The sequence below is a fragment of the Episyrphus balteatus genome, chromosome 4 (genome assembly GCF_945859705.1).
Source record: "Episyrphus balteatus chromosome 4, idEpiBalt1.1, whole genome shotgun sequence".
Lineage (NCBI taxonomy): Eukaryota > Metazoa > Arthropoda > Insecta > Diptera > Syrphidae > Episyrphus > Episyrphus balteatus.
Genome location: NC_079137.1, coordinates 20,228,736 through 20,289,683, shown reverse-complemented (window position 1 = coordinate 20,289,683; position 60,948 = coordinate 20,228,736). Strand labels below are relative to the sequence as shown.

General features: G+C 32.8%; 3 protein-coding genes and 1 long non-coding RNA gene across 6 annotated transcripts; 3 read left to right on the top strand and 1 right to left on the bottom strand.

The window, feature by feature from the left end:
- Nucleotides 1-2,498: 2,498 nt before the first annotated feature.
- Nucleotides 2,499-29,293, top strand: LOC129919319 (CDP-diacylglycerol--inositol 3-phosphatidyltransferase). Of its 3 annotated transcripts, none has more exons than XM_056000177.1 (6): nt 2,499-2,636; nt 2,706-2,778; nt 2,955-3,089; nt 28,461-28,614; nt 28,676-28,836; nt 28,897-29,293. In XM_056000177.1, exons 2-6 carry the CDS (start codon nt 2,730-2,732, stop codon nt 29,070-29,072), a joined length of 675 nt encoding a protein of 224 aa, XP_055856152.1. In that variant the 5' UTR covers nt 2,499-2,636; nt 2,706-2,729; the 3' UTR covers nt 29,073-29,293. The 3 variants fall into 3 exon arrangements, with proteins under 3 accessions (XP_055856152.1, XP_055856151.1, XP_055856153.1); XM_056000178.1 differs by having other exon boundaries at nt 2,526-2,636; nt 2,710-2,778; XM_056000176.1 differs by having other exon boundaries at nt 2,523-2,778.
- Nucleotides 3,099-17,670, top strand: LOC129919321 (uncharacterized). The gene is made up of 2 exons (XR_008773064.1): nt 3,099-13,444; nt 13,502-17,670. It is a non-coding gene; the product is annotated as an uncharacterized LOC129919321 (long non-coding RNA).
- Nucleotides 29,294-30,004: 711 nt separating the features above from the next.
- On the bottom strand, nt 30,005-44,349 carry LOC129919317 (zinc finger protein 23-like). The gene is made up of 5 exons (XM_056000173.1): nt 43,011-44,349; nt 41,046-41,234; nt 40,693-40,988; nt 30,867-31,203; nt 30,005-30,801 (listed from the first exon to the last, which is right to left on the bottom strand). Exons 1-5 carry the CDS (start codon nt 44,180-44,182, stop codon nt 30,546-30,548), a joined length of 2,250 nt encoding a protein of 749 aa, XP_055856148.1. The 5' UTR covers nt 44,183-44,349; the 3' UTR covers nt 30,005-30,545.
- An 11,517-nt stretch (nt 44,350-55,866) lies between these two features.
- On the top strand, nt 55,867-57,960 carry LOC129918274 (uncharacterized protein DDB_G0292186-like). Its single transcript, XM_055998726.1, has one exon. It carries the CDS (start codon nt 56,851-56,853, stop codon nt 57,958-57,960), a length of 1,110 nt encoding a protein of 369 aa, XP_055854701.1. The 5' UTR covers nt 55,867-56,850.
- Nucleotides 57,961-60,948: the final 2,988 nt, after the last annotated feature.

Here is a 60,948-nt window from a genome sequence, read left to right as displayed (position 1 = left end):
TTTTTTTCTTGCAGTGTTTGTGGCGTGTCGTGTCTCGGATTGTTTAATATTAAATTATATAAATTAAATATATAATATGGGATCATTTTAAGCCAAAAAAAGAATTCATCCATAAAATATGGGTGAGTGTGCTCGCGCATTGATTTTTTAAATAATAAACTAATCATTATGTGTTTTTCTTAGGAAATCTTCTTCGGCAGCCTGACGCCACCAGCACTAACATACATTCAACATCCACAATTTGTCGAATTACATCGAGTTCTCCTGCCGCTGACCTTCACCAGAAAATAGTTATAAGAATTGTGTTTGTGAAAATAAAATAAAGAAAAGAAAAAAAAAATAAAACAATTTCAGTGAAAAAAAAAAAATAAAGCTTGTTCTTTTTTTGGTCGCAAATGCGAAACGTCATCCCTTTTTTATTCCTCTTTCTGGTAGGTTTTCGCTGCTCCGACTCAGGTCCGCCTTCGGCTCCGTTTTCTCGAAATGGAGATTTTCACCACACTAATACATATGCAATCGACTTCGCGGTGATTATAATTTCCATACTAATTTGAGCCGCCTTCGGACCAGTTTCTGATCCGAAGTCGGACTCAGCTCCTCCTCAGGCGGAGCGGATTCGGACCGAGGTCGGACCTGTTTGCTTGAAGGGATACCTTGTCTTGTTGTCTTTGTCTTTCCTACGTTCGTTTTAATTTTCTCACTTTTTCACCACGATTCTCCTTCGACTTTGTGTTCATACACAAAAAGTTGCAAGTGTGTGAGTGCAACCCCGCTTTTCTCGGTCGGAGGTCGGACTGTCTTTTCTGAACTCCGTTTTCTTGCTTGAAGGGATATTACCTTCACAGTACACATAAAAAGGTAATATATTCCGAACTGACATCCCTTCAAGCAAACAGGTCCGACCTCGGTCCGAATCCGTTCCGCCTGAGGCGGAGCTGAGTCCGACTTCGGATCAGAAACTGGTCCGAAGGCGGCTCAAATTAGTATGGAAATTATAATCACCGCGAAGTCGATTGCATATGTATTGGTGTGGTGAAAATCTCCATTCCGAGAAAACGGAGCCGAAGGCGGACCTGAGCCGGAGCAGCGAAAACCTACCAGAAAGAGGAATAAGAAAGGGATGACATTTCGCATTTGCGACCAAAAAAACAACAAGATTTATTTTTTTTTTCACTGAAACTGTTTTATTTTTTATTTTATTTTGGCAAACGAAATTTTCACAATAAATACAATATAAAATACAATAAATTTTTTTTCATTTTATTTCATTTGATGCTGCTGCTGTTGTTGGTGTTTTTTTAGATACCCAATCGCATGTTTCACCTTCTAGATTTTTCTTCATCATTAGAGATTACATCTACAACACAAGAAGAAACAACATTTTAACCCAAACACTTTGAGCGATATATAAAACATACCTTTTTTGTTTTCCATATTGTTTATAATTTAATAAAATTGTTTATAATTAATAAACTAACATTATACAAACAACGACACGAGACACGACGCGACCAAACACTTCAACAAAAAATAACAGAATGACGCTTTGGCTCTTGTTGGCCTTGTCTTTCTTTTCCTTTTCTCATTTTTCACCACGATTCTCCTTCGACTTTGTGTTCATACACAAAAAGTTGCAAGTGTGTGAGTGCAAGCCCGATTTTCGCGGTCTGAGGTCGGAGTTTCTTTGTTGAACTCAGTTTTCTTGCTTGAAGGGATTGGTCGCCAGATTGTCAAAACATGACACTTTGGCGACCAATGTCAGCTACCGAATTCTTAATTGTTTAAAATACCGACGAAAAACGCACAAAAACCGATAAACCACGCACACCACTAATTTTTTGGCAATTATTAACCATTTTCCGCGATGAAACACGAAGAAAATTTGTTATTTTTTCAATTTATAAATTTTTCAAAAGACATTTTATAAATTGAAACAAAAACAAATTTCCTGTTTACTGCGATTGAAATATAAAAATTAAAGGCAGACTTGACAGATTGGTGCCCAATTTTGACAAACAAATTTTGACAACGTTCGGAAGATATTACCTTATTATGTGTACTGTGTTCTGTGTATTACCTTATTATGTGTACTGTGTATTGGGTCAGTTCAAATTTCATATTAAAAAATTTCACTCACATTTCAATTCAACTTAACTTTACAAGGGTTCAAGTTTCAAGATAATATCTTCAACGTTGAACCCATAAACAAAAAATACCAAGACTGGAAAATTTCGTACGTCTTTTCCCCCAAAACCCTTTTGTGTACAGTGCTGTCTGTGAATATATGTGAAAGCCACCACGTTGGTAAATGACGTTAACACGCACACATTTATAGATTCACGACATTCACCACACATCCAACACGAACACAACGATAGGTTCACGACATTCACCACACCTCCCAGCTTGTAGGCAAACGTCAGTTGACCGCCGAGTTTCCAGTCTTGGTATTTTTTGTTTATGGTTGAACCTATTCAACTTTAAGTCTATTGAACGCAACAAAATCCGGCGGCTATTGTTTTTGAAGTATATTTTACTTCAAAAACCGTAGAACAAGTTGCACTTTGCGCAGAATATAAAATTTCAATTATTTTTGGATAATTCAACCATTTGGAGTCCAATTATTTGTATTAAGTGTAGGTAGTTAAAAAAATTTCCGTTTGTAAAGTTCTAAAACCAGGTTGTTGCATTTCTTAACTTTAAAGATAGTTTGCATCGTCTGAAAAAAAATGGCACAAGAAACGGAAAATATTTTTTTATTCATTCCTAATTTAATTGGTAAGTCCCTCCATTTACAAATTTCCCAATTCAAAGATATCCATAAGTTCATTGATCGTTTTTCTCATAATTTAATTATCCAATTATCGATAGAATCGATAAAAATGATATAATTTTATTTTTGTATGGAGCAAAATCGGTATTATAAGTATCTTAAATGTATGATCCTTTTTCAGGATATGGAAGAATTGTTCTGGCTATCATCGCCTTTTGGTTTATGTCGACTAACTATGTTGTTGCTGGATGGTGTTATGTAATTAGTGCTCTGCTGGACAGCATTGATGGACATGCCGCAAGAACATTTGACCAAAGTAAGTGATCACAGTTAAATTTGTTTATTCGCAATTTAAAATACATTGCATTAAATGTTAAAAAAAAACTGTTTTAAAGAAACTGGAAAAACTATTATTTAGGAATATGTGTGTATCCTTAATTTTGTATTGTTCGTGCCTGGTTGGGTTTGATTAACTTATTTTAAGTAAGAGGAGATACAATACATTTATAATATATTTGAGTAGTTTGAATTATGGTTTTAATCCAAAGTGGTATTTGGTATGTTTATTTTTAGATTGTATCAGATTAATAAACAAATCAATGCATTAGTATAAACCTAGGTAAGTACTTGAATTAAAACTTTAGGAAAATCTTTTAGTTTTATCAGTGCCTATTATGCTCCGTTTAAGATTGTAATCTATGTATATGTAAGCAAAACATTATTTAATTAAATTCGCTTTTCACACAAAAAACGAAAATAAAAAACATTTAAGAAAAAATATAGGATTAGGAAAATGACATACAGTTTAGGACAAAACATTTGCTACTCAAAGTAAAACTAAACAAATTGTTAGTTTCGTTAAAATTTTAATCAATAATAATCAAATAATATTTTCCTCGTGATCCCGATCATATCATTGTTTTATTAGCTTTACAACAATAGTAGGATTTTGTTTTGTTATTGTTTCGCAAATAAAAGCAATGATCTCACTCAGTAAAAAAATTAAGTAGCATAACTTTCAAAATAAATACAACTACCTACCTCGAAAAAGATCAATTGGCTATGGGCAGAATTGGACTTAAGATGGTGAGATAATTGAGGTCACTCCTACACTCCTTTTCTTCAGAATAGGTACACAACTTTTCAAATGTTCGTTAAATTTGTCCCCAATAGTGGTGCTTGACATAACAAGGTTTTATTGTTTTTTGATAGTTTAAGATGTTAGGAAAAGCAACGGCTAAAATTATTTCAAAATGGACCATAACTTTGCCATTGTTTTTCTTGTAAAGTATTTTTTTAAGGAAAACTTAACTAATTTTTTTCTTTATCAGAATAAGTACACCCTTGTTATCTTTAATGTTTTTGTGGATTTCGAGCAAATTTATCATTAAAACAAATAACTGGACTTTTCTAAGTGTAATTTAATAATCATACTACCATTTTGAAAAACATGGGTGGATTAAAATCGTTAAGTTTTGGCGAAAACACCTTCAGAAATAAAACAAACAATGAAGGATGCACCAGTACTGGTGTGGTTAAAATAAATTACGAGTTGTGAATATGCTCTATCTAGACTTCAGATACAAATATTCTGGGGGTACAAAAAATGAATAGTGGTAAAAATAATGTAAAAAACATCACTTTAAGGGCCATTTTGTTCACTCGAAGTTTAACATAACTTGAGGATTTTTATCTTCAACTTCCCAATTTGCTTTTGTTCACTGAAAGTTGACGTTTTTAACTTTCGATTTTAAACTCGAGAGTTTATCAACTTCCAGTTTTCTCAACTTCCCGAAAAAAGTAGAAGTTAGGCAACCAAACTTGAGAGTTTGCTTCAAGATAATTTTTTTTTTTATTTTTCTGTCAAAATTTTGTTTGGCAGTTATTATGTTAACGAATAAAGAACAAATTGATTAAAAAAATAAAACATAAAATAGAGAAAGAATTGTATTGTATATTTTACTATGTATTTTTATTAAAATCTTTATATTAAATCATTCTGTTTTAGACAAAACTCATTTTTTCTGGTGTTATGGATCTTGAAGTATATGATTTTGTAGTTTTTTTCTTGAATTTTTTTTTAAGTTTCTGTTTAAGATCACTCCCGATGGGGCAAAGGCTTGAATAATTTCACTATTCACTTCTATCCAATTCCATACACTTCAATTATTCCGCATTTAGGTATATTATTAACACCCACAAAAAAGTTAAATTCTATCAAATGAATTCGTACGCTAAAATCGATTTGATTTGGATTTGTAATTCTTGAAAAACGGCGCACATACAATCGGACAGAAATCGATTCGTTGTTAATAATAAAAAGAATTCGACATTTTGAAGACCAAATACAACAAAAACCTTTATAAAATTCTAACTGACGTAAAACATTCAAAATATGATTATAAACTGACAGTTTTTGTGTTTACTGTCACAAATATCCCAAGGTTATTTTCAAAACTGAAAGTTGGCCAACTTTTGTTTTTTAAACTCGAGAGTTAAGAAAAAAATAGTGAACAAAATAGATTCTTAACTTTTGTTTTAACTCTCGAGTTAAAGTCAACTCTCAAGTTTGTCAACTTGAGAGTTTGCTTCAAGTTGATCAATAGTGAACAAAATCGCCCTAAGTAAATTCTTTTTGGTGGATTAACGAAAGAATAAAAGTGAAAAACAGTTGTTATTTGTAATTATTGGACAGTAAATAGAATGGTCATTAGTCCTAATCTTCTAAAATGGCTGAATTTTAAAAAGACACCATCACTAAACAAAAAACAGAATTGTATGCGTTTAAGATTTTTGAAAACCCTTACCATATGAAAGTTGAGTTTTCTTGTTATTTTTGGATTAACGAACATTTAATTTTGATGTCCTTGGTGAGTTAAACTATCAGTTTAACATTCTGCGAAAGGAGAAACCATTTTGAGACCAACTTCATTGTTAAAAAAGAAGTGTTAAGGCATGGAAGAAAGAAATCTACTACGATAATACAAATAATGAATTTCAAACGTGAAGAATGGTCACAATTATTGGTAAATGAATATTCAAGAAACTTTTCCTTAATTCTCTCATATTTGTGAACCAGTATACAGAATTTTTCAACAAAATCACGCCTCCTGCCACAAAAATTGCTCTGTAAAATATTGGGGAGTTCATCTGTTTCTACCATAGGAAACAACCCTCAATCTTGTTGAAAATGTTTGGAAATGGCTAGTCCGTACTGATAAAATTTGTGGTAGTCGATTATAAGACAAAAATATTTCCTAAACCACCATTTAACAATTTAGGGCCAGTTGTACAAATATTTAATCCGTGGATCAGCAACTTTTATCTTCTGAAATCGGTAGCATGGCTGAAGTTTAGCATTGATTCAAGGTCCATATATGTAGAAATAGCCACATTCATGCTTGAACCGAAGTTGACCCGCAGCTTATCCGCTGCGGTGGGTTAAGTTTCTGAACCAAGGCTGACCCACGTTTGTACAACTGGCACTTAGGGAAGAGATTCAGATAGATTGCATAACAAGATTTAACAATGCAATACCTGGACAGTTTTGTTATTTTTTTATAAATAAAAACGCCACTATACAAAAAATAAAAGAAGTAAAATACATTTTTAAGAAGAACTTGGTTTAAATTCATTTCATGGACCACTTTCTCTATTATTATTTCTCTATTATTTTTTCAAGCTAATTTTTAGGTTTCCTATCAACACTCCAAATTATGCTATTCACCGAGATTCAGGCCTACCTCAAATCTTCTTGAAAAACTCAAAGGCTACGCCGATTACATGATCAAAGTAATGAAGCGGTCCGACCAAAACTTGCAAAAAAGAATCCTTAAAATTTGGTTTAGTTGTGAATAGTCCGGTCAAAACTGGTATGATCTTGCTGTAACACATAACTTTTCAATGTCATTGCCAGTGGAAAATGTGGAAGCATTAAAAAATTCTTTATATGAATGTATCTCTGTCATAGATGACTCGATATATAGGCTGAATTATAGACCCTGTGTGTTTCCTTTGCAACCTTAGTCAAAACGTGAAATAGCTATAACTCCAGCCTATGAACTTGGTGGTAACACATACAAGTTGTTGTTGTTCATTCAAAACCTTCATTATAAATTGATTACACAAGCAGCTGCCTGCAAGTATGAAAATACACAAACCTCTTCAAAACGAAGATGTTTTGCATTTTTTAGCACTTTCTCCAAAATTACCGGATATCCGAATGCTTTAATTTTGTTCTAGTTTTCTTTCCCAAGAGGAATGTGTCGGTGTACTAAACGCAAGAAACTATCGAAACGAGTAAGTGTTTGAATTTATTTTGAGTTGTAACAAGATGTTAAAGTGATTATATCTTCTCCTTTTTTTTCGTTTTAGCCAAACTAAAAGCCCTTCCAATTAGAAAAGAAAAAAAAAGAAGAAAAAACTTGTGAAATAATGCAGTCTTCTTCCTATTTTTTTTTTTCTCACATATAAATTAATATCTGTTTAAGCTAAACTAAAAGCCCACTACCAATATATTTCTTTTTGTTTTAACTAAAGTAAAAGTCACACTTTTAAATGAACATATATGTATCTACCTGTTATTGCATTTGTATACTGTACAGGGTGTCCCGGAATGAGATAAGAAGATTTTGTGGAAAAAATGGTAATATCTTTTTTTATTGCTCAGATACTAATTATTAAATGGAATTAGTTTTTTCTTATCTATAATAATTTTTGACTTTGGGCCGATTTTCTTCGATAAATGTATTATAAACATATGGGCATATTTATAAGATTTTTGTCTACTTAAACACTGCTTAACTTTTTTCAAATTGTGGGAAATATGCTTTATTAAATAAAATTAAATAATAAACTATTCAAGATTAAGACAATCCATACACAAGCTTGACAGCTATAAGACAGCTACAAACATGCTTTTTGAACACATTTTCCAAATTTAAGCAGTTTAAGCTTAATAGAGCCCGTTTATTCTATCTATTGTCCCTTTTTTAATGATGGTTCAGAGAATACATTCTTCTTGTTCAACAAGAAGTGCTGTTGATGTCAAATAAGTAACGCGCATGGGCGATTTTTTTCGGAATTTATGTACTAGAATCCTATTCGGGACTTAGGTATGTCCCTCACTACTGCGACATAAGACCAAAAAAATCAATTTCGGGACTCATTTCCCACATGTATTTTTTTTTTAAATTTTTGCGTATACCTAAAGAGACAAGTGAATATGACCACTGCTGATGAAATAGTAGAACCTATCTTGATTTATTTTTTTCGGTAGTACCTACTCCAATGCAAAGTACAATTACAAGATGTTGAAAAACAAAAAAGAAGCTTGCAAACTTAATGGTTAGTCGAAATTACATCGTGACAAAATAAGATCATGGAAAGTGAAAGTCTTTTTGAAAATATTTTTGATATGTATTTTTTTTTTTTTGAGTTGGTAACAGGGTAGAGCGGAAAAACATTTGGTCACATGAGAATCTATTTAATTTGTACAACCCAAACGCGAAGCGGAAAAAAATTTTGCCCAGGGGAGAATCAATTTTGAGTTAAATAGATTCTCACGTGAGCAAATGTTTTTCCGCTTCGCTTTTGCCAAATTATAACACTTCACTTAGATACAAACATTTGCGTATGCCTGGCGATGTAACATTACCTAAGCAGAGGAACAAACTTGCATGAGCGGTCCACTTTGGATATTTAAAGTCGCCAATGTCGGCGTCTTTTTAACTAACTAAAACCTTGCCTGGCTCGCTTCACGGGTTCTCAGTATTTTAAATCCCTTTTAGGGTCCTCTGTCCCGCTAAACTGTGCCTTGTCCCGTGGATGTTAATTCCAAATTAAATGGAACAAACATAAACGGGGGTTAGTTCCGTGGGTGTTACACTCTTTTCAGTTTTTTGAAAACTGAATTTCCAAATAAACTGCTGATTTTCAAGATTCTGTAAAAAGTCAAATTAAAAACTTGCGATTCTTTTTCTTCTTATTTAACTTCTTCTTGGTGAAATGGGATTTAATGGAATTAGATTCCCACCTAGCATGGGAACTTACTCCACTTTACTACTAGGGTTTCGTTCCCAGTCAGTGGGAACTAACTACCTCAGTGGACTTAGTTCCCGTGTACTTAGTTCCCTGCACCGCCGATATATCCTTTTTTCCAAAAGAACTAATAAATACACTTGATCTCCTATACCTAGACAAAATGATGTGTAACAATAAAAACGGCACACTTTGGTGTGTGCACCGCTTCTTCTTCTCCACAAAAGAGTAAATCGTGCAAACGAACAAAAAGAAACTGGTTGTGCAAGCTCTGCGCGTATACGTATCTACTTCTTTTCTTCTTTTTATTTCTTTTTCTTATATCCCTAACAATCGAACGATGTTCGTTCAAAGTTCAAACATTTTCCTAGGTCTGAGTTTTTTCTATTGCATTTTTATTCGAAGATGCGAATCTTCGAATCTGAGTTCGAACTTTTGTCCGGAGGCCTCTTAAATATACTTCGCGTTCAGTTCATATATGGCTTTAGGAGCATAGAATTAATGTTATGTCTTGGCTTGCCCGATCGCCGGACCCTAGTCCAGTTGAAAATTTGTGGGCAATCGTTGAGAAGTCATTGGGTGGAAAAAAGTCGAAATAAGGACGAGTTGTGTCGAAAACTTCAAGAGGCTTGGTGTGCAATACCGACAAGCACTTGTCGCAAATAAGTGGAATTAATGCCTCGAAAAGTATGTGCGGTGATGGCAAATAAGGGCTTTTCGACAATATATTGGTTTTGACCACAAATAGAATTGAAATATGAAATAATTTCCATTTTTCAATTTTTTTTCGTGTTTCTTTATTTTTTGTATTTAAACAAAAAATCTTGTTTTAATTAATTGATTTAAGTTCCTGATACTGTTAATATTATATTAATAATTTCTTATTTTTTAAAAACAAATAAAAATATGTGTTTTATAATTTGTTTTTAAAATAAGAAGAAGTGGTCTTATTGTTTTGTCCATCACTGTATTCCAAATTTAACGGACAAGAGAAGCTTAAATAAAATAATAAATAAAGAGAATGTGACATTCGCTCACAAATCAAACACAACAATAAAACAATTATTCACCAACACAAAAACCAAAATAGAAAAAGAACAACAATATGACATAATTTATAAAATTGGGTTGAGACAACAAACAAATCATTGGAGACGAGACTAATAGAACACAAAGCGGAATCTACTGGGTTATAACAACATACACTCCTGCTCAAATTTAACGCACATCCTATTTATTTTTCAGAAAAGTCCTATTATTACTTTATGTCATAGTATCATGGTTATTTCCTCAAATGAGACAGGAGTTATCTTAAATTCAAGGTATGGAATAAAATGTTTGTGGGGAAGATTTAGGGAGAGATTTGCTGAAGTGTCTGTCATTCCGCGAACCTTTTACAGTAGTCATAAATTTTCATTAGAGTAAAATCTGCTTTACAACACCTACGGAGTTAGTGAGCCTTCCTAGACCTACTTTAAGTATCCAAAGATACTTGACTGATGTCCTCAACAGCAACCGGTTCCGATCACCATTATATTTGGTCCACAGTTTAGTCTGATGCACGATAATGCATGCTAGAGTGGTTTGAGAATATCTTCAAGATTTCAATATGCCGACTTTTGATTGACCACACAGAAATCCAGATTTGAATCCAATAGAACATGTCTAGGAAATATTGAAAATATACATTCGCGACCGAAATCGACCTCCAAGCAGTGTTGATCAACTGAAAACTACAGTGAAAGAAGTGTTACAACAAAACTTTCAAAAGTTAGTTAGTGGAATGAACAGACGACTCCAGGTTGGCATATGCGCTAGAGAAGACAATACCAAGTATTGAATAAAATTATTGGAGAGAACTGTCACTTGCTTTCATTTTTTCAAATTTTTGTTCTTAAAACCCTTGTATATATAAACTATAGTACTATCATGAATTCAATCGACTGAAGCGCCGTCTGGTTCAAGAGAGCGGACCTATTCCTGGAATGATTTAGGCAGGAGTGGGGGTTGGGGAACTAAGAATAATCAGATAATAAAGGAGTCACCAAAATATTGGAATATTATTTAAATATTGGAATATTATTTAAATTTTCAATTTGGGAGAAATGTCACTATTTAGCTTTGAAGATAGAGAGATAGATATAAAGATAGAGAGATAGAGTTGTTTATTAAAAATAAAAAACAAAAACAAAAACGTACAACCACGTTTGCCCATAAGTAATTTTTTTTTTTTTGTAATTAAACAATTTAGATTTCTAAGAAATTATTTTGTTTTAAAATTAATTAAAAATTGTGGAATTAAATACACATTTCAAAAAAAAAAAAAAGGAAAATATAAAAAAGTTATAAAATTCTCCCATCGGAATATGATGTCAAAAAACATTTAGGCCCATTTGCTGAAACGAGTCTTAAATATTTAAGTAAATCATAAAGGCCTAAGTTTCACATACCGGTTTGCACGAACTTAAAAGTAACCCCTAAATCTGACTAAGTTTAACATTATTTAGGATGAGGAAATAGTAGATCATAAGGGTTTTATGTTCTTCTTAAGCAATTTTAACTGCGAAAAAAGAAAAAAAAACACCCCTTAAAAATGATTTTGGGTGTAAAGTGAACAATAATTATAAGTTTAAGAACGGTTAACTTACTTTATACGTGTTAACTAGTAGCAGATGGTACAATTTGCCGCACAAATTCGTATACATTTTTTAACATTTTGCTGTCAAAATTTTCACACACAATACAAACAAACACAATGACACACAAATACATACACAAAAATAAATCTTTCAAATTAATAATTTGTTTTTTATTGAATTAAACACCATTTATTTTACCGCTTTCACTAATATTCATTTTTTCTTCAATAAAAATAGACAGAATAACAAAATTTCTTGAATTATTTTCCGTAAATTGTTCAAAAACAATTTAAATTAACTGACGTTTGTGTCGATTTGACAATTTGATTTGAAGCTCTCAGCGATTTCTCGCATGAAAGTAAATCAATGCTAGGTTTAACATAAATATTTTTTAGCAACTTGGAATAAACTAAGTAAAACAGAAGTGCTATGTTCGACCTAGCTAAGATCTAAATTTATGATCCGTATGAGCAAATGGGCCTTAATATTTTTTTAATTTAATTCAGATTTGAATTTTTCTTGGCAACGAAAATTACATAACCATCAGAAACAAAGACAACAAGTTCTTATATGTGTAAAATATTTATTCGCATCTTCTCTAGTAATTGTATTAGTTTATCTACTTGTTATTAATGTAAACTTTACGTTAAATCAATTCATACTTTGTATTAAGAAATTTTGTGAAAAAAAATTTATACCAAACTATGTTATTACTTCTTATAAATGTAAATAAAAATCACACTTACTTACTACTTACTTACTTTCTAGTAATTGCGTTTTAAACTAAACACATAATAATGAAACCTCTAATTTAAAAATTGATTTCGAAACATTTCGTCATATCTATAGATGATTGTATTTAAATGTATGTATTTCGCATAATGATAATAATCTACTTAAATGTTTTAATTAAATTTGACGAATGTCTCAATCACGTGTGAATTAAAATTTAAAATTGTATTCTTCTTTGGAAATATTTTTTTTTTGTATTCTTCTTTTTTAAATATTTTTTTCTTGTTTCCTAGGTGATTGCTGTCGAATAGAATATTTTGTTTTGAAAACTTGAATACATTTTTGTTTTGGAATTTTCGTTTGATATTTTCTTACGCAATGTTGCAACATTTAACTTTAACTCTAATTTATTTTATTAATATAGAAATAGAGCAAGTTATGCTATATCATTATATTACCTTTGTTTCTAACAAAAGATTTTGTTTTCTTGATTACATTTTAAAGATTTTAAAAGAAGAAACTTAGTTCTTTAAGAAACCGCTACAAATGTAATTATAAAAAAATATCACGCAAGATGACATAACCTCAAAAACTGTTAAAAAAGGGTATTTTTGATTTTCTAACGGTAATGTCTCAAAAACTTGATGTGATGGAATTTTTTTGATTTCGGATTTGAGTTCAGCATACGAAAAACCATTAGGAAAGTATACCCTGACTTCTATAAAAAAAAAAACTTTTTGATTGGTGAAATCGAATTGGGCAGAAAAAATGAACGGACTTAGATTCGAATATCTGAAGATCTAAAAATGACACTAATTTGATTGAAATGCCGTTAAAAAGAGGCATATTTCTTCTAAAAATAGAGCCATTATTTGAGTTTCTACCATTATTTTTAACAAAAACGTGTGAAAAAGTACGTAAAAGTACGTTTTTTCACAAATTATTAAGCTCATAAAAAACGAATAGCTCGATAGAAAATTTTAAATGGGTAATTTTCTTATTTTCAATTTTCTCGGATATTATAAGGCATAGAAGCATATGGTTTTCAGTATTTGATAAGAAATTGATTGAGGCAGTTTATTTCATTGATTTATTTCATATTTAAATTTACAGTCTTGGTTAAAATAGTATTTAATGTGTTTTTTTTTTACTTTTTTTTCCAAATTTTGACTTTGAAGTTGATTATTTCGAGAACAATTAATTGCAATAATTAGAATCAAGTGTACAATTCTGGCTTTTAAAAAAGGTATCATTTATAACTGTAAGTGTTGCCGTTGTTTTTTAATAATTTTTTTTTGTATTAAACGTGATATTTTAGAAAATTGCCCCTCCCGACTAAACGGGGGGAGATGGACCCCCCTCAGATAGTAAAAAATTATTGTATTAAACTCCTCTACAAAATACCGTTGTCAATTCTTGTCGTCTAAGAACTTTTGATTTTTATTCCAAATTGTCGTCCCGATTAGAAATACAAAAATATGAATAGCTTTTGAAAAGGAGCAGCTAGGATTTCAATTACAACGGATTTTGAACGTATAATCATCAACAAATACAACCCAACTTGCAGTTTTTGTCGACATTTTTGTGCAACCTATCGATGCTTCCTGCCCACCGTGTGTGTACAACTGATTATTCTAGAAATGTTGATTTTTTTAATAAAAAATTTGTATACTTATGTTGTGTTGAACTTTTTTTTATTTTAAGATTTTTGTTCAATGTTTGAGCTTTTTATTTATAAGTTGGTATTATGGTATATAGTCTTTTACAGTTTTCTTATAACAGAAGGTTTAAAACTTGACAAAAATCATACAATTTTAGAAAACATTTAACATTTTGTTATATCAAAAACTAACAACCTTCCTTTGAATTTCATCTGCCTCGATGACGCTCCCCTTTATTATTTAGTTTTTAGCTTTATTTACTTTATAACTCAAAATGATGCAGTTTAAAACTTGTTTTAATATGTATTATCAATTTAAATTTTAAAGTAAAATCTATAATAAATAATATGCAATACAAGAAAAATTTAATGTTGCAACACTGTCTTAGAATATATCAAACAAAAGTCCCAAAACAAAAATCTATTTAAATTTGCAAAAATAAATTATTTGATTCAAAAATACTCAAATCACTATCACCTAGGAAACAAGAAATAAACAAAGCGTTGTAAACAAAAAATATTGTTGTTAACATTTCTCCTTTCCTATTTCCAGGCTGTCGAAATTCAAACATAGGATTTCGGTTTTTTCTCTTTATCCTATTAAATTGATAAAAGTATTTTTCTCCCTCTTACACGCGTATTTTATTCCTTCATTCTACCTTTCAAAGCTGGAATAAAACTATCGCAGCGCACCCTAGTTAAATGAAGCGGACCTAATAAATTCACGTTCATGATAGTATTATATGTAGTTTACTAGCTGACCCGGCGGGCTTCGTTCCGCCTTTCCTAGTATTTATTTTCAAATTTTAGCCCTGTAATGTGTAAAACTTTTCCTATACAAAAAAAAACGGTTCACTCGGTTCGGTTGATACATATGTGGAGCATAAATATTTTGGCCATTTAGGAAATTCAATTGGCAGAAATTCAAAGTGACAGATCAAACAAAATATTTTTTACTATTTTGAAATGTTTTAAATTTCTGTATTTTTATCCAATATAGCTAGAACTGCATCTAAACACAAAGTCAAACAAAGTATATAAAGTAAATTAAAGTAAAAAATAACAAAAACAATTTTATTGATGTGACATTTAAAAATTTAAATTATTTGAAAAATTAGAATTTTTTTGTACTTTTTTCACTTTGTGTTTCTATATGTAGTTCAGGCTTAAAGGCTCTTGTTTATAAAATTTTGTTTTGTCCCAAATTATAGTTTGGTTTGACGTTTTGCAATTGTATATTGCAGTGTGTGTGAAAATGTATGTGAATCCGTCTCAAAATGAGTTTCAGATCGAGTCTTCCGGAATCTTCCGGAAAAGTAGCAAATTTTTTTCAATGCAGATTGATTCGACTGCAGATTGAATTTTTGGTTGTTTGGAATTCGAAATAAGGTTCTTAAAACATTTTTGCAAGTTTTCAGTGGTATTTTAGTTAGAAAAATGAGTTTACTTTTAAACTTTCACTTTAGAACTTATGTAAGTAAGATTATAAAATGCTCCCTTCTGTAGTGCAGCACAAAAAGTACCACAATTAGTTTTCAACTCCTTCAAACTTTTTTCCATAAATATTTCAAAATGGCTTACGAAAAATTCTGCACTTCAAAAATTGGGCTTTTAGAAAATACGAATTTTCTGAATTTTCAATTTGTTTGACATTACCTTACGTCACATATTTTTTCAAATTTCATTCATTTCTTCTAATTTCTTTTATTTCCTTTTTCTATCAAAATGTAAAATGTATAAATAGAAGGCTTAGCCCAAAATCTTTTTTCTTGATAATCATCTACGCCTCGTGGCTACAATCGAAATTTGTATACTAAGTTAGTAAGTTTAAATTTTATTACATTGGATTATTTTGAAATGAAAGTTCGAATTTTACACTTAAAAAATACGACTCTTTACAAAGGACGCCGCACATTTTGTATGGGAAGTGGCCCTCTGTGAAATTGTCTGAAATTTTAGTATGTTGTTCTCTTGAAGCCCGTTATCTTGAAAACCCGAAGTGATGGGGCAAAATAGACTTCGGATTTGGTTTCAGCGACCCTAAAAACCTCTTATTTATACTAAAAAATAACGCAAAACACAATATAGAGAGTTACTATCATAATAAAAAAAGCCCATATTTTGATCAGGAGCTTCAAGAGAACAACATACTAAAATTTCAGACAATTTCACCGAGGGCCACTTCCCATACAAAATGTGCGGGGTCCTTTTAATAATGTGTACCTATGTTAAATTTTAAATAAAGCTGATGATCTTTTTTTTTGACATGATAACGTCTTATAAATCGATGAAACCCGGCTGCATACACGACAAATATGACACATTCTCCCGTTTCATTACCCGTTACCAGTGTGCTTTAGATTATAATTTCATCTTAAAATCCAAGTAACATGAAGTCAAGTCCAACTTAAGACAGTTGAATGATTTTAAACTCCAAATATTAAATTGGCTTATATCTTGACATCAGCGTCACCTTCCGGGTCCATTTATAAAAAAAAATTGTCTCGAATGAACCTTATCACACACACAAAAATCTATACAGTCTTTCAAACTCCAAATATGGAATTTCACTATAACTTGACAACAGCGATACTTACCGGGTCCGTATCACACACATAAAATTTTAAAAAGATCTGTCAAGTCCTTCGTTTAAAATATGCAATTTTCTTAAGATTTGACAACAGCGCAAGCTACCGGGCCCAATTATTTAACAAAACATGTGTCCAATGAACCTTATCACACACACAAAATTTCACAAGTCGATCGTTATTAAACAAAATCTGTCTCGAATGAACCTTATCCTTCACAAACAATTTCACAAAAATCTGTCCATTCATTCCCCAAACATAGAATTTGCCTATAACTTGACTACAGCGCAACCTACAGGGTCCAATTATAACACAAAACCTGTCTGGGGCAAACCTTATCACACACAAAATTTCACAAAAAATATCCAGTCATTGAATTAAACTTGACAACAGCGCCACCTACCGGGTCCAATTATAACACAAAACCTGTCTCAGATGGACCTTATCGCACACACAAAATTTCACAAAAATCTGTTCAGTCTTTCGACCAGAAATACGGAATTTGCATATAGCTTGACAACAGCGCCACCTACCGGGTCGAATTATAACACAAAACCTGTCTCGGATAGACCTTATCGCACACACAAAATTTCACAAAAATCTGTTCAGTCATTCGACCCCAGATACGGAATTTGCATATACAGCCATGGACAGAGAAATAGCACACTATTGAGAAAAATCATGCGAATCGAATTTTAGATATTAGGAATGCTTTTTATAAATTTTTTTCTTTTGGTATATTATCGAAATAAAGTGATGGAGACAAAAATATCTTAAAAGTACCGTTATTTTCTCTAATTATTTGCACTAGCAATATAATGCTTTTTCTGTCTCTTTCGCTAGTGGACACAGAAATAGCACACATTTGTTTAACAGTTAAGTTTTTATTCCGCGTTCAAAAGTTGTAGACGAAAATGCATTCATTTTATTGCTACTATTTAATTAACAAGTATTTTTGAAAAAAATAGGCAGAAAACATCATTAAACTGCGAAAAAAGGAAGAATTACTAGTCAAGGGAAAAATCCTTCTTAATTAGCTTAAACTCTAAATTTTTCGAATAAATGATGGATAAAGCCATTTATTTGGAAAGAGCAAATAGAAATTTAAACTCTGAAACTAAATTGCGTTAACTTCTTCCCCGCAAAACTTCCATACGAGTGGATAGAGCGATCACAAAGAAACGCAAATGTGGGCCTTTTAAGTCATCTCGCACGATTTTGCCCGAAGTAAATATAGAATTCGGCGAAAAAATTGTCAAGCAGACTTTTAAGAAGGATACTTAATGATGCTGAGTTGTACAGACAGGTAAGCAAGAAAAATCCAATGATATAAAAAGACACATGAAAGATCACCTAACATTAGCTATAAAACATCTGAATAAAAACATGCTGTTTTGAATGAGAGTCTTTTGGAGTGATGAAATAAAGGTTAACCGCATTGGAACCGATGACAAAACATTTGTCCATCGCCTAAAATGTTAAAAGGACAAGCCAAAGTATTATCTCAAGACGATGAAACTAAGAGGATAGGATTTGATGGTCTGGGGCGCATTTTCCTGGCATGGTAAGGACCCATTGGTTAGGTGGATGGCAAAATTGATAAATTCTTTTGTCTTAATATTACATTAGAATACCGAGGAACCATATTTCTCGCCAGTTAATTAGATATTCATACATGACAATCACCCAAACATGCATCAGAAATGAATCGTTTATTTCAGAAACGACATAAGTCCATGAGCATAAACTTTTCAGGAGCAACAAAAAACTGTTTTTTACTTAAAATTCCACAACACTTCAAATTTAGAGTATGCCGAGTTATAATCTAGCCTAAGATGCATTTAGAAACCTTTAAAATATAAACTATTTTTTAGGTCTTTGCGGGTTTTTAAGCCTTTAAAGTCGGTGGACTTATGTCGTTTCTGAAATAAACGAAATTTTTGTGGTAAAACTTTTGTTTTTATTTAGCTATAGTTTTTGAACCCTACTTTCGATTTTAATAAATTAAATAGCAGTAGATAGAGTAAATCTTTACCTTTTTATAGATGTATAACTTAAAGGCTTTCGTGTCATGATGTTTGCCAAAAAAATTTAAAACTGGAAAAATGTCATATTATTCAAGAGTTAAAAATGCTGCCACCACCAGAAATCTGGCTATAACTTTTGAATCCTGAGTACAATTTTAATGAATTTAATAGATATAGATAGAGTAATTCTTTACCTTTTTATAGATATATAACAAAAGGGGTGCGTGTCAAGATTGCTGCCAAAATAATTTAAAACTGTTAAAAAGTCATGTATTTAAGTCAAAAATGTTGTCACCAGGTGAAAATTTTCCATATATTTTGAACCCTTTTCTTTCAGTTTTCCTATTTTGGGGGGTCTGACATACTTAATTTTTTTCAGAAGAAAAAAAAAAAATTTTTTGGAAAAAGTGGACTTATGCTGTTTCTGAAATAAACGATTCAAATAGTACAAGATAGGTTTTCGGACGAAAAAATCGATGTTTGCACCTAGCCATCTCAAATTCACAATCTTAACCCCATAGAAAACTTATAAATTGATGTCAAGGTTAAGCGTGGGAAAAGGAAATTCAAAAATTCAAACGATCTTTGGGCCAGAATCAAAGAAGCGTGGTGCCGTACTCCACAAAGTGGATACCAGACGTTAGTTGAAAGTTTACCAAAGAGGTGCGAAAGAACTTTGAAAAACTGTGGTCTACTAACAAGTTACTAACTTAGTAGTATTGAATTTATTGGAAATTGTAAGAATTTTTGCTTAGGAATGATTATTTTCATGATTTTCGGAATGTGGGCTATTTCTTTGTCCACAAGAAAAAAGGGTATTCTCTAGAAATTATATTTTTAAAAATTGAATTGAAATAAAATAATTTATAATTATTAATTTTATGAATTCCCATAAGCTAATGCATGCCCTGATGTAAAAATTATAATATATAAGTTAAAAGGTCCCAAATAAATCCAATTTTTGTAAGAAAAATCAAAAGTGTGCTATTTCTTTGTCCATAGCTGTAACTTGACAACAGCGCCACCTACCGGGTCCAATTATAACACAAAACCTGTCTCGGATAGACCTTATCGCATACACAAAATTTCACAAAAATCTGTTTAGTCATTCGACCCCAGATACGGAATTTGCATATAACTTGACAACAGCGCCACCTACTGGGTCCAATTATAGCACAAAACCTGTCTCGGATAGACCTTATCGCACAAACAAAATTTCACAAAAATCTGTTCAGTCATTCGACCCCAAATACGGAATTTGCATATAAATTGACAACAGCGCCACCTACCGGGTCTAATTATAACACAAAACCTGTCTCGGATAGACCTTATCGCATACACAAATTTTCACAAAAATCTGTTTAGTCATTCGACCCCAGATACGGAATTTGCATATAACTTGACAACAGCGCCACCTACTGGGTCCAATTATAGCACAAAACCTGTCTCGGATAGACCTTATCGCACACACAAAATTTCACAAAAATCTGTTCAGTCATTCGACCCCAAATACGGAATTTGCATATAAATTGACAACAGCGCCACCTACCGGGTCTAATTATAACACAAAACCTGTCTCGGATAGACCTTATCGCACACACAAAATTTCACAAAAATCTGTTCAGTCATTCGACCCCAAATACGGAATGTGCATATAACTTGACAATAGCGCCACCTACCGGGTCCAATTATAAAACAAAACCTGTCTCGGATGGACCTTATCACACCCACCAAATTTCAGTAAAATCTATCAAGTCGTTTAGAAAGAGTAGGGTCACAAACAAACGCACAGAAGAATAATTATATATACTAGCTGACCCGGCGGACTTCGTTCCGCCTTTCCAAGTATTTGTTTTCAAATTTTAGCCCTGTAATGTGTTAAACTTTTTCCGGTTCACTCGGTTCGGTTGATATGTGGAGCACAAATAACTTGACTACAGCGCAACCTACAGGGTCCAATTATAACACAAACCCTGTCTGGGGCAAACCTTATCACACACACAAAATTTCACAAAAAATATCCAGTCATTCGACCCCAAATACGGATTTTGAATTAAACTTGACAACAGCGCCACCTACCGGGTCCAATTATAACACAATACCTGTCTCAGATGGACCTTATCGCACACACAAAATTTCACAAAAATCTATTCAGTCTTTCGACCCCAAATACGGAATTTGCATATACATAACTTGACAACAGCGCCACCTACCGGGTCCAATTATAACACAAAACCTGTCTCGGATAGACCTTATCGCATACACAAAATTTCACAAAAATCTGTTCAGTCATTCGACCCCAGATACGGAATTTGCATATAACTTGACAACAGCGCCACCTACTGGGTCCAATTATAGCACAAAACCTGTCTCGGATGGACCTTATCGCACACACAAAATTTCACAAAAATCTGTTCAGTCGTTCGACCCCAAATACGGAATTTGCATATAACTTGACAACAGCGCCACCTACTGGGTCCAATTATAAAACAAAACCTGTCTCGGATGGACCTTATCACCCCCACCAAATTTCAGAAAAATCTATCAAGTCGTTTAGAAGGAGTAGGGTCACAAACAAGTGCACAGGAGAATTATATATATAAGACTAGCTGACCCGGCGGACTTCGTTCCCCCTTTTCCAAGTTTTATTTCCAATTTTTGATTTTGTAATGTGTTAACCTTTTCCCATTACACATAGGTACATACATATGTAAAACTGTTTAAAATATTAAACAAAGCAAATCATTTGTTTGACAGCTATTACAAATTTTTATCGGAATTTATTCAACCAATAAAGGTTATATAATTCACAAAAATACAAAAACTGGCTCTGGTTCCACTTCTTATTTTTTTTTGCAAAAAGTGCCTAAATCGATGAATCCCGCCTGCCATTATAGAAAAATATGACTCATTCTCCCTTTCTTTTGTGAAACTGTTAATGATTTGTGTTTTGCACCAGAGGCCTGGAATTCCAACACCAAGAACGATCTTTTTACTTTTTTTTTGTTTAAACAACCTGTTTTCTTATGACGTTATCACGTAAAATTATCGTCCGTAAACCGACTATACAAACAACCATTGTTTTTGTTTTGTTGACTTTCGTTTTAACTTCCAAAATTTTTATTTGCGGAATGTAGCATCCACTTTCAACGCTCATTTTTAATCCACTTTAAAAATAGTATTCTCTCTCTTACATATTTTGGTTTCATTGAAGTTTGTATTTGTTCGTTTCTAAACCGTTACCGTGTGAGTAATGTTGGAGCCAGTAACCGAAACAATAGCAATAGGATAAAATCTTAAAAAAAAACGATTAAAAATGAAAAGATTTCGTCTTAATTCTATTCATACATACGTCGAAATATTTCTTTAAAAAAAAATAAATCATTTGATTTTTATGCGGAAATTGTATTAATGGTAGTTGAAACAACTTAAACAAATTTTAAGATGCAGTTATAAATTTAATTGAGATATACTGATGGTAAACAATTTTCTTTGCGGGACTAACATTTTAAAGAGTTAATTCATGTTTGTTTTTATTACCCTTGAATATGAGCGATTTTGAACCCCAAATATTGAATTTGCTTATAACTTGACAACATACCAGGTCCAACTATAAAACAAAACCTGTCTCGAACGAATCTTATCACACACACACACACACACACAAAATTTCATAAAAATCTATATCTACTGTCATTCGGACTTCAAATATGGAATTTAACTATAACTTGACAGCAGCGACACCTACTGGGTCCATACCACACACACAAAATTTCACAAAAATCTCTCCAGTCTGGTCAAAATATGCAATTTTTCTAAAACTCGACAACAGCGCCACCTACCGGGTCCAATTATAAAAAAAAACCTGTCTCGGACGGACCTTATCACATAAACAAAATTTCACAAAAAATCTGTTCAGTCGTTCGTTCAAAATATGAAATTTTTCTATAACTCGACATCAGCTCCACCTACCGGGTCCAATTATGAAACAAAACCTGTCTCGGATGGACCTTATCACATCCACCAAATTTCAGAAAAATCTCTCCAGGGGGCCAATTCTGGTTCTGTGAATAAGTGAAACGAAAAGCTTTTCACTCGTTCACTCATTTTATTCTCGTTCTGTGAAAAAATGAAAACAAACATCACGTTTTCACAGAACCAAATTGGCCCCCAGTCTGGTCAAAATATGAAATTTTCCTAACTCGACAACAGCGCCACCTACCGGGTCCAATTATAAAAAAACCTGTCTCGGACGGACCTTATCACATAAACAAAATTTCACAAAAATCTGTTCAGTCGTTCGTTCAAAATATGAAATTATCCTAAAACTCGACAACAGCGCCACCTACCGGGTCCAATTTTGAAACAAAACTCGTCTCGGATGGACCTTATCACATACACAATATTTCATAAATATCTGCCCAGTCTTTCGTTCAAAATATGCAATTTTCCTAAAACTCGACAACAGCGCCACCTACCGGGTCCAATTATAAAAAAAACCTGTCTCGGACGGACCTTATCACATAAACAAAATTTCACAAAAATCTGTTCAGTCGTTCGTTCAAAATATGAAATTATCCTAAAACTCGAGAACAGCACCACCTACCGGGTCCAATTATAAAAAAAAACTTGTCTCGGACGTACCTTATCACATAAACAAAATTTCACAAAAATCTGTCCAGTCGTTCGTTCCAAATATACAATTTTCCTAAAACTCGACAACAGCGCCACCTACCGGGTCCAATTATAAAACAATCCTGTCTCGGATGGACTTTATCACATACACAAAATTTCACAAAAATCTGTCCAGTCGTTCGTTCAGAATATGCAATTTTCCTACAACTCGACAACAGCGCCACCTACCGGGTCCAATTATAAAACAACCCTGTCTCGGATGGACTTTATCACATACACAAAATTTCACAAAAATCTGTCCAGTCGTTCGTTCAGAATATGCAATTTTCCTACAACTCGACAACAGCGCCACCTACCGGGTCCAATTATGAAACAAAACCTGTCTCTGATGGACCTTATCACACCCACCAAATTTCAGAAAAATCTGTCCAGTCGTTTAGAAGGAGTAGGCTCACAAACAAACGCACAGGAGAATTATATATATAAGACTAGCTGACCCGGCGGACTTCGTTCCCCCTTTTCCAAGTTTTATTTCCAATTTTTGATTTTGTAATGTGTTAACCTTTTCCCATTACACATAGGTACATACATATGTAAAACTGTTTAAAATATTAAACAAAGCAAATCATTTGTTTGACAGCTATTACAAATTTTTATCGGAATTTATTCAACCAATAAAGGTTATATAATTCACAAATATACAAAAACTGGCTCTGGTTTCACTTCTTATTTTTTTTTTGCAAAAAGTGCCTAAATCGATGAATCCCGCCTGCCATTATAGAAAAATATGACTCATTCTCCCTTTCTTTTGTGAAACTGTTAATGATTTGTGTTTTGCACCAGAGGCCTGGAATTCCAACACCAAGAACGATCTTTTTACTTTTTTTTTGTTTAAACAACCTGTTTTCTTATGACGTTATCACGTAAAATTATCGTCCGTAAACCGACTATACAAACAACCATTGTTTTTGTTTTGTTGACTTTCGTTTTAACTTCCAAAATTTTTATTTGCGGAATGTAGCATCCACTTTCAACGCTCATTTTTAATCCACTTTAAAAATAGTATTCTCTCTCTTACATATTTTGGTTTCATTGAAGTTTGTATTTGTTCGTTTCTAAACCGTTACCGTGTGAGTAATGTTGGAGCCAGTAACCGAAACAATAGCAATAGGATAAAATCTTAAAAAAAAACGATTAAAAATGAAAAGATTTCGTCTTAATTCTATTCATACATAAGTCGAAATATTTCTTTAAAAAAAATAAATCATTTGATTTTTATGCGGAAATTGTATTAATGGTAGTTGAAACAACTTAAACAAATTTTAAGATGCAGTTATAAATTTAATTGAGATATACTGATGGTAAACAATTTTCTTTGCGGGACTAACATTTTAAAGAGTTAATTCATGTTTGTTTTTATTACCCTTGAATATGAGCGATTTTGAACCCCAAATATTGAATTTGCTTATAACTTGACAACATACCAGGTCCAACTATAAAACAAAACCTGTCTCGAACGAACCTTATCACACACACACACACACACACAAAATTTCATAAAAATCTATATCTACTGTCATTCGGACTTCAAATATGGAATTTAACTATAACTTGACAACAGCGACACATACTGGGTCCATACCACACACACAAAATTTCACAAAAATCTCTCCAGTCTGGTCAAAATATGCAATTTTTCTAAAACTCGACAACAGCGCCACCTACCGGGTCCAATTATAAAAAAAACCTGTCTCGGACGGACCTTATCACATAAACAAAATTTCACAAAAAATCTGTTCAGTCGTTCGTTCAAAATATGAAATTTTTCTATAACTCGACATCAGCGCCACCTACCGGGTCCAATTATGAAACAAAACCTGTCTCGGATGGACCTTATCACATCCACCAAATTTCAGAAAAATCTCTCCAGGGGGCCAATTCTGGTTCTGTGAATAAGTGAAACGAAAAGCTTTTCACTCGTTCACTCATTTTATTCTCGTTCTGTGAAAAAATGAAAACAAACATCAAAAATATTCATATAAATATATATTTTTTTCACTAAATTATTTGTGATATCATAGGATGAGAATGAGAATCGTTTTTCGTTTCAAATGAATCGAAAAAGTGAAAAGAGTGTTTGAAAGCTAAAATGAAAAAGTTTTTTTTTTCGATTCACGTTTTCACAGAACCAAATTGGCCCCCAGTCTGGTCAAAATATGAAATTTTCCTAACTCGAAAACAGCGCCACCTACCGGGTCCAATTATAAAAAAATCTGTCTCGGACGGACCTTATCACATAAACAAAATTTCACAAAAATCTGTTCAGTCGTTCGTTCAAAATATGAAATTATCCTAAAACTCGACAACAGCGCCACCTACCGGGTCCAATTTTGAAACAAAACTCGTCTCGGATGGACCTTATCACATACACAATATTTCATAAATATCTGCCCAGTCTTTCGTTCAAAATATGCAATTTTCCTAAAACTCGACAACAGCGCCACCTACCGGGTCCAATTATAAAAAAAAACCTGTCTCGGACGGACCTTATCACATAAACAAAATTTCACAAAAATCTGTTCAGTCGTTCGTTCAAAATATGAAATTATCCTAAAACTCGACAACAGCGCCACCTACCGGGTCCAATTTTGAAACAAAACCCGTCTCGGATAGACTTTATCACATACACAACATTTCATAAAAATCTGCCCAGTCTTTCGTTCAAAATATGCAATTCTCCTAAAATTCGACAACAGCGCCACCTACCGGGTCCAATTATAAAAAAAACTGTCTCGGACGGACCTTTATCACATAAACAAAATTTCACAAAAATCTGTTCAGTCGTTCGTTCAAAATATGAAATTATCCTAAAACTCGACAACAGCACCACCTACCGGGTCCAATTATAAAAAAAAACTTGTCTCGGACGTACCTTATCACATAAACAAAATTTCACAAAAATCTGTCCAGTCGTTCGTTCCAAATATACAATTTTCCTAAAACTCGACAACAGCGTCACCTACCGGGTCCAATTATAAAACAATCCTGTCTCGGATGGACTTTATCACATACACAAAATTTCACAAAAATCTGTCCAGTCGTTCGTTCAGAATATGCAATTTTCCTACAACTCGACAACAGCGCCACCTACCGGGTCCAATTATGAAACAAAACCTGTCTCTGATGGACCTTATCACACCCACCAAATTTCAGAAAAATCGGTCCAGTCGTTTAGAAGGAGTATGCTCACAAACAAACGCACAGGAGAATTATATATATAAGATAAGAAGATTATATACAAGGCTTTAACCTAAAATATGTGTATAGACTTTTTGGGTTCTTGGTTTCTGTTATAAATGAAACATTTTTACCAATTTTCGTTGGTTTAACAATTTGTTCCTAGTTTTTGTGGTACTAATTCCGAATTTCATCATTTCTTAAAAAAAAACACCCTTTCACTCAAGATAATTTTGTACTTTTTATAGATTCTTAATTCTTATACCAACCAAAATTTTTCACCAAGTTTTAAAAATTAATAAAATTTAAGTTAGCTGCTATGATACCTTTCTCACACACAAGACACAACTTAACCTATCAAAAAAACACCCTTTCACCAAAAATAATTTTCAGAACTTTATGAATCCTTTGTCCCTGCTTTATCTAAAACCTTCATCCCGTATTTCATCAGTGTAGAATGTTTTTCACATGGGTTTTGGTTATATTTTACCTGATGAAGTCAAAAAACAAGCACCCTTGTTTTTAAGGGGGGAAATCCCTCTGGAAGACAGCTTTTTCAATATTTTTTTTTTTGGAAAACCGAAAGCATTTGTTGAAATTTGGAAAAGTAGGTATATGATATTATTGACATTATGAAGTATTGATACAATTTTTTTGAAGTAAGAAAAAAACAAAATGGCGGCTCTACAGCTCTTTGAAGTTGACGCCTCGCGTTTGCGCCGTGCAATGCCCCGGTCCAGAAAACTGTTCCTGATCAAAAGAGAAATTTTTTTCCAATAAAATATATTTATACGCATTGCAAATGCATTAGAAATTGTTAAAAAAAATTTTATTGTAATTATTTTATTAAACTTTTAGGTTCATGCAATGGCCAATTTTTTAACGAGTTATTTGCCTTTTATTTCAAGTCGATAGCTTCATTAGTTTTTGAGTTACGTTGCACGGCGCGGAAAAAACGCGTTTCGAGAAAAATGCGTTTAAAGTTTACGTTTTCGTACTGTGGTTGGTTCGGAGCGCATGGGATTCGGGACTATCTAGGGACTTTTGAAGCTTCATTTAAGGCTAATACCACTGAAAATAGTTTCTTGGGTTGATAAATGAATTTTTTAGACAAAAAAATAATAGTTCTGAAATAAAAAATTTCAGAGGGATTTCCCCCTTTAATTGGCAATAACTTTTCTTAGAGCAATCGTATTGACTTTATTTTTATGTCATTAGATTAAGCATCAAAAAATACCTTGAAAACATGTGTCATATGATGATATTCGACTAACAATTTTTTTCACCCTTCCACCCAACTTTTTTTACAGACTTTTTTTGTCCTTGGTTCTTATCCCAAAAGCAAATTTTTTGCCAAGTTTCATGAGTGTAACATTTTTTTTTTATTTCTTGATTTTATGTACTATTTTACCTGTACTATATGGTTTTATTTAACTTTTATTTATTAAATGTCAATAATCAATAATTTATATTTTATATTTTAGAAAATTCCAAAGTTTTTAATTATTAATCACCTATCAATTTTTAAATGTAACAAAATAATATTTTCATGTAAGTTTAAACAATTTTTTGTTATAGCGTAAAAAGTTTTTAGTAGGGAAAAACTATGAAATAAAGATTTTTATTTGCATAAAGAAGGAAGTGACAAAAAAAGCCCGATTCAACATAAACATTTATTTATATGATGGGGTCCTTGTCATAAAGTTAAGAATGTCACGTTATTTCTCTATGCAAAAAATTTAAGTATTGGACCGTTCTAGCAATTTTCCGGACATGCATCTCATATAAAACGTCTTATGAGTCTTCCCCCTTTTGTATGTGTTTTATGTAAATATGTAGGTATGATTTTTTTTACTTTTTAGTCAATTCGTATCAACGTGATAAGTTGTGTAACTATATGAGATGAAAAGAAATTTACGATACTTCGACAAAAACTTTGTAAATTGAGCCAAATAAATTTTCGCTTGGGCCTAATAATATTTGTTTATTTATTTAGCTTAAAACAAGCATAGAAACTTACAACTATTGTTTACAAAAAAAAAAAAAAAAACTTAAAACTAGATCATAAAAATACTTAAGAACTAAGAATATTAAGATAAGTATATGACTGATTGTTATATTTTATTATAGGTACCCGATTTGGAGCTATGCTTGATCAATTGACAGACCGCTGCGGAACAATGGGGCTTTTGGTTACACTTAGCTATTTTTATCCAGAATACTTGTTCTACTTCCAACTTTCAATAGCAATTGATGTTGCCTGCCATTGGTTATACATGCAAACGTAAGTTGTATCTTATTTTTTGTTGATGCAACTAATGAATTTGTTACTTATATAACATTAGGAGCGTCACAGTTGGGAAATCATCTCACAAGGCTTTTGATGTCAACGAAAACTTCCTTTTGAGACTCTATTACCAAAAGGATATATTGACTTTTATGTGCTGTGTTAATGAGTTATTCTATGTCTGCCTTTATATGCTTCACTTTACCACAGGACCAATAAGTAAGTACCTAAAGAAAAAACAAAAAATATATCTATTTATATATGAAATTCTCTTTATAGTATTTGGCTGTTCACTTTTCAAAGTCTTGGCATTTGTTTCTGCGCCTTTCGCGATTTTGAAATCTCTTATATCCTGCCTTCATGCTTATGTAGCAAGCATTGATTTGGCAGCTTTTGATGTTCTCGAGCGCGAGGAAAAACGTCAGAAAAAGGACCTTTCAAAAAAAGCTGAATAAATAAAGCGGCCAACACAAGAATTCCAACTAGATGATATTTTTCCTTTATAATTCTAAAATTATTAATATTGGCTTAATGTTAAAAAATATTTAATTTAAAAATTGGAATAAGATAAAATCTGATGATTTCCTTACTTATATTTATTTGTAGAAAAACATATACATATATATATAAATTTTTTTCAATTTGTTACTAATGAAAAAGTTTTTAAAAAAATCAATTTTTCTTGAGACTAATCCATCTTTTCACTGTGGCATTTTATAAAATTAAAATTATTCCAAGATATTTAATTCTTATATAATATTTAACTATTTAAGAAAACAATTAAGTGCAAAGCTTGAATGAATTGGGATATTTTTCGAATGGATTTTTTTTACCAAAAAATAAGAGTGAAATTAAGCTGCTTCATCTATTGACGGATTTAAATCACTTTTATATCGATTATGTTGTTATTATTGTGTGTAGTTTCAAATAAATTTATTGTTGTACTAAGTGGATGTGACTTTTAAAATAAAAAAAAATTATTATGAATAGTAATTTTTTATTTTTATTGTTATGAGTGTTGACGTTAGGTGTGTCCGGAAAGTTTTCGACTCCAACCCGGGAGGAAAGACGTACTGCGGCACAGTAGAGGAAGTAGAAATGTATGTTCGGATCGATTGGAAATCACCCAAAGGATTAAAAAGGATACAAATAAATAGTTAAACAGTAACGCGTTTCTCTATTTTCCAGACGGAAATTTATCTTTCTGAACAGTTGAAACTATCCAGTCTTATTCTGAATGGAAAAGGGCTTCCATTCAAAAAGTTTAAGGAAATTGTGCCCTCTTCTCTTTTTCATCATTTCAAGCGGACAAGATTTCTGATTTCTTTTCTGATTTTGAAATCAGAATCCAGAATCAGAAGCACTCACACATTCAAACCTTTAAACGTCAAATTTGTCAAACTTCATTTTATTGTTGCGATTGATTTGCAAAATATAAAATTTAATTAAATAAACCCTTGAAAATTTCTACAAAGTGAATATTAATTATTAATTATAATCTTTGAACAACAACATCTTGAAGGTGCTACCACCAAGTGTTTATGGCTAGAGTTACAGCACTGTTTAGTCTAGTTATTTTTAATTTGAAAAACTTTTTCCGTCACACTTTTTCCGTACACTTGAGTTCAGAGGCCAGTACACTACGTACTGCCCCACCTCTCCACATGATTAGATTCACCTAATTGTAGGCTTTTTAGCTTATCAACATTGCAAATGCATAGACTTGGCATTTTTGCTAGCTCCTTCAAGTATAATTATTGTTATTCTGCTCTTTCAGGTTTTTTTTTTGGTGTTGTTTTCTTCGACTTTTTGAAAAGTTTTCATCCGTCGAATGCGGTTGCGAGCGCTGTTTCCCTCCGTTTCTTCCGACGCTTCCGTCAATTATAGTTCTACCATTAATCCATTCTTTCCATATAAAATGTTGTTATTTAAGCAGTATATTTGTTTGTTTTATCTTTTGTCTGAGCTTTATAATGTTCGGAGACATGTTTCTTCAGCTCCACACTTAACCTAAAAGAGGCATCACACTCCTCACATTTGTAGACATTCTCGCCTAAGTGCGATTGAAGGTGTTTCATCAAATCGTTTGATTGCGTAAACTTCCTTTCGCAGTATTTACATTTGAATGGTTTTTCCCCAGTATGTGTTCGCATATGGCGTTTCATATGATCTGAGGAATTGAACCTAAAAAATACATTTTAAAACCAATTAAGAAGCTTTATAATTATAATGACCCATGGTATTGTTACCTCATTTCACAATGATCACATTTAAAAGGCTTTTCTCCAGTGTGTATTCTTTGGTGCTTCTTAAGGGAGAAATTTTTAGTAAATCTTGACCCACAAGTACAACATTCATAAGGTTTCTGATTGCTGTGAGTTGCTTTGTGCGAGAAAAGACCACCTTTTGAAGCAAATTTACTTGGACACTCAGGACATTGGTAGCTTTTGATACCACTATGACGCAATTGATGTTGTCTTAAATTACTCGCATTATTGAATGCTCTTCCACATTCTGCACATAAAAAAGGCTGCTCACCAGTATGTGTCCGTAAGTGATTTTTTAACAAACTCGCTTGTTGAAAGGCTATAAAACAATTTTCCAATAAGGTATAAAAGTCAAAGCATATGCAATTACCCGCTTAAAATACACTCATTCATACATAATAAATACTTTAAAAACTGAAATTCAAGTTGTTGAAAAACAAATTAAAATCAATTATTTACAGGTATTTCTTTTCTTAGCACCACCAAATAAAAGTTATCCGACGAAATATGACTTATTCCCCTCCATTGTCAGTTTCAGAAAAGGGACTAAGTAGGTCCGTTTACGTACTCCACGTCCCAAAAACAAACAAATATTAAATTCCAAAAATTATTTCGACATGAGTCGAAAATAAATAAAGTCGCGGTGTTTCCGCGCAAAATGTGAATTATTTAATTATTAAAGAATTTTAAATTAATAAAAAATAGAAACGTGATCAAAAAGTGATTCTTTTAGAAAAAAAAAATAGAAATTGTCCGGAATTTTTATTTCTTGGGTTCATTTATTTTTTCTAGTTCGTGTAGTTTTTTTGAGGGTTTCATCCCACTCTAAAATTTGACACTTTTCACATTTTAGCTAGGAGGTACCCAAACGGCCTTAAGGCCCAACTATGTGTATAATAGGCGTGAGCTCGCATAGGCCTTATGTAATGGCATGAGTAAGTTGTCGAACATACAAAACTTATGGGGTAGCCATAATGCGCATATGTGCGATTCGTTAACTTTCGTTAAGCATAATATACCATGCACTCTGAACCTCACTATATAAGACCAAACGATGTAAATCATCTCAAAATTCCATAACTTCTTTGTTTCTCAATATTTTTTTTTTTAATTTGGCACAAATATACACTGCGGTTTACATGAATAAACCCACACATTTTCGAAAAGATAAAAGCATTTGGTGCTGTGGTCATCCTAGCAGATTTTCGGTTTTGGATTTTCAAAGAGTAACTTATAACAAAAAATATTGTAAAAACAAAAAACCAAAAACACAAACCGTTTGGCTACTAGTTGCGTTTTTTTCGCATTTCCTGACAAAACACTGTGTTTTGTTTGCGTCACTAGAATAAAGGCAGGCTCTAAAATCTTTTAAGAATGATGAAAAAGCGTGGAAAAAATTAACTTTAGTATAGAAAAGTGAAATTTTGTAATAATTTGTGTATTTTCATAAAATCTGGGCGAAGAGCTACCATTAGGTACCACAGAAAATGCAAAAATAGAAGCTTACATTAAAAATGCACTTCAACTATGCACAATTGCGAATGGTTTTGTTAAATACGCTAAGTGATTTAATGTAAAAGTAAAACATGGGAAACCTGAACAAACCCTTCAAGCAAGAAAACGGAGTCCAGAAAAGACAGTCCGACCTCCGACCGAGAAAAGCGGGGTTGCACTCACACACTTGCAACTTTTTGTGTATGAACACGAAGTCCAAGAGAATCGTGGTGAAAACTGAGAAAAGGAAAAAAAAGTAGACAGACATAGCCAACAAGAGCAAAAGCGTCATTTTGTTATTTTTTGTTGAAGTGTTTATTCGCGTCGTGTCTCGTGTCGTTGTTAATAAAATATAAGTATAATTATAAACAATTATATCAAACTATTAACAATATGGAAACAAAGTGTTTGGATTAAAGTGATGTGTTTCTGTAATGATGAAGAAAAAGGCAGAAGGTAAAACATGCGATTGGGCATCTAAAGAAACACCAACAACAGCAGCAACAACAAATAAAATAAAATGAACAAAATGTATTGTATTTTATATTGTATATAGTGTGAAAATTTCGTTTGCCAAAATTAAATAAAAAAAAACAGTTTCAGTGAAAAAAAAAATCTAGTTCTTTTTTTGGTAGCAAATGCGAAATGTCATCCCTTTTTTATTCCTCTTTCTGGTAGGTTTTCGCTGCTCCGACTCAGGTCCGCCTTCGGCTCCGTTTTCTCGGAATGGAGATTTTCACCACACCAATACATATGCAATCGACTTCGCGGTGATTATAATTTCCATACTAATTTGAGCCGCCTTCGGACCAGTTTCTGATCCGAAGTCGGACTCAGCTCCGCCTCAGGCGGAGCGGATTCGGACCGAGGTCGGACCTGTTTGCTTGAAGGGAAGAGCCAAGAGAAAATTAATTCAAAAACAAGCTACTCGCTCCATAAACTTTGGTGCCAAAATCAAACGAAAAGTGGTGTTAGCTTGATGTTAGTGAAATGCAGAATAAGAACACTATTATGGTAAAACAAGGTTAAATAAAAATTCATAATTTACGGTTGCATTTGAAGAAAATAAAAATGGCATAATCAGTGGTTTTTGGGTGGAAAACAAACCAACTAAAATGTTCCAGAAACGATATTAGTTATATTTCTTTGATTTCAAAAGGAAGTACATTTTTTGCATCACCAACAAAGGTTGATAAATAGGGTGATAGGAAAAAGTACTTTTTTATAATATGTAACAATTAACCTTTACTTACATGGATCGAAAATAATCGCAAACTTTGACAAACACTATGTTTAATACTATGAGTAAACAAACGTCATGAGGATTCCATAACGGAAATGCCCGAATTCACAACGCAATAGAAATAAGACTATAACCAATTTGATCCACGGTTTTTCATAATTTTTACTCGATTTGATAGCCTGTCTTTATTCTATTGACGCACTGTGTTTTGTGAAGAGTTGGGAAAACGCAACTAGTAGCCACACGGTTCCTGTTTTGGCTTTTTGTTTTTGCAATATTGTTTGTTATGAATTGCTCTTTGAAATACCAAAACCTAGAATCTGGTAAGTTACCTTACCAATCCTCCAATCGCTTTTATTTTATTACCGTTATATAATGAACAAAAAAGTTTTTTTTTATAACGGTTTTATTTCAAGAACGGAAGCAAATAGAATTTTCCTGATTGCGGATTCGAGTTCAGCAACCCAAAAGCCTCTAGAAAAGTATATTTTGGTTCTTGTGACAAAAATTCTGTGACAAGTGCAAAAAAAGTCCAATTTTGTTGACCAGTGTAATTATAGAAATCCTTAGTTCTATCAATCGAATCGACAAGATTAAGGTCTTCTGGCTTGCACTCACTCAAATTTGGTTATACATACTCGCAGAATTTATTGTACGCTTTCGACTAAAAGAAAAACTTTTTTTTTAAATACATGAAAGAAGATTTAAAAAAAAAGACTTGTGGCCACCGAGGACTGCCGCGGTTAAGCTATTGCACTGCAATTTTTGTCAACTTATGCAATTATAATTATAATACACAAAACCAATGATCATGTTTTGTATCTTCCTATCAATTCATGTACCTACAACAACAAGGTCACATTTGAAAACATGCATACACACAATCTCTTCTCACAAACTTCTCCAGACCAAAAAATAAGAAAACACAAGAATACTTTTTCTCTACAATCGTAACGCAACGCCTTAGGCTCATTTCACACTTCGCCGAAAACCGGATAAACGGCCCGGATACACAGTTGCTAGGATACACGTTCTTATGGGCGCCTTTTCACACGTACAAACCGAAACCGAAACCGTTTAGGCCAGTCATTATATACATTTGGAAATGACCGAGAAAGCTAAATTTTGGATATGTTGTAGAGGATGCTTAAAAAAGCTTAACTTGAAGTTTTCGAGCAAGATTTCCTATGAGCTTTTTCCGCCATTTTGAAAAAAAGGATAAAATTGGTTTTTTGACAATAACTCGGCTATCTGACGAGATGCGAAAATTTTACAAGGAGCTTTTTTGTAGCTTTTAACGAGTTCTTTAGTTTAGTCCGCACCCACCGCCAAGCAAGCCGCCCCCCGTTCGGTTGTAAAAAAAACAATCATTCATGTTTTTTTTTAATGTTTATATTATTATATCAGTAAAACATACATACAAATGTATGTACTTATTTAATAAATAATGAGAAGAAGATGGTAATGGTTTTTTTTAAACCCCAATTTTGTAAATACAGTATACCGGCTTTTTGTGTTGATTGTGCATTTTGTAATTTGCTTCAATCTCTATATTATTAAGTTCATCAAAATTGCAATTAGATCAGTGCCAATAATTTTTAAAAATAAAAAAAATTATCAGCAGCATATGGGTGGTTGGAAAATTAAGGATAAATGGTATATGAAAGGGGAAAAATAAATTGCCCACAAACTAACTGGTGGAAAAGGGTGGATGGGCGAAAAAGTGGGGTTGGTGTCAAAAATCGTGGTTTTTTACGATTTGTGTCAAAAGTAGACCTCCTATCGAAAATAGTTAAATGCAAAAGTTGTGGATAATAAAAGTGTCATAACTTTTACTCAAACCATTTTTTTATATAATCTCAAAAATATTGAAAAAATGAAAAAAATACGATATTTTTATTTTTTATTTTTATCTTTTACCAAAATGGTTTGATTTTAACAAATCTTTTATATCTATGTTTTTTGAGCAAAAAGTTAATGTTTGGATTTTTGACGAATTTAATTTGAAAAAATAGCTTATTTTTCAATCCAAAAAGTTTTTGATTTTTGAAAAGCTTGGAATGCAGTTACTTAGATTAAAACCTTTTATTTAAGATTGTATGGAAGAACTATACTTTTGATTTAGAAAATATTGAGAAAAATTGAAAAAAAAAAACAAAAAAACAATTTTTAAGATCGATTTTTCCGTAAATGACAGTTATATTGGCGAGAAATAATTTTCCACAGAAACCAAATTATACTTTTCTAATGGCCTTTGACCTTCTTAATTTCAATCTAGCATTAAAATAGCTCTAACGTGCAAAGTTTTTGAGATATTGAATTTTGAACGTTCAAAACACTATTTTTGTGATGTATTGGCATGGTAATATCTCAACGTGATGTGATAGAATTTTTCTGACTAAAGATTCGAGCTCAGCATACAAAAAATCATTAGAAAAATATACTTTGATTTCTAAAAAAAAAAAACTTTTTGACTAGTGAAATCGAACAAGGCATTCACCCACCCCCTTTCCCCCAATTAGTTTGTGGGCAATTAATTTTTCGGCTTTCATACACCATTTATCCTAAATTTTCCCACCACAAATATGCTGCTAATAATTTTTTTTATTTTCGAAAATTATTGGCACTGATCTAATTGCAATTTTGATGAACTAAATAATATAGAGATTGAAGCAAATTACAAAATGCACAATCAACACAAAAAGCCGGTATACTGTATTTACAAAATTGGGGGTTACAAAAAAACCATTACCATCTTCTTCTCATTATTTATTTAATAAGTACATACATTTGTGAAGTTAGTATGAAAATAAGATAAATTAAATGAAAAGAAAAACACAATTAATTAATTTATATTATTTTATTTAAAATTATAAATAATTTTCACAACTTTAATTTTTATTTAGTTTTAAGGCGACGCGTTTCGGAGTGTCTCACTCCATCATCGGGCTCGTGACGTTTGATGTTGTTGGGGAGTTGGGGCCAAGTTGTGTCTCTTGTTGTGTTGTTGTAATGTTTGGTATTTGTTATTATGTCTGTCTTCTTCCCTCTTTGTGTATTTGAATTGCCGTGTTAAAAAGTATATTGTTTTTGATGGTTAGTTTGTCATTCAATATGTTGTCCCGTTCTAATTGGTATGCTTTGAAGATCTCAAACTCTTCGGTTGCATCGAGTGCCTTCCCTTTTTTATTAATTATGTGTAATGGTGTTAAATTTGTATCGAAGTTTGTATAATTATGGTTGTTGTCTATTAAATGTTGTGCGTCTGTGGATTTAGTATTCGGCTTTGGTTTATGTTCTTGGAATCTTTCATAGAATGTTCGTCCAGTTTGTCCGATGTAGAATTTTTCGCAATCGTTACAGCATAATTTGTAGACTCCGGAACATATTTTAGTATCTGTTGATGATTTTGTTTTTAAAATGTTTTTTATGTTGTTATTTGTTTTGAAAGAAATGTTAATGTTGTGTTTTTTAAATTCGTATTGTATGGTGTGTGGTAGAATGTTAGTGTATGTTATTGATGTGTATTTATTTTCTGTTGGTGTAACATTTTTGGTGTTGTTGTTTTTCTTTTTAAGCTTTTTTGTATGTTATTTGTCTATTATTGTTGGGTTATATCCATTTACGTATGCGATGTGTTTTATGATGTTGAGTTCGTTTTGGTAGTCATTTTGGTCCATTGGTATGTTGATAAGTCTTTCGATGAAAGCGTTGAAAGCAGCCATTTTTTGCGAGTGTGGGTGGTGAGAATCTTTATGTATTGTAATGTCTGTTGTTGTTGGTTTTCTGTATATTTTGTATTTGAATTTATTGTTGTTGTTTGTTATGTTTAGGTCTAAAAAGTTTATATTATTATTGTTTTCTATTTCAGCTGTTACTTTTATTTTTGTGTTTATGTTATTGATGTATTTTGTTAATATGTCTAGTTGTCTGTGTGTTCCATCAAAGATGACAAAAGTGTCGTCAACATATCTGGAGTATGATATTATTTTTTGTTGTTGGGGGTTGATTGTTGATAATAGAAATTTATTTTCAAAATAATTGAGGTATATGTCAGCCATTAGTCCACTCAAAGGTGATCCCATTGCCAATCCATCATTTTGTTTGTAAAATTTGTTGTTGAATGTGAAGTAGTTTTGTTTCATTATTGTTTTTAATATTAAGATTAGTTCGTTTATTTGTTGTTTATTGATTTTTGAGGTTGTAGTAAGGTTTTCTTTTAGTATGTTAATGGTTTCGTTTATAGGTATGTTTGTATACATGTTTGTGATATCAAATGATATCATTTTGTAACTTGGTAAAAGGTTTATGTTATTTAGTTTTTCTATTAATGCTGTGTTGTTTTTTATGCTGTGATCGTTGTTTAATTTTATATTGTTTTTGATTATGTTTTGTAGTTTTTTAGCAACTTTGTAGCTTGGTGCTGTGGTGTAGTTGATGAGTGGTCGAATGGGTGTTCCTTGTTTATGGATTTTTGGGAGGCCGGTAAACTGAGGTGCTGTTGGATGTGGCTGTTTGAGTGTGTTTTTTGTTGATATTAGGAAAAAGATTACATTTGTATGTATGCGTTACTGATATAATAATATAAACATTAAAAAAAACATGAATGATTGTTTTTTTTTACAACCAAACAGGCGCACAGTGGTGCCATTCTTCGTTTTTGCCGACAAAATTCATTTGCACGGCCATTTCTGGACGAAAAGTCATGAAATTTGGTACACTGAATGATTATAGTATGGAGAATACGAAAAGGCTGCCAACTTTTTTTTATTCAAAATGGCGGCTCCAAAATGGCGGAAAGAATGAGCGTTAAAATAGAATTTTCATTTTCAAAACAGTATATAAGCTAGAAATTAGGCTAAATTCATTTCAAAAAGTTGTTAGATTTAAGATTTAGTACTCATAGATTAATATTCATTACAAAAAAATCAAAAAATTTGAAAACAAAGTCCAGAAAATGCCAATTTAGTAAAACACATTTTAAGACCTCTAATTACGCTATTTCATGAATTTTTTTTTAATTTATCGCAATTTTGAGATCTCTTCTATTTATGTTTCATAAGAAAATTGAAAATATTGGGGTTATATGGTTGCCAACTATGTTTTTAAGTAAATATAAGAAAACATGATATAATGAAAAGTTCCAATGTTCAATAAAACTGAGAATTTAATTTTTCCGTAAACCAAAATATACTTTTCTAATAGATTTTAGCGTTTTAAATTCAAATCCGGAGTAAAAAAAAATCTATGACCTCACGTTTTTGAGATATAAGCAGATCAAAATTAATTTACATATATCTTCGAAACTTGACGTCATAGATTTTTTTCGACTCCGGATTTGAATTTAAAACGCTAAAATCTATTAGAAAAGTATATTTTGGTTTACGGAAAAATTAAATTCTCAGTTTTATTGAACATTGAAACTTTTCATTATATCATGTTTTCTTATATTTACTTAAAAACATAGTTGGCAACCATATAACCCCAATATTTTCAATTTTCTTATGAAACATAAATAGAAGAGATCTCAAAATTGCGATAAATTAAAAAAAAATCCATGAAATAGCGTAATTAGAGGTCTTAAAATGTGTTTTACTAAATTGGCATTTTCTGGACTTTGTTTTCAAATTTTTTGATTTTTTTGTAATGAATATTAATCCATGAGTCCTAAATCTTAAATCTAACAACTTTTTGAAATGAATTTAGCCCAATTTCTAGCTTATATACTGTTTTGAAAATGAAAATTCTATTTTAACGCTCATTCTTTCCGCCATTTTGGAGCCGCCATTTTGAATAAAAAAAAGTTGGCAGCCTTTTCGTATTCTCCATACTATAATCATTCAGTGTACCAAATTTCATGACTTTTCGTCCAGAAATGGCCGTGCAAATGAATTTTGTCGGCAAAAACGAAGAATGGCACCACTGTGAGGCGGCTTGCTTGGCGGTGGGTGCGGACTAAACGACTTTGCGGCCGGCTGGAAGTCGTAATTATTGTCCAAAGAAAAATATAAAAATACGACATTGTAGGTCTGAATGTGGTCTACAAATTTTTTTTTTAAATAATTTTTTCGATATTCATCACCCAAAACCAATTTTATCCTTTTTTTTCAAAATGGCGGAAAAAGCTCATAGGATATCTTGGTCGAAAACTTCAAGTTAAGCTTTTTTAAGCATCCTCTACAACATATCCAAAATTTAGCTTTCTCGGTCATTTTGCATTTCTAAGCCGTTTTTCCGACATAATGACTGGCCTAGTTCGGCTGCCGGAATGAAACCAACTGCGCTTACTACAACCACAGACAGGAGAAATATATATTTCTCTTCAACTTAGCTGCCGTTCTGGTTTTCTTCTCATGTGCTGTAGTCAAGAAAGGGGTTGTTTTGTTTTTTTTATATTTTGATGTCAGTTCGTATTGTGAGGTAAGATAGGGGTTGTTTTTTTTTTATTTTCTGTTTAGGTATATCAAGATCAAGTCGAAGTGAAACCTACAAGAAAAATTCTTATTTCATCCCTTGTTCTGCAGCTGCAGCCGACCGGCTGCCGGGTGTGTGTGAAAGCATACTCATTTTTTGACAAAACCGTGTATCCGGGCCGGATAGTCGGTCTCGGTTATGTGTGAAATGGGCCTTACTCGTTCACAAATCACAACAAGTTGAACAAGAAACAGAAGAATGGGAAGAGAAAACAAAACAAAAGAAAATAATAAAATACAAATAATTTATTTTGCTTTTGATTTATTCTGCAGACACAGCATTTATTGTCTTCTTCCTAACTCCTTTCTTTGTTGTCTAACACAATTTATATAACCCTCTCTGTCTGAACCAAAAACCATTCACAGAAACGGCGCTTGCTTGCTCTCGTTTGTTTCGATACATGGAAGCTTCGTACAATTGTACATTCGTACCATGTACACACATACCATACACGTTTAGTGAACCATCAATGTGTGCGGCGTAATAATTTTTCGTTACTATATTTTTTGGTTTAATCCCCATCCCCATGCAATAGCTTAAAAACCTTAATTACTTCAAAAATTTAACAAAACGAGTTGGTTAATAAATTTTACGAACATTTCTGACAGTATTCACAAACATGTGACTTAGTACCGATGTGCATACTCTGATGATCAACCTTTTTACTTCCTTCATGCAGTTGTTTATGTCTAGTGAGGCTATTCAAACTTTTAAATAGTTTTAAGCATATTTTGCACTGAAATTTTGTTGTGCCATCAATGTCATTTTGATTATTTAGCTTATGGGAGGCTATCAATTCTTTTTTCGTGGATTGTTTATTGAAAATCTCACATTCACGCGGCCGATGAATTCGAAATTCGTTGTTGAACATTTTTTCACAACGACGATTTGGTCTTAAAATGCTAGTTTGAGTTATTTGTTAAAATACATAATACAGTAAATAAGTGTACCTGGCAGTTTTGTGGATATCTGTATCTGGAATTCCCGTTTCGTTGTCTAGATTTTCTTCGGTTTTTTTCGTATGCACACTTGCAATTCTTGGTTCTTCGGATTCTGAGGGATTCGGAACAGGTTTCTCTTTTTGTATAACTACATTTTCCACGAAATTAGTTTCTATTAAATCCTCCACATCAACTGAACTAAAAAAAAGATTAACCTTTTTTTAACTAAAATAATAATGATACAAAATGTTTGTATAAAAACTGTAGAAACAAAAATATGATTTAGGCCCATTTGCGCATACGGATCACAAATTTGATTCTAGGTTGAAGATAGTTGAGCCATCAAAACTCCATATTTTTTCACCGTTGTAAAACCATCAAAACACCATATTTTTTCACCGTTATAATTCAACATGGTTTATTTATACATAAATTAACAAAAAAAATCTCTTTTAAATAAAACATAAATAAATATTCAAAGAAAACAACTTAAATAAAAAGAAAAAACTTAGATCCATGTTAATTTTCTAAAAAGTAACATATTAGTTAATCTCAAGAAAAACAATAATTACTAATTAGGTTTACTAAGAGAAAATAAACAGAAACTCTTAATATTATACATTACGTGTCGAATATAACAAATAGTACCTACTTAATACTAGTTATTACATTAGGAACATCTTTTCTATATTTTTTAATCAATTTGAATCAGTATTCCAGTATTCCAGTCTTCCAGTTGCTTATCATCTAATAAATTAAGTGCAGAAAGCACTGAATTGCATGCTTTAAGGGGATTTGTCTATTTTTAATGAGAGCCAATTTAGCAAAAACTCTTTCGGCGCAAGCACTACTATGGGGCAATGTTAAAATTTGTATTACAAAGTCAAATACCTACATTTTTAGATAAAAACTCTTCAAACAGTTTTTTTTTTTTAAATTGCCCACTTCAAACCAAAACTTTTCAATGTCAACAAAAAAATGATCAGGGGGTCGATTCCCGATCTGTGAAGTGATAAAAAATTTATCATTTCTATTTTGAAGTTTTTTTTATAAATTATTTCATGGAAAAAATAAAACCTTGAAATACTATTTGAATTAAATAAGTTTTAAGGCCGAAAGGCATTGGCGGAAAATTTTAAACAAGCTATTGTTAAGAGTTTAGCATATTACTACTTAACAATTTGTTAAATATTTAGTAATTTACTGGCTGACCGAAGTTTTTAATCCTTTTTTATCGTTTTACTAACTATACTCTGTCCAACCAAAATTGTCAGTAAAGGTAAGATAGGACCAAAGATCATATAACTAGTATATATATATATACTAGTTATATGATCTTTGATAGGACGTTTGCATCATATTTAACGCATAAGTCTATCACAACAAAAAGCTCACGCAGCGATGCCGCACTCTGCATAAAAATGTTTCAAGTTTGATCGAAAAAGTACCAGCGTTACCACTTTGTTGGTAGAATTTCACAAAAAACAAATTTTTAAAAGAAAGAAAAATAGAGTCTTTTTGAGATTTAATTGTTTTCACAATTGAATATTTTAAGAAAAGTTTTAGTTGTGTGGAGTGGCAGTTGAAGTGTTGGATTTGAAAAAAAAATTTGGATTCATGTGAGAAACTTGTCCCACAAAATTATTTTGCTCTCTTTCAAAATGACATTGCGCCCTCAGTGATTTTTTCTTGGTGGGACAGATTTCGTACACAATTACGAAACTAGATTTCATATTCTATTTGCAGGGAAAAATCCGAGATTTTTACACATAAATCTCAAAAGCAAATAGAAAACCACATTTGAAATTTTCTTCAAGATAAAAAAAAATTGTGGCGATATCTTTATTCGTTTAGAATATATGATTTTTGCACTCAAAAATATGAATGACGAAATTCTTCTGAATTTAAATTTAATTCGATCCTTGGAATATCCTTAAACTTATTGAATATCGACTTATCTATTGTTTAACTTACACCGTTGATTTTCCAGCATTATCATTAGACGTTGGTGAATTCGTTTTATGAGAATGATCGATTTCGCCTTCTAGAGAGATTGAATAGGCAAGCAAGATGTTGGAGTTCTTTTCAGAGTTATTTTGAAATATCGATCTTTTCTCATTTCCAGTAGACATTTCATCAATGCTTTTCTCTTCAATTGAAATATTCGCACTGTCCAAACGTAGATCTGTCACGTTTATTATATCTAAAACGTCAATATGTTTTTTTGGTAAAGTTTCCAATGTAAAACTGTTAATAATGCTTTTGCTTCTCCCTGGCACGGTCACACTTTGAACGCATGGGTCGTCAACAATCACATTCGGTTCGAAATTTTTACCCCGTTTCCACGGCGGTATATCTCCAACTGAAACATCAAAGTTAGCATGCGGGTCATTTGAAAGTTTACTAGTTTTAATGTACGATTCTAAAACAATTGTTTTATCTGTTTGACTAGTTGTAAGGGGTTCGATATGGAAAATGTTCATATCTGTCTTGATTTCATTCGGAATAATCAAGCTTGACCCTTTTAAACTATCTTTATGAACTGCTGGTTGAGGCTCAGAAGGAAAAATCTGTATGCCGCTGCTGACATCATCCGAAATGATAATACTTGGCCCCGAATTGTGAGTGGGATCGTTCTCTGCTGGCATCAACAAGAGCTTGAAACCATTTATGTCATCACTTGGAAGTATCTCACTTTGCATTATTGACCCAGATATATTTTTTTCGGAATGAACAACATTCTCGATAACTGTATTAAATTGTCGATTGTGAAGAATGTGGATATTACTTTGGTCTTGTACTTTGTTCGTATTATTTGAAAGTGGTGCTTCTGCAGAATTGATTTGAGGGAGCACAGCACTACGCATACATAGATCCGAGAGTATGCACATTTTTTGAAAATTATATGCTTTTGTCATAGAGTCTAGACATTGGAAACACATTCCTTTTGGCAAATCATCGTCAGGATGGATTTTGAGTGTAGATACGGCAATCAGCAATTCGCAGGTTCTTATGCGTTCATTTAATATAATAACCTCTGAATCGAATATCTGGTGAAGAGGTTCTGTCTTTGTTTTTATGCAAGTACGACATATTTTATTAAAATTAGATACAAAAATATCTTTTGATTTGGAAAATAGTTCCATTCCGGTCAGAAGAGGGACTAGGACTTTGAAGAAGTACCTACTTTTAATTGAAATTATACTGATTATGATGATCAATAAACATAATTAAACAATTGACATATTGACAAACAATAAGAATCACAGTACCATTGACAAATTATACCAAGACTGGAAACTTTCGTACGTTTCACCTCCAAAACACCATCAACAAACTATTCCAATTTTTTGTTTATGGGCTGGGAACTGGGAACTGACCCTTCAAGCAAGAAAACGGAGCTCAGAAGAGACTATCCGATCTCAAAACGCGAAAAACGAGGTTGCACTCAGTGTTGCCGCGGGCTCTTTTAAAAGTGTAACAGAATTTTTCAAAACGTGTAACAAATGGGAAAAAAGAGTAACAAACTAAAAAAAGTGATCAGTGATCACTTAAATCTTATCTTATTTGAAAGCTTATTTTTACGAAGTCTAGCAGGCTGGTGCAGCGAAGAAGAAGTAGGGATTTCTTCAAATAAACTGGTAGGTATAGTTTTCACTTTTCAAAAAGCATAACGAAATTTTTAGTTTAACCCTAATATGCAGCTGAAACAAAATTTTCACAGCGAAATCTTGAACAAAAATTTCAATTATGCTTTCCGATTTTGAGGACACAGAGATGTAGAAACGAATTTCAGATTATGTGGAGAGATTTAAAGGCCCCAACCCATAGAATCCGTTGCGTCCGTTGCGTCAATCCATCCGTTGAAGTTGAAGGATGGGACAGAAAGGGGTGAAGGCCCCAACCCATAGAATCCGTTGCGTCCGTTCCGTCAATCCATCCGTTGAAGTTGAAGTTTGGGACAGAAAGGGGTGACCCATAGAATACGTCGTACGACGGATTGCTTTTTGACAGCTCACTTCAAATTCCAAGGTGTGTTCGATATTTTATCGCTGAATGTGCACTAAGGAAGTTCGGATGCAAGAAATTTTCAACTATTATTGTTGTTCTTTTTTTTAATAAAATTAAATGCACGACTAGATTTCCTCTAGGTACTTGCTCTTCAGTTAAAAACAATTTTTTATAACAAATTATGAGTTGTAGGTATGACTTTGGCATAGTAAAATTGAACTCTACAACAGAATTTGAGTATTTAATTGATATAATTTATGAGATATATCATTAAATGTTACTTTTATTACATTTTCTTTACAAATATACAATTAAAGTTCACAATTCATAAAATCGGAGAAGGAAAGAACACAGTTCTTAGTTCTGAAATTCCCCGGTGTGCACTCTAAAACAGAAAATTGAACAGATCTATTGTTGACAACCAATGTCAAAGCATACGACGGACGAAAAAGTAGAAAGTTGGGCAATTTCTTCCGTCGAATCCGTCCGTCTCCGTCCGATCCGTCGCTTATGGGTCGCTTCCCATAAGAACGTGTGTATTTTATCGAGCTGTCAGTTGAAAACTACGACGGAACGGACGCAACGGATTCTATGGGTTGGGCCCTTGACCCATAGAATACGTCGTATGACGGATTTCTTTTTGACAGCTCACTTCAAATTCCAAAGTGTGTTCGATATTTTATCGCTGAATGTCCACTAAGGAAGTTCTGATGTAAGAAATTGTTAACTATTATTGTTGTTCTTTTTTTAATATAATTAAATGCGCGACTAGATTTCATGTAGGTACTTGCTTTTCAGTTAAAAACAATTTTTAATAACAGATTATCATTTTTAGATGTGACTTTGGCATAGTAAAATTGAACTCTACAACAGAATTTTAGTATTTAATTGATATAATTTATTAGATATATCATTAAATGTTACTATTATTACATTTTTTTCACAAATATATAATTAGTTCATGAGTGTCAACTTAGCGAAACACCCATCACTGATCCAAACGGGACTAGGTGCATAATTTGCCGTTATTTAGTCGTTAATTAGTTGTGGTAATTTTGATTTTGTCGTTCATTGTTTTCATATATATTTTTGATGTTTCGCTAACTTGATATCAACTTAGCGAAACAACAACTCTTAAAAAAGGTCTTTTTAAAAACTTGAGTATGCCGGAATTTGCCGTTAATTAGTCGTTAATTAGTTGTGATAATTTCGATTTTGTCGCTCATTGATTTCATAGGAAAATATGTTGTTTCGCTAACTTGATATCAACCTAGCGAAACACCATCTCTAAACAATTTTTTTTTTGGAAAACTAAGTATGAGGGAATTTGCCGTTAATTAGTTGTTAATTAGTTGTGCCAATTTCAATTTTGTCGTTCACTGTTTTCTTTCAAATTTTTGACATTTTCCCAATTTGACATGAATTTACCAATTTTTGCTTCAAAAAGTGACTTAAACTTGACGCATCAAAGCGTGGCTTATACCAAAATTTTCCATTTGAGACCCTCGAATTAGTTGTGCCAATTTCAATTTTGTCGTTCACTGTTTTCATTCAAATGTTTGACATTTTCCCAATTTGACATGAATTTACCAATTTTTACTTCAAAAAGTGACTTAAACTTGACGCATCAAAGCGTGGCTTATACCAAAATTTGCCATTTGAGACCCTCGAATTAGTTGTGCCAATTTCAATTTTGTCGTTCACTGTTTTCATTCAAATGTTTGACATTTTCCCAATTTGACATGAATTTACCAATTTTTGCTTCAAAAAGTGACTTAAACTTGACGCATCAAAGCGTGGCTTATACCAAAATTTGCCGTTTGAGACCAATTTAGTTGTGCCAATTTCAATTTTGTTGCTCACTGTTTTCATTCAAATTGAGTGTTGTTCCGCTAACTTGACACGAATTTACCAAGTTTCGCTTAAAAAGTGGCTTAAACTTAACGCATCAAAGCGTGGCTTGCACCTGAATTTGTTGTTCGGGACCCTCGATTTAGTTGTACCGATTTCAATTTTGTCGTTCACTGTTTTCATTGAAAAGTGTGTTGTTTCGCTAACTTTTTTTTTTTTTGACGGGAGGAAATCTTCAAAAGACACCAAGTAGTGTGGGACTCTTAACCACTAAAACCACCTCTTTATCAGGACCAATCTTGAGAGATCGACATCAGATTTTTCTTTCTTAACTTTGTAAAATCACTTTGGGGGAAGTTTAAACTTTTAATACTTTCCCATGTTTTTTTAGACCATAAGCTCATGAGGCTTGGTTCTTCTTAATCTTCGAACATGGTTTCTTGTATTCAAGACGGACACCATTTCAGAATTGGTATGACTTTGCAGTCTCTGATTATGCGATACAGCGTATTTTTTAACAACTTCTGTAACCGTTTCTATTTGTAAGTCACGATGTAGATCGCTATTTCTTATGTACCAAGGTGCATTAACTATTCCACGAAGGACTTTGTTTTGGAATTTTTGGATGATTTCGGTATTTGTTTTCTTTGTACAGCCCCATAATTGGATACCATAGGTCCAAACAGGCTTTAGTACTTGATTATACAGCATTATTTTGTTTTGGGTTGATAAATCAGAGTTGTTACCAAGTAACCAGTACATTTTTCTATATTTCAAGTTTAGTTCTTCTCTTTTCTTTTTGATGTGCTCTTTCCACTTTAGCTTTGCATCCAAAGTCATTCCAAGGTATTTGGCCGTATTGGCGTAAGGTACAGCTTGATTATTAATGAATATTGGAATATTGTTTATCTTTTTATTTGTAAAGTTTATATGTGAAGATTTTGTTTCATTGAGTTTGATACGCCATTTTTCGGTCCAATCTCTGACTGTGTCGACGGCATATTGCAGCTTTACTGCTCCCCTAGAGACACATTTGTCGGGTACCAAAATTGCGGTATCATCTGCAAAAGTAGCCATTATGGTGTGATTCCCAACTGGGATATCCCTTGTGTATAGTAAATACAGGGTAGGACCTAGGACACTTCCTTGTGGTACACCGGCTTCTATTTTCTTCAATTCCGAATATTCTTGATCGTACCTTACTCTAAACAATCGGTCTGAGATGTACGATTTTAATATTTCATAGTACTGTCTGGGAAGATCCCTTTGCAGTTTGTACTCAAGTCCCTCATGCCAAACCTTGTCAAAGGCTTGAGCAACATCTAAGAAAATAGCTGAACAGACTTGTTTTTCTTCTAATGCTTTTTCTATTACATCCGTTATTCTATGAACTTGGTCTATCGTGGAATGTTTATTTCTAAAGCCAAACTGATGATTTGGGATTAACCTTCTTTCTTCTATAATTTTGCTAAGTCTCTTCAGAAGCAGTTTTTCAAAAACTTTTGCCATAATTGGTATAAGCGATATTGGTCTGTAAGACGTCACTTCTGTAGGTGGCTTACCTTGCTTGGGTATGACAATCACTTCAGCAATTTTCCAATGGTGTGGGACATACCGTTGCTTAAGGCATGCATTTATTATATATTGGAGTTTTATGAAGGCTTTCAAAGGCATTTCTTTCATAACCTGAGCAGTAATTAGATCGTAACCTGGTGATTTTTTATTTGATAGTTGATGTAAACACATACTTTTTATTTCTTTTAATCTTACAATTGGTATTTCACTTTCATCTATCTTATCAACTAACTGCAAGCTATTTTCAGCCGCGTTTGTTGGGTATGGCTTAAAAACATTCGCAAGATGCTCCGCGAAAAGGTTAGCTTTTTCTTTTGGGTTACCGATCCATTTCCCATCTTGAGATTTCAAGGGAGAGTTTAGTAACTGCGGTCTTTTCAGGCGCTTGGCTGCTTTCCATAGCGAAAAATCGGTTGAAGCATCAGTCGTTAAATTCTTTAGGAATGTACTGAGTGAATCATTTTTGAATTTATAAATTTGTTTTTTAAGATTGTTGCTTATACGGTTAAACGTTGTTTTATCATCTGGAAATCTAGTATTTTGCCATTTTCTTCGAGCTCTTCTTTTCTCTATTATCAACTCTCTTATCTCTAAAGGATATTTTATTTCATTTTGTCTTCTATTAGAAAATGTTGGAGTACTTTCTTCAGCGGCCTGTTGCACATCAGCAATAAATTGTTCCACTTCATGGTCAATTTGCTCGATTGTATCCATGGGAGATCTTAAATTTATAAAACTTAAAAGCCTTTCTCTAAAATCACTCCAGTTTGTTTTCTTATTTACAAGCTTTGGATTACTTTTTTCTATTACTTCGATTCACTTAGTGTTAGAATCACTGGAGTATGATCTGATGACAAGTCATAATTACCTTCGACACTAATGTGATTTCGTTTGATTCCTTTAGCTACGAAAAAGTCAATAAGATCTGGTATTTTGTTAGTATCGGAAGGCCAGTAAGTAGGCGACCTGGAGGAATAGAATTCGCAATTGTATTTACGGCCTGCTTGGAAAAGTCTTTTGCCTTTAGTTGATATAAGTCTTGAACCCCAATGGGTGTGTTTCGCATTGAAGTCTCCACCAACAAGAAAGTTATGCCCAAGAAGATTTAATAGATCTGTATAGTCATCTTCTGTCGGGGAGCGCCTTGGTGGGCAGTATATAGCTGCTATCTTAAACTCTTTCTTTTTCATACCAATACTAATAGTTGTTACTTGCATATTTTCATTAGTAAGCTTGGTTTCTTCATAATGTTTTAAGCTTTCTTTTATAAGAATCGCCGATCCACCTCTTGCCTTGTCAGCTGGATGTGGAGCGTGGTAACATGAATAGTGTTCTATTACATTATCTAGACTTTGCCCATTGGAGAAGTGAGTTTCGGACACCAGGCAAATATCTATATGTTCTCGATCTAAAAAGATTTTTAATTCGGATAAGTGTTGTAAAAGACCGTTTGCATTCCATGTAGCGATTTTAAGTGTTCTGTCCTACATTGTTTTTTAAGAGCGACTTTTTCGCTCTTAACTTGACGTGTCAACTTAGCGAGGCACCCTATTAAAAGTGGCTTAAACTTAACGCATCAAAGCGTGGCTTATACCTGAATTTGCCGTTCGGGACCCTTGAATTAGTTGTGCCATTTTCAATTTTGTCGCTAACTGTTTTCATTCAAATTTTCGACATTTTCCAAATTTGAAAAAAATTTACCAATTTTCGCTTAAAAAGTGGCTTAAACTTAACGCATCAAAGCGTGGCTTATACCAAAATTTGCCGTTCGAGACCCTCGAATTAGTTGTGGCATTTTCAATTTTGTCGCTCACTGTTTTCATTAAAATTGAGTGTTGTTCCGCTAACTTGACACGAATTTACCAAGTTTCGCTTAAAAAGTGGCTTAAACTTAACGCATCAAAGCGTGGCTTGCACCTGAATTTGTTGTTCGGGACCCTCGATTTAGTTGTACCAATTTCAATTTTGTCGTTCATTGTTTTCATTGAAAAGTGTGTTGTTTCGCTAACTTGACGTGTCAACTTAGCGAGGCACCCTATAAAAAGTGGCTTAAACTTAACGCATCAAAGCGTGGCTTATACCTGAATTTGCCGTTCGGGACCCTCGAATTAGTTGTGCCATTTTCAATTTTGTCGCTAACTGTTTTCATTCAAATTTTTGACATTTTCCAAATTTGAAAAAAATTTACCAATTTTCGCTTAAAAAGTGGCTTAAACTTAACGCATCAAAGCGTGGCTTATACCAAAATTTGCCGTTCGAAACCCTCGAATTAGTTGTGGCATTTTCAATTTTGTCGCTCACTGTTTTCATTAAAATTGAGTGTTGTTCCGCTAACTTGACACGAATTTACCAAGTTTCGCTTAAAAAGTGGCTTAAACTTAACGCATCAAAGCGTGGCTTGCACCTGAATTTGTTGTTCGGGACCCTCGATTTAGTTGTACCAATTTCAATTTTGTCGTTCACTGTTTTCATTGAAAAGTGTGTTGTTTCGCTAACTTGACGTGTCAACTTAGCGAGGCACCCTATAAAAAGTGGCTTAAACTTAACGCATCAAAGCGTGGCTTATAAATGAATTTGCCGTTCGGGACCCTCGAATTAGTTGTGCCATTTTCAATTTTGTCGCTAACTGTTTTCATTCAAATTTTTGACATTTTCCAAATTTGAAAAAAATTTACCAATTTTCGCTTAAAAAGTGGCTTAAACTTAACGCATCAAAGCGTAAAATTCGCGCTCATCTGAAAAAAGCAAAAAAAAAAAGTGACAAAATTGAAAATGGCACAACTAATTCGAGGGTCCCGAACGGCAAATTCAGGTATAAGCCACGCTTTGATGCGTTAACTTTTCAATGAAAACAGTGAACGACAAAATTGAAATTGGTACAACTAAATCGAGGGTCCCGAACAACAAATTCAGGTGCAAGCCACGCTTTGATGCGTTAAGTTTAAGCCACTTTTTAAGCGAAACTTGGTAAATTCGTGTCAAGTTAGCGGAACAACACTCAATTTGAATGAAAACAGTGAGCAACAAAATTGAAATTGGCACAACTAATTTGGTCTCAAACGGCAAATTTTGGTATAAGCCACGCCTTGATGCGTCAAGTTTAAGTCACTTTTTGAAGCAAAAATTGGTAAATTCATGTCAAATTGGGAAAATGTCAAACATTTGAATGAAAACAGTGAACGACAAAATTGAAATTTACACAACTAATTCGAGGGTCTCAAATGGCAAATTTTGGTATAAGCCACGCTTTGATGCGTCAAGTTTAAGTCACTTTTTGAAGTAAAAATTGGTAAATTCATATCAAATTGGGAAAATGTCAAACATTTGAATGAAAACAGTGAACGACAAAATTGAAATTGGCACAACTAATTCGAGGGTCTCAAATGGCAAATTTTGGTATAAGCCACGCTTTGATGCGTCAAGTTTAAGTCACTTTTTGAAGCAAAAATTGGTAAATTCATGTCAAATTGGGAAAATGTCAAAAATTTGAAAGAAAACAGTGAACGACAAAATTGAAATTGGCACAACTAATTAACAACTAATTAACGGCAAATTCCCTCATACTTAGTTTTCCAAAAAAAAAATTGTTTAGAGATGGTGTTTCGCTAGGTTGATATCAAGTTAGCGAAACAACATATTTTCCTATGAAATCAATGAGCGACAAAATCGAAATTATCACAACTAATTAACGACTAATTAACGGCAAATTCCGGCATACTCAAGTTTTTAAAAAGACCTTTTTTAAGAGTTGTTGTTTCGCTAAGTTGATATCAAGTTAGCGAAACATCAAAAATATATATGAAAACAATGAACGACAAAATCAAAATTACCACAACTAATTAACGACTAAATAACGGAAAATTATGCACCTAGTCCCGTTTGGATCAGTGATGGGTGTTTCGCTAAGTTGACACTCATTTAAAGTTCACAATTCATAAAATCGGAGGAGAGAAGAACACAGTTCTTAGTTCTGACATTCCCCGGGCTGCACTCAGAAACAGAAAATTGAACTGGTCTATTGTTGACAACCAATGTCAAAGGATACGACGGATGAAAAAGTAGAAAGTTGAGGGCCCAACCCATAGAATCCGTTGCGTCCGTTCCGTCGAAGTTTTTGACTGAAGGGCCCAACCCATAGAATCCGTTGCGTCCGTTCCGTCGAAGTTTTCAACTGACAGCTCGATAAAATACACACGTTCTTAAGGCCCCAGCCCATAGAATCCGTTGCGTCCGTTCCGTCAATCCATCCGTTGAAGTTGAAGTTTGGGACAGAAAGGGGTGACCCATAGAATACGTCGTACGACGGATTGCTTTTTGACAGCTCACTTCAAATTCCGAGGTGTGTTCGATATTTTATCGCTGAATGTGCACTAAGGAAGTTCTGATGCAAGAAATTTTTAACTATTATTGTTGTTCTTTTTTTTAATCAAATAAAATGCGCGACTAAATTTCATGTGGTACTTGCTCTTCAGTTAAAAACAATTTTTAATAACAGATTATCATTTGTAGATATGACTTTGGCATAGTAAAATTGAACTCTACAACAGAATTTGAGTATTTAATTGATATAATTTATAAGATACATCATTAAATGTTACTTTTATTACAATTAATTCACTAATGAATACTGAAATTTCACAACTCATAAAATCGGAGAAGAAAAGAACGCAGTTCATTTAGTTCTGAAATTCCCCGGTGTGTACTCTCAAACAGAAAAATGAACAGATCTATTGTTGACAACCAATGTCAAACCATACGACGGATGAAAAAGTAGAAAGTTGGGCAACTTCTTCCGTCGAAACCGTCCGTCTCCGTCCGATCCGTCGCTTATGGGTCGCTTCCCATAAGAACGTGTGTATTTTATCGAGCTGTCTGTCAAAAACTTCGACGGAACGGACGCAACGGATTCTATGGGCTGGGGCCTTTATGGGAAGTCCGTCTCCGTCCGATCCGTCGCTTATGGGTCGCTTCCCATAAGAACGTGTGTATTTTATTTTAAAACTTCGACGCAACGGACGCAACGGATTCTATGGGTTGGGCCCTTGACAGCTCGATAAAATACACACGTTCTTATGGGAAGCGACCCATAAGCGACGGATCGGACGGAGACGGACGGTTTCGACGGAAGAAGTTGCCCAACTTTCTACTTTTTCATCCGTCGTATGGTTTGACATTGGTTGTCAACAACAGACCAGTTCGATTTTCTGTTTCTGAGTGCACGCCGGGGAATTTCAGAACTAAGAACTGTGTTCTTTTCTTCTCCGATTTTATGAATTGTGAACTTTAATTGTTTATTTGTGAAGAAAATGTAATAAAAGTAACATTTAATGATATATCTCATAAATTATATCAATTAAATACTCAAATTCTGTTGTAGAGTTCAATTTGACTGTGCCAAAGTCATACCTACAACTCATAATTTGTTATAAAAATTGTTTTTAACTGAAGAGCAAGTACCTACATGAAATCTAGTCGAGCATTTTATTTTATCAAAAAAAAGAACAACAATAAAAGTTAAAATTTTCTTGCTTCAGAACTTCCTTAGTGCACATTCAGCGATAAAATATCGAACACACTTTGGAATTTGAAGTGAGCTGTCAAAAAGCAATCCGTCATACGACGTATTCTATGGGTCACCCCTTTCTGTCCCATCCTTCAACTTCAACGGATGGATTGACGGAACGGACGCAACGGATTCTATGGGTTGGGGCCTTTGGGCTCTTCTTCCGTCGAATCCGTCCGTCTCCAGGCCCCAACCCATAGAATCCGTTGCGTCCGTTCCGTCAATCCATCGGTTGAAGTTGAAGTTTGGAACAGAAAGGGGTGACCCATAGAATACGTCGTACGACGGATTGCTTTTTGACAGCTCACTTCAAATTCCGAGGTGTGTTCGATATTTTATCGCTGAATGTGCACTAAGGAAGTTCTGATGCAAGAAATTTTTAACTATTATTGTTGTTCTTTTTTTTAATAAAATAAAATGCGTGACTAGATTTCATGTAGGTACTTGCTCTTCAGTTAAAAACAATTTTTAATAACAGATTATCATTTGTAGATATGACTTTGGCATAGTAAAATTGAACTCTACAACAGAATTTTAGTATTTAATTGATATAATTTATTAGATATATCATTAAATGTTACTTTTATTACAATTAATTCACTAATGAATACTGAAAGTTCACAACTCATAAAATCGGAGAAGAAAAGAGCGCAGTTCATTTAGTTCTGAAATTCCCCGGTGTGCACTCTAAAACAGAAAATTGAACAGATCTACTGTTGACAACCAATGTCAAACCATACGACGGATGAAAAAGTAGAAAGTTGGGCAACTTCTTCCGTCGAAACCGTCCGTCTCCGTCGCTTATGGGTCGCTTCCCATAAGAACGTGTGTATTTTATCGAGCTGTCAGTCAAAAACTTCGACGCAACGGACGCAACGGATTCTATGGGTTGGGCCCTTCCGTCCGATCCGTCGCTTATGGGTCGCTTCCCATAAGAACGTTTGTATTTTATCGAGCTGTCAGTCAAAAACTTCGACGCAACGGATTCTATGGGTTGGGCCCTTAACTTATTTGTCACTTACGTTTTATTATCCTGGACATTTTTTCTATTATAGCCTAGTACGCAGCTGAAGTGAAACGAAATTTTCTATACAAAATTTCGTTAACGAAATCTTGAACGGAATTAAATTTGTTTTTTTTGCTTTTAAACTTATTTTCTGATGTTTTCAATTGAACTGTTTTATTTGTTTGTTTATTATTTTTACTTTTCTATAATACCCGATGGTATTTTTGTCAACATGTTCGCTGTGGACTTTGGAGACTTCAACATTTTTCGTTTCGCTTCAGCAGCGTACTAGGCTAATACTCGTAAAAAGCTGTGTTGACGGTTTGGTTTTTTATTTTAAATTATTTATATAATATGTGGAATATATGGAAAACATGTGAACGAAAAATATATTATATTTTTCGTTCAAAAACATATTTTCCGATATTTTTCTTGGTGTCAATTTAATTAAAAATTTTGTTTAACTTTGACAGAATTCTCGATGATATATTTTCGTTATCATTTTCGCTTTCGACTTTGGAGACTTAGGAAATTTAATTTTAATTTATTATTTTTTGTTGTGCCAATTTTGTATAGGATTTTTCATTTCTCATCTAGGTTTTAATTAATGAAGTTTTAAAAAAAAAACCGTTCTACTTTAGGGGAACTATTAGACTTTAAATCTTTCTCAAAAATAACCCTGCATTTAAACAGTTTTGTCTTCTTGTGTTTATTTTTTAAAGATATTATATACTCTAAAAGCTTTTAAATTATCGATATATTTTAAGTTTGATAACTGTTTCTTTTGAAACTAAGTGCATATTGTTATATAATGAAATGTGCTTCTACGCTCTCCCTAATGCACCCACCTAAAAATAGCTTTTTACCACACTTGGGGTTTGATCACAAATGCTCCAGTGTTGTATATTTAATAAAAATACGTTTTTGCTCCAACTTCATCTTCTGTGAAGATAAAGTTGGAGAGCAATGATCATTAACAGCATAGCAACCAAGTGACGCCTAAAGATTAGAGAGAAGCTTTCTCTACAGTTGTTTTACTGTCTTGTTGTTCACTTAACTTTGATTTTTGTCACTCTAGCTTCATATCGCTACTTGTCTACATCTCGTCTTAAATTTGTATTATTGTACTTATAACTATTGTTAAAACTTAAAACTATTGCAACTATTAAAACCTAAGAATAATTATGTTTAAACCTTAAGAATTACAATTAAATAAACTATTTAAAACCAAAAATACTTGTGTTCGCATCTTAATCGTTACTGGCGCAGTCGAAAAAACTTGGTGCGTGGAGTTAAAACTTGAATTTGCTAGTTAAAATAATAATTTCTTTAAACTATAAATTAAATAAACGTGGCCTGTGAAAATCATAAAAACCTGGCTTAAATAGTTAAAAAAAAAAAGAACTAAAGCAAACAAAAAAAAAACAATTATAAAGAACATGTATAAAAACCTAAACTATTTTACGAAAAAGTCTAATGCTTGAAACCTTCACAAAATTCATAATTCTGGAAATTGTACCAAACATTTGTGAAAATTCTTCTGAAAATTGAAAATACCTAGTTTATGAAACTCCACCAAAGCACCGTTATAAAAACGCTCCCACGCTTGCGAGAAAAAAAAATTTTTTTTTGATTAAATGCACACAAAAAAAGAAACTGTACCTATTTGACTATACCTAGTAATCTATAAAAACCTTTGAAGGAAGCGAATATAAATCTATGGTCCAACTAGTCAGCAGCAAATATTAGTTCCAGTATCCCGTGAGTATCAAACAATATATTCCTGAAAAAAAAAGTTGCCTATAATCATGGAGTTCGTTAATCCTGTGGATAGATTTAAGATTATATTAGACTTAATTACTAAGATTCCAGAGTTTGATGGTAACAGCAAATATCTATTAGATTTCCTGGACAGGGTAGATGCTATTTCTGTAACTATTGATTCCTTTGAAGAATCAGCTAAAGTCATTTTAATGGGTTACGTTAAGGACAAAATTGTAGGTAGGGCTAAGTCCGAAATTCAAAAACATGGTAGATTAAATACTTGGAGTGAAATGAAAAATGTTTTAAAAAATAATTTTGGGGAAAGATTATCTATTGATAAATTGATTGATAGTATTCGAACAGCACGAGTCCAGACAACAATTGAAGATTATTACAATAAAATAAATAATTTTCTTTGTCGTATTAACAACACTTATTTACTAGGTAATAACCAAGATGGAATAAATGAAATGATTGAGTCAAACAATAGGATTGCTTTCCAAGCCTTTAAAAATAATTTACCCGAACCTACTAAATCTATTATATTAAGTCGAAACCCATCATCACTTACTGCAGCTTTTAAAATCATTGTTGAAATTAATCACCAAAGATATGGGCCAAACACTCGTTTTGCTCAAAGTGATTCATGCCAAAATTTAAATGATTCTTATTCTAGAAACACTAACCCTACAAATCCTTTTAACAATAACAATTTCAATACCAATTCTTTTACAAGAAACAACAATTTTTCCCGTGGGTATAACAGGCAACTTAACAGTTCAATAGTAGGTCAAAATCAAAACAATAATCACACTGGACGTCAAAATTATAATAGTAATTCCACGGGCCAGTCTCGTCAAAATTATTACAACAATTCTTATGTCCAACCTCAACAAAATAATTTGAGTTCCAATAGTGGTCAATCTCGACAAAATTATAACAATAACATGGGTCAATCTCGTCGAACCTACAATAACTTAAGCGTTCAATCACGTCAAAATAACAACAATTCAAACAGTAATCAAACACGAAATCCGACTAGGCAATCAAATAGCGAGCCTATGGATATTTCGTTGAATGAACAGAGACAAAGCCAATCTTCTGAAAATCAGCAAAATTTTCAAATGGATCAAAGAAACACCTACCCTATATAACTATCCAAACTCCCTTAAAGACTCTCAGATTTGTTATAGATTGTGGTGCAGAATATAGCATAGTAAATAAAAATGTATGCCATCCAAAATGGAAAATTACTTCAAAAAAACATACGCTCAAAATTTTGGACCGCAATATAGAAGCAAATACTGAATACCGAATACCCATTTTTAAAGAATTCAACAAACCAGACTATTTTATTAATTTTATCGAATTCCAGTTTCATGAAAATTTCGACGGGCTGATAGGGAACAATATTCTTGTAGACCTCAATTCAGTGATAGATTTAAAAAACCGTTATCTGAAAACAGACACCGCGAGAATTCAAATATTTTTCAATCGAGAAGAAGAAATATATGCCTCACAATGTGTCGAAGACGATTCTTATAAAATTTTTTGTAATGAATTTTTTCAAAATGAAATTGAAGATAAAATTTTTGCAAAGCATCTTTGCCCTAAAGACACTTCCAAACTCAAATCACTTCTTCGAGGTTACAAATCAGTTTTTTATAAGGAAGGGGATGACTTGTCATTTACGAGTCAAATCCAACATCAAATTTTAACTAAAAACGAAATCCCAATTTATTCAAAAATGTATAGATACTAAATGCAATTATTTTTCAGTCATTGATTTAGTCAAGGGATTTCACCAAATAGAAGTTGACCCACGTGACCGAGCGAAAACGGCGTTTTTAACTAAAAAGGGTCATTATGAGTTTTTAAGGATGCCTTTTGGCCTGAAAAATGCGCCAAAAACTTTTCAAAGGCTAATGAATTACGTCCTTAGAGACTTCATAAATGTCATTTGTGTTGTTTATTTGGACGACATCCTTATACAGGGTGTCCCACAGTCACCGCCCCAAATGAAAACCATGGATTCCTGAGGTCATTTGAAGTCGAAAAACTTAAGAGGTAATTTTCTCGTTTTCGTCCCGTTTTCGAGTTACCACGGTTTTTATGATTTTTGCTCTCTTGTCCTTTAACTGGCCTTATCTTTGCCAAACTAAGTTTGATATGAAAGATTTTTTTTACAACCAATCAAGAATTTATTACAGTTTAAGTTTGTCTCAAAACTTTTTTTCTGCGGACAACCGTTTTTCCACAATTTTGCATCAAACACAATTTTCTTCGTTTTTTAAGTTGTTTTTTACACTTTCATATCATTTAAGTCAAAAAAACACGTTAATGAGTATTAATTTTTTGTCCTTTTTCTTAAAGCCCAGTTTATTTTCATAAAAAAAATAAGTTTTATTTCATAAAAAAGGCTACTGAAAGTAATTAAAAAAAAATAAACGAACTGAGTGAATTAAAAAAAAATAATTTTTAAATAAAAAATTGATTTAAATAAATTAAATTTTTTTCTGAGCTTTATCTATTTGTTCTTTTCTTAATCACAATAGCTCAGAAAAAGTTTTTAATTCATTTAAATCAATTTTTTATTTAAAAATTATTTTTTTTTTAATTCACTCAGTTCGTTTATTTTTTTTTAATTACTTTCAGTAGCCTTTTTTATGAAATAAAACTTATTTTTTTTATGAAAATAAACTGGGCTTTAAGAAAAAGGACAAAAAATTAATACTCATTAACGTGTTTTTTTGACTTAAATGATATGAAAGTGTAAAAAACAACTTAAAAAACGAAGAAAATTGTGTTTGATGCAAAATTGTGGAAAAACGGTTGTCCGCAGAAAAAAAAATTTGAGACAAACTTAAACTGTAATAAATTCTTGATTGGTTGTAAAAAAAATCTTTCAAATCAAACTAAGTTTGGCAAAGATAAGGCCAGTTAAAGGACAAGAGAGCAAAAATCATAAAAACCGTGGTAACTCGAAAACGGGACGAAAACGAGAAAATTACCTCTTAAGTTTTTCGACTTCAAATGACCTCAGGAATCCATGGTTTTCATTTGGGGCGGTGACTGTGGGACACCCTGTATATTCGACAAGTTTTGAAGAACATCTTCAGTCACTTAAAAAAATTTTAGAAGTTCTAAAACAATCAAATCTTAAAATTCAATTAAACAAATGCCACTTTGCCGAATTATCAACACCATATTTGGGCCACATTATTGTGAGCAATGGTATTAAACCAGACCCAAATAAAGTCAAGGCAATTTTAGACATGCAAATACCAACCAATAAAAAAGGTATAAAACAATTTTTAGGGATAACTGGGTACTACCGGAAGTTCATAAAAGATTATGCCAAGGTAGCCCACCCTATGATAAAATGTCTCAAAAATAATCAAAAAATAAATTTATCTGACCCTCAGTATGTTAAGTCATTCAATAATTTAAAAACTTTACTCACATCTGAGCCTATTCTTCGAAGTCCCGACTTCCAAAAAGACTTTGTTCTGACCACCGAAGCATCAAACTATGCCTTAGGAGCAGTGCTTAGCCAAGGTAATCATCCAATTTGCTATGCTTCTCGTACCCTAAATGAGCATGAATGTAATTATTCGACCATCGAAAAAGAATTGCTTGCCATTGTGTGGTCGGTAAAGTACTTTCGAACGTACTTATACGGGAGAACATTTACGGTCAGGACAGACCACAAGCCCCTCGTTTGGTTAAGTGGGATAAAAGAACCTAACATGAAGCTTCAGCGCTGGAAGGTCATGTTAAATGAATATGACCCAAAAATCGAGTACCTTAAAGGGAAAGAAAATTGCGTAGCGGACGGACTCAGTCGATATATTGAACAAATTCAAAATTCTTATTCGAAAATCAACAAAGAAGTTGATTCAAGAAATAATTTTGATAATAGGATTGGTTTTGCTAAAGATTCTTCAGAATCTAACAAAGAAGTTAATTCTGCTGTAATTTTTAACAACGAAGTGAACATTGGTAACGAAAATACCACAATCACAAGTCCCATTGCGTCAAATGATAACAATGAAGTTATCTCTACGGATGCAACCATCCATAGCGCAATGGAAGATGAATCTCTTCACATATTCATAACCGAAAAGCCAATTAATTTGTTC

Coding starts and splice junctions, on each gene's coding strand:
- LOC129919319 (XM_056000177.1), top strand. CDS start 2,730: ATGGCACAAGAAACGGAAAATATTTTTTTATTCATTCCTAATTTAATT. Junction 2,779..2,954: donor ATTCATTCCTAATTTAATTG/GTAAGTCCCTCC, acceptor ATCCTTTTTCAG/GATATGGAAGAATTGTTCTG. Junction 3,090..28,460: donor CGCAAGAACATTTGACCAAA/GTAAGTGATCAC, acceptor ATTTTATTATAG/GTACCCGATTTGGAGCTATG.
- LOC129919317 (XM_056000173.1), bottom strand. CDS start 44,182: ATGGAACTATTTTCCAAATCAAAAGATATTTTTGTATCTAATTTTAAT. Junction 40,989..41,045: donor GATATCCACAAAACTGCCAG/GTACACTTATTT, acceptor TAGCATTTTAAG/ACCAAATCGTCGTTGTGAAA. Junction 30,802..30,866: donor TGTGATCATTGTGAAATGAG/GTAACAATACCA, acceptor TGTATTTTTTAG/GTTCAATTCCTCAGATCATA.
- LOC129918274 (XM_055998726.1), top strand. CDS start 56,851: ATGGAGTTCGTTAATCCTGTGGATAGATTTAAGATTATATTAGACTTA.